Raw genomic sequence first — 72,089 nt, 5'->3', positions numbered from 1 at the left:
ATTGCATTTCATACAGCATGTGTCCAGTGTCTTATTTTTATATTTTTAAAGAATGGGATTTTGTTGTAATCCCTCACATGTGGAAGTGTAATTGTGCTCTGGAATTTTTAAGTTTGTTATTACAGAGATATTAAATCAGTTGTACAACTGACATTGACAGTTATTTTGTGGAATCCGGAACTTAATGATGTACATGGTTCATTATGACTTGTAAAGTGATCAAGTTGAATGAAAAAGATGTGCCTGAGAGTTCCAAGATGACATGGGCCGTATTCATTCGGGCACACCGTATGAAAACATAATGCAACGGAAAATTAAGTTTTTCTTATTGGACAAATTCAAATAGTACCTCCCCTGTTTGCTTCTGCTTTGTGTCTAGTGAATTCAACAGTGGAAAGCTTTTAAAGAGAACTGGAATAACAGGAACTGAAATGCTTAGAGTTTTGTTACAGTGTGCCCTAATGAACACGACCCTAGTTTCCGTCTCCTAGCTTCACAGCCACCTTTTCTAGCGGTCCCAGTAGTTTTCTCCAGGCCATTTTAGAGACCGTTTCAGGTGAAGGTAGCCCCAGTTTCCTCCTTATGACTGACGATCATGACGTTATATCATTCATCTGACCTCTGAACCATATATTGATCTTCAGCAGAGCAACAGAGTTTATAATTTACCAAACAAGACGGACATCTTACAATGTCAAACCAGAATATGTCCCTGGACGCAGAATCGAATCCCTCCTTTCATTATACAGAAATAACCATGCCTTGTCTTATGACATGTTTAGATGACCACCAATGCTCGTCCCTGGATGTTGCAGAACGCGTTCAGCCAATCAGGTTTCAAAACGCTACCGTGGACCTACGGGTCATGGAATGGATGCCTCTGCCACAGGAGACTAGATGTGTATTCATTACGCTGATTCTGTTGCAAAACGTTTATTAAGGGGAAGCAAACAAAACAGAGAAGGACCCATCTGAATTTGTTCAGTAGAAACTCTGGTTTTGCCCTGTTTGCTTCCATTTGGTTCTGAAAAGGTAAACGGTTTCCATAGCAAAACGTTATGGAACAAAAACTAAGTATCTATTGGATAAATTCAGGTAGGTCCCCCTCCCGGTTCATTCCGTTTGGTTCCTAGTGAATACACCCCTGGGCTCGCACCATTTGTCACACCAATACACAGGGAACCCAGCATGGCTTGAAAGTACTACTTCACGTGGGAATTGTGTTGCTCTCCTCGTTCACGCCTCCGATAAGCTATTTGCATACACTTTGAAAATGGAAAAGAGACCATGCTAATTTGGTAGTTGGAAAATTAAAACAGACACCCAGTTTCTCTTTGTACCTTGCACTTACCATTTGGGATTTTCATTTAGGAAGTTATGTTTACCATTTACAAATCAAAATTTTCAATTTCTTTTGAATTTTATTGTGGCATTAATCATACACACTGATATGAAAATATAAATTCATTTAACATTTTCACACACCTATTTAGCATTTATTTTCAAAGTGGCACTGATGATCCCTCATAACCACATTCTGTATCCTGATATCCTACCATCAAATTGAAAAGGCTTTCCTCCTGGCAACCCTGGCTGGTTCCCACTTGATAGGCCAGTTGTAAAGTAAAAAATGGCTATGTATGTGAATTTTTTAAAGTTTTTTTAGGTTAGCAAATGTGATTAGGGTTAGGTTTTAAAGAGATATGAGTTCCTCAGCTCAGGCGAGGCGACGCAACAAACAACGGGCGAACTCTGCTGGTTCACGCTGGGTTCATAACCCCCCCCCAAAAAAGTGACCCAGCGGCAGAGAGGAAGAGGTGATGAGGTTTCGCACTGCCCCAAATCTGTCCAGGAAAACATGCCCAGGAAAACATGCCCAAGTGAGGAATTTATGTATGGCGGTCAATGAGAGATTGTCGAATTTGGTCAACAGAACATTTAATTGCACATTTGCTACACGATGCTTATTTGATTGAATATAAGTTCCGTAACAGTTAGGTTGTTAAGAATGCACTGATATAAGTGGACGCACGTGGCATTTAAGCAACTAAAAAAAACAACTTTTATATTGGAGTTGTGCCTGTTAGACATAGGCCCAGACCGTGAGCAGAGCAACAGGCCCAGGCCTACACCCACCCAAGCCCCATCCTGCAAACTAAGAGGCATATATCAGATGCTCAGCATGCTCTGCTCACAACTATAAAAATAAACATGTTTAAAAAAGTTACCCACTTTAAATTAAACTATACAACATATATTCACATCACCAAATAACTGATTAAAACAAACTGTTTTGCAATGAAGGTCTACAGTAGCCTCAGCAGCATTCTGTTAGGTATCACCATGGTGACAGCTAGCAAATCTGTGTTTGGCGGAAGCCCAAAGTGCACTACTTTCCTGAATGCGTAGTGCCAACTGAAAAGTTTGGTGGAGGAGGAATAATGGTCTGGGAGGACAGCTAGCTTCCATCCTCCTCTGGGCACATTGACTTCAATACAAAACCTGTTCTTAACAGACTTGCCTCGTTAAATAAAAGTTCAATAAAACAAGCATGTGATCTTGTTAGATTTTGAGTGATCATCATCATCATCCACGAGTGTTTGTGATCCCAGAGTCAGCACTAATCACTGACTCTGTTTGTGAAAATGCTTGTTCACTCGTATTCAGTATATTCTTCCATCCAGCGTACGACAGCTGGTTGCCACGTCTCCTCTCTGGAGCCGGAGGTATGTCTGGTAATTGTCTTGTTTGTCTCTCGTAGTAGCTTTTCTGTTTAAGCTGTCTGTTCTTCAGCTTGTCGTGGATGTGAACGTTCCCTTCAGGAGTCAGTAGGGTGGTAGAGGTTGGCAACTTGGACTTCAGCCGTCTTCCCATTAGTAGAAGGGGCTGGTGATAACCCTATGCCCTCTAGTGGTGTGTTGTGGTACTCCAGTAGCGCTATGTAGAGGTCACTCTTTGTGCCTTTTTAAGCAGGTTCTTGACAGTTTGCACAGTTCTGTCCAACTGTCCATTTGACTGAGCGTGTCCTGGACTAGAAGTTGTGTGCTCGACCTCCCAGCTTTCAGCAAAACATCTGAACTTGGCGCTTGCATATTGTGGCCCATTGTCGGAAACGACAACATCTGCTATGCCATGCCTGACTAATCTAGACTTCATGGCTGTGATGACACCTCTGCTTGTAGTTTCAGTCCGTTTGGTGAGCTCTGGATATTTGGAGTACTAGTCGACACAGAGAAGATACTCTGAGACGTTGTAGTGAAACAGATCAGTGCCGATCTTTGCCCACAGTCTTTCTGGTGGACTATGTGGAAGCAGTTGCTCTCTCAGGTTGCTGCTCTTGTTGGCATAACAGACAGCGCACTGAGACACAATGTCCTCAATCTGGGTTGACTAACCTGTCCTCAATCTGGGTTGACTAACCTGTCCTCAATCTGGGTTGACTAACCTGTCCTCAATCTGGGTTGACTAACCTGTCCTCAATCTGGGTTGACTAACCTGTCCTCAATCTGGGTTGACTAACCTGTCCTCAATCTGGGTTGACTAACCTGTCCTCAATCTGAGTTGACTAACCTGTCCTCAATCTGGGTTGACATACCTGTCCTCAATCTGGGTTGATTTACCTGTCCTCAACCTGGGTTGATTTACCTGTCCTCAATCTGGGTTGATTTACCTGTCCTCAATCTGTGTTGACTAACCTGATCAATATAGAATGTCTTTTGCTCTTTCTTTGCACTTGCCTATTCCCAGGTGTGATTCGGCACCTGTTCAGCATTTTCTTGTCTCAGTTGATTTGGTACAATGAGTTTTGCGGCTTTGAACATCAGTCCTGATGTATAGCTGATTTCCTCCTTGAAAATGTCCAGCATGGATGGATTTCTTTGGGAACCACACTCTTTTCACTGGGCCATCCACTCATCGTTGTTACTCTCAGCAGTTGCATTGTGGGATCTTCTACTGTTGCTTTCCTGAAGGCTTGTAGCTTCTCCTCTGAGATTGGCAGCGGAGGTGTTATCCAGTTTACCTCCAACTCCTCTCCCAGCAGATCTTTGTGTTTGTTGAATTTGGCTCTACTCAAAGCGTCTGCTACGTGCATTTCTTTGCCTGGCTTGTAGGTGACAGTGAGAGGAGCAACATCCTCTGCAGCCTTGAAGGAGAGTGATGCAGCGGCTTCTTGAATATGCTTTCGAGAGGCTAGTGATTACTTTCAACTTGTACCCCTCTGCCATACACGTACTGATGGAACTTCTCGCATCCGTAGACTATGGAAAGTAGTTCCGTCTGGATCTGTGCATATCAACGTTGAGTGATAAGAGCCATATACAACAGCTCTACCATCTTGGAGTAGGACTGCTCCCATACCTCCTGAACAAGCATCTAGTGAAAGTAATAGGGGTTTATTCATGTCATAGAACTTCCGTGTTGGCGCATGTTCCCAGTCTTGAGTAAAAAATAAAAAACTGTTCTTATGTTTTTGTTCCTAATGTCATTCAGTGTCACTCAAGTAGCTTTCTGAGCAGAGTGTTCACCTCAGACAGGTTGGGAATGAATTTGGCAAGATTGGTGTAGAATGCACATGAATCTCTGCAGTGCTTGTTTGTCTTCGGGTAGAGGGAGCTGCATCACGGCCCACACCTTCTCATCATCTGGTTGCAGACCACTGGCCATTAGCATCTGCACCACGGCCCACACCTTCTCATCATCTGGTTTCAGGCCACTGGCCATTAGCATCTGCACCGCAGCCCTCATCATCTGGTTTCAGACCACTGGCCATTAGCATCTACATCACGGTCCACACCTTCTCATCATCTGGTTTCAGACCACTGGCCATTAGCATCTGCACCACGGACTTCATCATCTGGTTTCAGACCACTGGCCATTAGCATCTGCACCACGGCCCACACCTTCTCATCATCTGGTTTCAGACCACTGGCCATTAGCATCTGCACCACGGACCTCATCATCTGGTTTCAGACCACTGGCCATTAGCATCTGCACCACGGCCCACACCTTCTCATCATCTGGTTTCAGACCACTGGCCATTAGCAAAACGGCCCTCACCTTCTCATCATCTGTTTCAGACCACTGGCCCTCACGGCCCTCACCTTCTGGTTTCAGACCACTGGCCATTAGCACCACAGCCCTCACCTTCTGGTTTCAGACAATTGGCCATTAGCATCTGCACCACGGCCCTCATCATCTGGTTTCAGACCACTGGCCATTAGCACCACGGCCCTCACCTTCTGGTTTCAGACAATTGGCCATTAGCATCTGCACCACGGCCCTCATCATCAGGTTTCAGACCACTGGCCATTAGCACCACAGCCCTCACCTTCTGGTTTCAGACCACTGGCCATTAGCACCATAGCCCTCACCTTCTGGTTTCAGACCACTGGCCATTAGCATGTGACCAATGTACTTTATCTCTGTCATTACCATTTTACATTTCTTCCTGTTTAGTTTTAGATTGTACTCGCTCGCTCTGTAGCAGCTTGACCAGTCTGCGGTCATGTTCCTCCTTAGTTTCACCCCAGACCAACAAATGATCGATGACGTCGGCGACTCCATCCAGGGTTTCAACCATCTGTGCCCAAGGGTCTCTGGAACACCTCAGACACAGATGAGACACCGAAAGGGTAAACGCAAAAATCAGATTACATTGTTTAATAGTCACATGTACAGGGTTGCAGGTGTGATTGCAGGGTACAGTGAAAATCTTCAGCTTGGATCTCCAACATGCCGGACTAAAGTGAAATAGAATAATGACAGTGGTCCTAAATAGAATTGAACTAGAACTATTGTGCATGTTGAAGTTACAGATCTTGGAACTTCTCGAAGTAAAGTTTAATCTGTCAGAACTCTTGGTTTGCGGCAAATACAGAGAATAGCTTAGCGTTTGGCATGTTGGACACAACTTCCTCAACAGTGAGCAGTGGGTAGTGTTCCTGTTTGATCACTTTGTTTATTTAAAAAAATGTTTTATTTCAATTGTAGTCTTCTGTCTAATGTATTTTGCGTTATATATGTCAGACCACAGTAAGACTAGCGGTCGCCATTGGCTAATGAGGATCCTAATAAATCACATCAAAGCTATACATATCCGGATCGTGTTAGGTTAGTCCACAGTGACCATACTACTAACCCAGTCTGTCAGTTCTGTTTGCTCTGTGATTCACTTCCATGTGTCTGTTCTGTTTAGTTCCTCAACAATCTTGCCTTTGAGAGGAACTGGAACCTTTCTCTGGGTGTGTTCAACTGGTGGGTCTAACTGTATATGACATGGTCCTGGCATGCACCCGAGACCAGAAAACAGATCCCAGTATGTCAATATCTGACTGTGACATCATGTGTTCAGATCTTCAAAGTCTTTCACTATGTCAATATCTTTGACTGTGACATCATGTGTTCTCTTCACTATGCTTAGTTGTTGACATTGCTGGAGCATCTCTTTCAATAATCTGTAACTCAACCTTGTGTCTATGTACTATGTACACACCAATTCATGATTCCTGACCCAACAGCGACATCTGCTGGCCAGAATTGGTAAGCAGTTTTCAGTTGGACTCCTTCAACTTTACTCTGTCCAAGCGAGTTGAAGATATTACTTTGCACTCAGCACGTGTCAAGCTTGTATGTTACATCTCAGTTGTTTATTCTCAGTCCATTTATTTTTGTCACTGTCCATATCTACTGACACCTTGGTTCGAATCTTGGCTGTATCACAACCAGACGTAATTGGGAGTCCCAATTGGCACCAGCGCCGTCCGGGTTTGGCCGGTGTATGCCATCATTGCAAAAAATGATTTGTTCTTAACTGTCTTTCCTAGTTAAATAAAAGGTTAAATTTAACCTCTTGGATATATATCTATATATCTGAGGTGACAACTTCAATGTGTTTTAATTTTCCAGTCATCTCAACTTCAATTGTGCCTAGGAACATACTGTCATTCTCCTCACTCTGCTCAACGGTGTGCATTATCCTCGGTTGGCTCTAAGATTATTATTCTTCTTTTGGCAGGATTTACATACTTGACCATAGGCTGGGCATTTTCTGTGCTCATGCTTGCAACCACATCTATTGCAATTTACACACATGTTTAGTTCATCTTGAGCTGCCTTTGCTCTGTTCTTCTTGAACCTCTGCAGTACTGACACTTTTTATATGGTGTACTTCAACTTCCTCATTGACCATTTTTACCCGACTGGACGTGATTTTACTAGCACAACACACATTAATAGCTTTAGCCAGTGTGAGATCTGCCTCTTTGAGCAGCCTGTCTCTTTTTCTGTTTCAGCATGGCATTCTTGTCTTTCTCGCCTTCGGCATATTCAAACCTTTTGCATACCTTGATTGCCTCCTCTCCCGCGATGACTAGAACGTAGCACATTGCACTTTTTTCCTCCTTTTCAGCAATGCCACTTGCGGTCAGAAACAATTCAAACTTTTGTATCCAAATGTTCCAGTCTTCAACAAAAATGCCCTTGTAGACAAGCTAGATGTTGGTTGTAACAGAGCCATCTTCTATTTTTCGCGGTTTATTCTGACACCATGTTATGTTGTTACAATATTAATGAGCCGGACAAAAAAAGTACAGTATCTCCAAAGTTATAAAAAAAATCTAGTATCTCTGCCCGTGCCTGCTTACCACAGGGTCATTGCTATCCGGGTTCCCTTGGACGTCCCTACCACGCATTGATTCTGAAATGTTAAATGGTTATGGCTACGTTAGGGGATTTAGAGTAGCGACAAAGATATTTATAGCCCATTATGTCTGTGTTAGGGACGTCCCAAAGATTCCGGATAGCACTGACACTTGCCACAGAGGCTTGTAGCCAATGAAAACAACATCGGGAGTTTAAATGTCCGTTGAGCAAACCAACGCTAAAATGGGGGAGATACGCTAGGGCTGTATTTGAAAATGTGTAAATTATGCAACAACAAAAAATATTAGCAGTTTCTATGATATTAGCATACATTCCTGATATCAATACAACGTTTGATATATACACTAAACCTTTACTATGAATTTCAGGATACGAGTGTTTGACTTAAACCCCCCCCCAACCATTATCATGTTGGTATCTTCCCATGTCAAAGTTGACGTGCTTTACTGTCATGTCTTTGTTGCTTCAATGCTAGCAAGTCCAGCGCAAAAGTGATTGAGCACAGTCGTTTTTAAGAAAGAAATAACAAATTCAACAATTTCTGTAATAGGTATGTATGCATTTGATTAATTACATATAATTTGTATTCATTTGACAACGAACCAGCTCATTGCTAGCTAGTAAAGTTAGCAAGTCATTCATCCATGCTAATTAGCGAAATAGCTACATAGCTTGCTTGCTAACGTTAACCAGTGAATAGCTATGCTATCTTGACTATCCATAATGACTTTTAATACGCCTAATCCAGTGGGTTAGCCAACATTGATGTTGATTTTAAGTATACTATAGACGAAGTCGGAGTTAGAATGGTGTGTTGGCTGTTTACTTTGTTGACAAAGCAGCGCTGGTTGTCTGCTAACGTAAGCTAGCTAGCTGCCAAAGCGCCTCTAACTACTTGTCTAGGACAATTATCCTTTTTGAGTTCTCGCCCCGATACACTGTTGCTAATTCTACAAAGCCAGGCAGTTTTATAAGAATGATGTGCTATATCCAAATCAGAATATTAATGTCTCATCAACATGAATATTGATCTATCTAACAAAGTAAATCCAAGATGGAAGAAAAGCTGTATGGATCAGTGCCTGTCCCCTCGGAATATCTTCAACAGTGGTGAGTTCTTACGCCGTCAAAAAAAAGAAGCCCAGGACATTTTGAACGAACTCCCTCCTTCATCCCCTGAATGGCAAAATGTTATGAATTTGAAATAACAGCATGTTTTTGTTTTGTTTGCATCTGATGGATTGTTCTATCTGAATCACCTAAATGCTATGAATTGAGTTTACCACAGAATGACCTGTCTTTACTTGCGAGCCTAAATAATTGTGAGAATGAATTATGAGGACAAATTGTGCAATTGATACTATCAAGACAGTTATGATAAAAGTGTGGGTGGGTGTGTGTGTGTGTGTACACCCACACTGGCCAAACCCAGACGGCGCTGGGCCAATTTTGCACATACAGTCTGCATACACATTATATATATATATCACATATCACATATAGACTGGCTTTCCAGTTTAGCCTCATCTAGGAAACTTTCAACATGCAGGTGGTATAGGCAATAACAGGTTGCTTCTATGCTGTTGAAGCTGTGTCTACTGTAAGCTGCCTTGTGAATATGGTGGAGGTAGGCCTACCTTTTCTGGACCTTCTGGTACCTTTGGGGAGTCTGGGATTCTGAATGTCCTCGAGGGCATGGTGTATTGGTTTTACAGGACTCACAAATATATTTATACTGGGGCTCTCACTGCAATATATTTTGGCTGTAGAATTAATACTGGGGGTTTCTTTTCTTTTGTCTTCTTTGTACAGGATTCAGTCAGCTCAACAGCTTCAGGCTCTGCAGGGCCAGTATCCGGGCATCAACCATCACCACAGTCCTCACCCTCACTACACAGAGGAACCAAGAGAAGAGAGAGTAATGGCACATTCACATATGGTTGTCAATGATGAGCTCATGGCTCAGCAAGAACCTGCCAACTTAGCGAAAGGTACCCTGCTTCTTCATTCCCACAGAGCTGTATTCAATAACAATAAGGACATGATCCTCAATGTATTGCTTGCCCAATGGATTTGAAGTTGATTTATTTGTGGGAGAAGTGTTCTTTTTGATGCATTTCCCCACAGATTAAAAACAAATGTTACATTTGTTTAACTCTTGTTTGTGTCGAACTGCTTAGCTTTATCTTGGCCAAGTTGCAGTTGTAAATGAGAACTTGTTCTCAACTGGCCTACCTGGTTAAATAAAGGTGAACAAAAAAAATACCTCATCAACAAATTATTGGGAAGGTTAACAGCAAGGTGATTGGGAGTTCTCTCTACCTCTTGCAGCTCCAGCGAAAAAGCGAGGGAGAACAGCACAACCAAAGGAACCCAAGCCCCCCAAAATGCCCAAGCCCCCCAAGGCCAAACCGGGCCCCAAGCCCAAGAAAGGCAAGGAGGGTCAAGTGGCTGACAGCACGCAGGAGAAGATGGACGAGACCGTCCAGAAGGTCAGGAAGAAACGAGACCGATTCAAGGGCATGACGGAAGATGAGGTCATGAGCAGAACTCTGACTGACATCCTTGACTACAACTTGGACTATGTCATTGTGAGTTCTGTTTGTCACTTTATGCCAGACGTTATTATTATTATTATTAATGATATGAGACTGAAAATCGAGCTACCTTGATTTGTCCAATAAGAAATACTAATTTGTCTCCAGCTGTAAAATGTATTCTGTTGCGAGCCCTAACGCAGTGTTTCCCAACACTGGTCCTCCAGTACCCCGTTTTATTGTAACCCCGGACAAGCACACCTGATTTAACTTGTCAACTAATCATCAAGCCCTCAATGAGTTGAATGTGGTGTGTTTGGCTACAATTAAACTGTGCACTGTTGTAGGTACTGTAGAACCAGTGTTGAGAAACACTGCAATAATGAACACAACCCAGTTGCATGTTGTGAATCTCTCTGTTCTAGATTGGAATCAACCCAGGTCTGGTGGCAGCCTATGTTGGACGATGGTTCCCTGGTCCTGGAAACCATTTCTGTAAGTTGCTTTAGTAGATATTTAGTCTTGATTTGGTGTGTGAACAGCTGTCAGGAACTCTTATTTTGAAAATATTTGATATCTTTAGTCTGCGCTTTCATTATTTCGACACTGTTTATGAATCAACCGAAATCGCAAAACTTTAAATTCAAGGCATCGTAACTGCAATGTTTTCCTATGCTTATGGAGCAGAGCATTTACAAAGTTGACCTCAATTTCAGAAGAATAATGGTACAAAAAATGTAATGAAAACTTGTCCTCATCAGGGAAGTGCCTGTTCTTGTCTGGATTCACTGATGAGCAGCTCAACCACATGAGTGACACCAGCCTGCCAGAGAAATATAAGATTGGTTTCACCAACATGGTGGCAAGGACCACGCCTGGAAGCAAAGACCTTTCAACGTAAGCTTAGGAAGAAAATAATCAAATCCTTAAGTCATTCAGCAATGTGCTGAGAAATGACGAGTGAGGCAGTAGAGTAAATGTGAAACAGTGGCCACACAGCAACATATAGATGGAATACAATGTTTGACATCTTGCGTTAATTCACAGCAAAGAGCTACGTGAGGGTGCCTTAATTCTTGTGGAAAAGCTGAAGAAGTACAAGCCTCTCATAGCTGTTTTCAATGGAAAATGTAAGTAGCCACAAAAACCCTGCTAGAGAGGAGACAATGCCAGTTGCAAGACCTTTCCATTGAAATTCCATATTGAGCGTTGAAATTGTTTATTTTCAGGTATCTATGAAATGTTCTGCAGAGAGATGTTTGGAAAAAAGCCCAAGAAACTTGACTTTGGTCTGCAGCCACACAAGATACCTGACTGTGAAGTGGTAAGGGCTCTGTTACCTGGCAGTCTGATGTGGTGCTCTGTTACCTGGCAGTCTGATGTGGTGCTCTGTTACCTGGCAGTCTGATGTGGTGCTCTGTTACCTGGCAGTCTGATGTGGTGCTCTGTTACCTGGTAGTCTGATGTATAAGACTTCCTGTTCGTGGTTTATTGGGGGTGTGGCTTTCAGTTAGTTCATTTTGGCCACCCATCCCATGAAAGTGCGCTGCTTGCTATGAATTATATATGATGGTGCATGTTTAGGTTAAGACACTGACAAGTAGAGCGTAATATCTTTATTTTTATTTGGCGCAATCTGATTGGGTGGGCCTGACTCCCCAGTGGGTTGGCCCAGGCTTGTGCGGGTGATTATTAACCCCCAAGAGTTGATTGACGCACCGGTGCGTCATAGTAACATTAAACAATGGCCATCTAAATCAGTTAGTTTAAGGTAGAAATCTTTTCTCTTTTTTTTGCATTGGATGCGTCTCCATCCACCACATCTGCCGATGTGGAACTTCTGCATCCGCGGTAAAAGGTGGCAGAGCTAGAGCGGTGTTTGTCAGACCATGAGACGTCCCGAAAATCACTTCTCACCAAAACGTATGTAGCATATTACTACCACTGTGTGTCACGGGACTCGTCTGAAGTCGGTACAGTCGATGTGCCAACTTTTTGTTTGTAGGGTCCAAACCACTTGGGTTACAAACTAATGTGACCCCACTGTGGAAAGGGGAGATTCTCATGAACACGATGGTGTTCTCCGTTTTGCTCTATGACCCCCATGGGACTCGTCTGAAGGTAACCTGGTACCATTTTTTTTTTAGTTATTTTTTTATGAATGGAAGTATCAATCAAATCAATTAATTTATTTATAAAGCCCTTTTTACACCAGCAGATTTTTATTTATTTTATTTTTATTTCACCTTTATTTCACCTTTATTTAAGATGTCAGTGCTTATAAAGAAACCCAGCCTAAAAACCCAAACAGCAAGCAATGCAGGTGTAGAAGCACGGTGGCTAGGAAAAACTCCCTAGAAAGGCAGGAACCTAGGAAGAAACCTAGAGAGGAACCAGGCTCTGAGGGGTGGACAGTCCTCCTCTGGCTGTGCCGGGTGGAGATTGAAGGTACCCAAAAAAGGGGTTATATGTATAAGAACTAAAATATTTCCTGAGCTTTCTTATATCTCTTAGATCTAGGACAAACACTTCAAAACCTTATTCCTTATGATACACTGTCTTTGTTTGCTAGTTTATAAATGTGTTATTCAATTAGTTTCTCTGGGATATAGTAGTTCAAGCCAAAAATCTCTCTCTCATATATATATATATATAATATATATAATACTGCTCAAAAAAATAAAGGGAACACTAAAAATAACACATCCTAGATCTGAATGAATGAAATATTCTTATTAAATACTTTTTTCTTTACATAGTTGAATGTGCTGACAACAAAATCACACAAATTATCGATGGAAATCAAATTTATCAACCCATGGAGGTCTGGATTTGGAGTCACACTCAAAATTAAAGTGGAAAACCACACTACAGGCTGATCCAACTTTGATGTAATGTCCTTAAAACAAGTCAAAATGAGGCTCAGTAGTGTGTGTGTGGCCTCCACGTGCCTGTATGACCTCCATACAACGCCTGGGCATGCTCCTGATGAGGTGGCGGATGGTCTCCTGAGGGATCTCCTCCCAGACCTGGACTAAAGCATCCGCCAACTCCTGGACAGTCTGTGGTGCAACGTGGCGTTGGTGGATGGAGCGAGACATGATGTCCCAGATGTGCTCAATTGGATTCAGGTCTGGGGAACGGGCGGGCCAGGTCATAGCATCAATGCCTTCCTCTTGCAGGAACTGCTGACACACTCAAGCCACATGAGGTCTAGCATTGTCTTGCATTAGGAGGAACCCAGGGCCAACCGCACCAGCATATGCTCTCACAAGGGGTCTGAGGATCTCATCTCGGTAACTAATGGCAGTCAGGCTACCTCTGGCGAGCACATGGAGGGCTGTGCGGCCCCCCAAAGAAATGCCACCCCACACCATGACTGACCCACCGACAAACCGGTCATGCTGGAGGATGTTGCAGGCTGCAGAACGTTCTCCACGGCGTCTCCAGACTCTGTCACGTCTGTCACATGTGCTCAGTGTGAACCTGCTTTCATCTGTGAAGAGCACAGGGCACCAGTGGCGAATTTGCCAATCTTGGTGTTCTCTGGCAAATGCCAAACGTCCTGCATGGTGTTGGGCTGTAAGCACAACCACATCCTGTGGACGTCGGGCCCTTTCTGACCGTTTGAGCAGCACATGCACATTTGTGGCCTGCTGGAGGTCATTTTGTAGGGCTCTGGCAGTGCTCCTCCTTGCACAAAGGCGACGGTAGCGGTCCTGCTGCTGGGTTGTTGGCCTCCTCCACGTCTCCTGATGTACTGGCCTGTCTCCTGGTAGTGCCTCCATGGACACTACGCTGACAGACACAGCAAACCACCTTGCCACAGTTCGCAATGATGTTCCATCCTGGATGAGCTGCACTACCTGAGCAACTTGTGTGGGTTGTAGACTCCCGTCTCATGCTACCACTAGAGTGAAAGCACTGCCAGCATTCAAAAGTGACCAAAACATCAGCCAGGAAGCATAGGAACTGAGAAGTGGTCTGTGGTCACCACTTGTAAAACCACTCCTTTATTGGGGGTGTCCTGCTAATTACCTATAATTTCCACCTGTTGTCTATTCCATTTGCACAACAGTATGTGAAATTTATTGTCAATCAGTGATGCTTCCTAAGTGGACAGTTTGATTTCACAGAAGTGTGATTGACTTGGAGTTTCATTGTGTTGTTTAAGTGTTCCCTTTATTTTTTTGAGCAGTGTATATATATATATATATATATATATATATATATATATTTTTTTTATTAATTGATTATTTTTTTTAACTAAAGGGGTCCTAAAATGTCAAATCAAATTGCTAAATGATCCATAGTATGACCATCTTAAAACAATTCCACATGTCGGCTTAGACTTAAAGAATTAACTATGATCATTGGGCATACAGAGGAAGTACAGTACCATTCCCCTTTTTAAAATGACACCGTATAACCCTGCCCTCTCCCCTACAGGCGTTGTATTTGATGCCGTCGTCCAGTGCCCGCTGTGCCCAGTTCCCCCGTGCCCAGGACAAAGTGCACTTCTACATCAAGCTGAGGGAATTAAGGGACCAGCTCAGGGGTGTGGCCAGAACAGACGACATTCAGGAGTTGGAGTACACCTTTGACCTGGGATTGGCCAAGGGTAAGAGAACGTACTGCCGAGTGCGTATTCAAGTATTCTGAGTATTCAATATCTGAGTATTCATTTACATGAAAGCACATAGTTAACATCAAATGTAAGTTATTATTAAAAAGGTCAATTTCAAAATGAAAAGCCATCACCGTTCTGCCCAGTTTCATGACCTTGTTCATCTGAGTGAGCTATATGAGAACAGTCTTGTTCATCTGAGTGAGCTATATGAGAACATTCTTGTTCATGGTAACAGTTTGTTTGTTCCATAGAAATATGTTTGTTTAATTTTGTGTTTTCTCCCCCCTACAGAGGACGCCAAGAGGATGGCGATTAAAGAGGAGGCGTACGACCCGGGCTACGAGGCGGCCTTTGGCGGCGCATATGGCGAGGGTGGGCCGGGGCCTGAAGAGGGCCAGAGCAACGGCAATGGGCACTGTAACTTCTCGTCGGCGGAAAACACAGGTCAGCACAGAGATGCCTGGATGGACCATAGAACTAGGATAAGCAGTAACTAGTTATATGGTATAGGCTCCCCACAGCAGCGTTCTCGATACACACCCCTGCTGAGTACGGCTGGGAGGAGGGGCGGAGCAGCGCCCTTCTTTTAACTCATATCTTTTCATTTTTTAACACCTGTAACTGTCATTATCTGCAATCTAGAGCAAAAAAAAAATACCTGAGATGATAACATAAAGTAATGACTCTGTTCCATTCTTTGGGGAGAACCCTGCCACAGGACACTCGTCTTTTAAAAATGTCAGTTAACACAAATTACAAAAGTATTTAAGCATCCTCACCTTGAAATGAGTAGATTCCAGGAGGTATTGTGATCCACACACTGGATGTGTATGTACCCTGAATACCTCCTCCCTGGACACTGTTACCCGTCTGTGTTGGAGAGCTGGAAGTAATGTGGCTGATATTCTAGCCAGCCCTTCAGAAGGCAACCATGAATTGCCATATTGTGTATTCCTGTCCAAGATGTTTAGGAGTTTCTCGGGGTTGATGTGGAATGCAGGGCTAGTATACTATAGAAACACAGTCACATTGCTGTTGGCCAAAATAAACAAGACTGAATGATGTTTTGAATCCAACTAGCCAGCCTATAGAATATTTAGAATCTCACTGTCGAGCTAACTGACTGGGACATAACCTGATATTAATGAGTCATTAATATAAAAGACTAGGGTTTTTCCTACCATTATACACTTTCTGTACCATATTACTTTAAAGGGACGCTATTTGTGATGTGTTTTTTTTACGCACAAAACAATTTAGGCATCATGGATCTTGATCCAGAAAGGGGTTGAATATCTCTGCTCTAACCAAGAAGCTTGATCTTACCACCTAGCCACTTAGCTAGCAAGTTAGCAAAACCAAATGCATAGCTAGAGCCCTGAGATGGATATCATTTGTTTGACACATCTTAGATAGTTAACTTGTATTTACAAGCAGTGGCGTAGCACGCACCCCCGCGAGGTTGGGGGGGATGAAAATCATACCTTCAGTAATACCCTGGTATACTGTATATCGTCCAAGCCTATTAAAGAGTACAATGATTGCTGTGGTCTGTAATGTACCTAGGAGACACATGCCAGAGACTACAGATGAAAAATGAGCTATCCCGCTAAATCTGGTGCAATGACATGTTATACATGGTCCATGACAAATAAACAATAAACACCAGGGTCCAGGGACAACCGTAGTCAGCCAGTCCAATAAACACCAGGGTCCAGGGACAACCGTAGTCAGCCAGTCCAATAAACACCAAGGTCCAGGGACGACCGTAGTCAGCCAGTCCAATAAACACCAGGGTCCAGGGACGACCGTAGTCAGCCAGTCCAATAAACACCAGGGTCCAGGGACGACCGTAGTCAGCCAGCCCAATAAACACCAGGGTCCAGGGACGACCGTAGTCAGCCAGCCCAATAAACACCAGGGTCCAGGGACGACCGTAGTCAGCCAGCCCAATAAACACCAGGGTCCAGGGACGACCGTAGTCAGCCAGCCCAATAAACACCAGGGTCCAGGGACGACCGTAGTCAGCCAGTCCAATAAACACCAGGGTCCAGGGACGACCGTAGTCAGCCAGTCCAATAAACACCAGGGTCCAGGGACGACCGTAGTCAGCCAGCCCAATAAACACCAGGGTCCAGGGACGACCGTAGTCAGCCAGCCCAATAAACACCAGGGTCCAGGGACGACCGTAGTCAGCCAGTCCAATAAACACCAGGGTCCAGGGACGACCGTAGTCAGCCAGTCCAATAAACACCAGGGTCCAGGGACGACCGTAGTCAGCCAGTCCAATAAACACCAGGGTCCAGGGACGACCGTAGTCAGCCAGTCCAATAAACACCTGTGTCCAGGGACGACCGTAGTCAGCCAGTCCAATAAACACCAAGGTCCAGGGACGACCGTAGTCAGCCAGTCCAATAAACACCAGGGACGACCGTAGTCAGCCAGTCCAATAAACACCAGGGACGACCGTAGTCAGCCAGTCCAATAAACACCAGGGACGACCGTAGTCAGCCAGTCCAATAAACACCAGGGACGACCGTAGTCAGCCAGTCCAATAAACACCAGGGACGACCGTAGTCAGCCAGTCCAATAAACACCAGGGACGACCGTAGTCAGCCAGTCCAATAAACACCAGGGACGACCGTAGTCAGCCAGTCCAATAAACACCAGGGACGACCGTAGTCAGCCAGTCCAATAAACACCAGGGACGACCGTAGTCAGCCAGCCCAATAAACACCAGGGACGACCGTAGTCAGCCAGCCCAATAAACACCAGGGACGACCGTAGTCAGCCAGCCCAGGTTTATCTTTGGCCGAGGTAACATGGTCCAGTCACCTCAGATGTTATTTTATTCTAGTTTCAGACGCTGTCGAGAAGGCAGACCCTTCTCAACTTCCTGCCGCCACCGCCGCTGCCACAGAGGGACAACTCCCGGACGGACAGTGGATGATGCAGTCTTTTGCTGATCAGATTCCAGACATTGGGGGCTCTAAAGAGCCCCAGGCATGGGCGGGCAATGTATAAGGAAGGGGATAGGGCGACTAACTAACCCTATCTGGACGTACAGAGACCTCAACCCACACATCCTTAATCCCCTCCTTCAACAAGACACTGCACCTCAGTTTGAAGCCTCAAATTGTAGCCTTTTCATTTTTTTGTCAAGTTGTATTAGCCATTTTAGGGATTTACACGTTTAACTGCTTGATAGATGGAATTTTCTAAATTGATAATTGAGGATTTTCTGAATTCAAATATTTTATCCTGCTTTGTCATATCATGTGTGTTTTGATTGGCGTTCTTTTAAATATGTGAAATCAGGGACTTGACAATGATTCTTGATTGTCTTTGGAGATTGTCACGTATTTAAACCATTTGCTTATTTTGTTGTCATACTGTACTTGGCCACATGATGGCGCAGTAGGTGTAAGCAAAGCGGGACACAGTTCTGATATTACAAATGGTCCTAAATCAGACTTTTACACATGAACAGTCAGTCCAAAATTAACCTGTGGCAAAACACACACTGTATGCAACTGGAAGTCATGCATTGTGAAGTTTAGGATTAGATAACAGGTACTGAGTGATATGTGAACAAACTAAACATGGTCAAAAAGTGATTCCACAGATGTTTTAGCAATTTCTTCACAAGCCTTTTTATAGTGGATTTACATTACTGAAGGTGGGTGCTGTTCTCTAGTTGCTTTATGATCTGTATATTATGTTTAGTATGTTTCTGAACATTTTTGTTAATTAAAGCTTAAAATCTTTAAAACGTTACTTACATACATACAGTGGGGCAAAAGAGTATTTAGTCAGCCACCAATTGTGCAAGTTCTCCCACGTAAAAAGATGAGAGGACTGTAATTTTCATCGTAGGTACACTTCAACTATGACAGACAAAATGAGAAATCCAGAAAATCACATTGTAGGAGTTTTAATGAATTTATTTGCAAATTATGGTGGAAAATAAGTATTTGGTCAATAACAAAAGTTTATCTCAATACTTTGTTGGCAATGACAGAGGTCAAACGTTTTCTGTAAGTCTTCACAAGGTTTTCACACACTGTTGCTGGTATTTTGGCCCATTCCTCCATGCAGATCTCCTCTAGAGCAGTGATGTTTTGGGACTGTTGCTGGGCAACACGGACTTTTAACTCCCTCCAAAGATTTTCTATGGGGTTGAGATCTGGAGACTGGCTAGGCCACTCCAGGACCTTGAAATGCTTCTTGCGAAGCCACTCCTTCGTTGCCCGGGCGGTGTGTTTGGGATCATTGTCATGCTGAAAGACCCAGCCACGTTTCATCTTCAATGCCCTTGCTGATGGAAGGTTTTCACTCAAAATCTCACGATACATGGCCCCATTCATTCTTTCCTTTACACGGATCAGTCATCCTGGTCCCTTTGCAGAAAAACAGCCCCAAAGCATGATGTTTCCACCCCCATGCTTCACAGTAGGTATGGTGTTCTTTGGATGGAACTCAGCATTCTTTGTCCTCCAAACACGACGAGTTGAGTTTTTACCGAAAAGTTCTATTTTGGTTTCATCTGACCATATGACATTCTCCCAATCTTCTTCTGGATCATCCAAATGCTCTCCAGCAAACTTCAGACGGGCCTGGACATGTACTGGCTTAAGCAGGGGGACTTGTCTGGCACTGCAGGATTTGAGTCCCTGGAGGTGTAGTGTGTTACTGATGGTAGACTTTAACTTTGGTCCCAGCTCTCTGCAGGTCATTCACTAGGTCCCCCCGTGTGGTTCTGAGATTTTTGCTCACCGTTCTTGTGATCATTTTGACCCCACGGGGTGAGATCTTGCATGGAGCCCCAGATCGAGGGAGATTATCAGTGGTCTTGTATGTCTTCCATTTCCTAATAATTGCTCCCACAGTGGATTTCTTCAAACCATGCTGCTTACCTATTGCAGATTCAGTCTTCCCAGCCTGGTGCAGGTCTACAATTTTGTTTCTGGTGTCCTTTGACAGCTCTTTGGTCTTAGCCATAGTGGAGTTTGGAGTGTGACTGTTTGAGGTTGTGGAAAGGTATCTTTTATACTGATAAGAAGTTCAAACAGGTGCCATTTAATACAGGTAACGAGTGGAAGACAGAGGAGCCTCTTAAAGAAGTTACAGGTCTGTGAGAGCCAGAAATCTTGCTTGTTTGTAGGTGACCAAATACTTATTTTCCACCATAATTTGCAAATAAATTCATTAAAAATCCTACAATGTGATTTTCTGGATTTTCTTTTCTCATTTTGTCTGTCATAGTTGAAGTGTACCTATGATGAAAATTACAGGCCTCTCTCATCTTTTTAAATGGGAGAACTTGCACAATTGGTGGCTGACTAAATACTTTTTTGCCCCACTGTATATTCATTCTTGAAGTATATATATATATTTTTTTATAAATGCCTCAGGGGCTTAGTTCAACTGTCGTACCCCACCAGAACCTCAAATATAGGCTTGTTTTACTCCAATGTTTTTAAACCAACACTGTATAGACTCAACATGGTTCAAACTATAATTGTGATATCATGGATGGTCAGTCTTTCCATCCATAGTTCAGTCTATGAATTTGAGTGGATTCATTTCTTTATGCCCATCCCTCAGATTTTTTTAAAACCAAAACAGAGGCGAGGTGATTACATTGTTTTAAATCAAGGATTTTTAGATGTAAATGATCCTCGTGGAGTTTTTCTATTTTACTTGAAGTTATTTTGTTTAACTTTCCAGCCTGAAAAGATTTGGTCGTCTTGGTTTGGTCGGGTTCTGACGGTTTGACTGATGATCATCATGCACGTCAAGAACTGTTTATCTGTCTGCATGCTAAATGAGTCAACCCTAGATCGTGTTTAGTTAGGAAAACGTTTTAAATGTGTTTGTAACTGATGCATTTTTGGGGGGGGGGGGTTTCTTATTAGAAAAAACTGATTTGTCTTCTGTTTGGTGCCTATTAGAACACCACCCTGTTCTTTCTTTAAACTGTTTCATATTGTACATTACAATACTCTTTGCACAAGTTTTAACTTCTGAGATACTGCTCATGATCCCTCTGGGTAAATGTATGGATGCACGCTGTGAGAATAACTGGGTAATATGACTTTTTTTATTTGAAATGCGTAGCTGTTCCAGTATGTCAGAAATAATAATACTTTAGCATTACAGTTCTACATCAGTAGTTAAAGTTTGTAGGTGTGAAGCTACTACAGCATCACAAAGGTTTCTACCGTGAGATGGATTAGGGTTTAAATAGTTGTGGCAGCTACAAGCTACCTCACCTTTAATTTCCTCACCTTTTAAATGTTTCTTTATTTCCTTTTATTCTGGACTGGTTTCATTTTTGTGATCAAATGTGGATAAAAAAAAAGTGATTTTGCCAATTTGTGTGAATGGAATTGGTCATACATGCAGTTACTGTATGTACATCCTCTTTGTTAAAGAGACGAAGGCTGGGATTCAATCAGAAGGCAGGATTCTAGCTTTAAAGGACGTTTCCATTTGAGACATCTGCAGCATTTACCTTGAATGCGATCTCCGTAAAAGCAGTAACGTTGTTGAGTGCTGCAGCGGTCTAAAGCACTGCATTGTAGTGCTGGAGGCATCCCTACAGACCCTGGTTCCATTCCAGGCTGTATCACAACCGGCCGTGATTGGGAGTCCCATAGGGGTGCGCATAATTGGCCCATCATCGTCTGGGTTAGGGTTTGGCCAGGGTCGGCCGTCATTGTGCTTCAACATCTGCATTGCTTGCTGTTTGGGGTTTTAGACTGGGTTTCTGTACAGCACTTTGTGACATCTGCTGATGTAAAAAGGACTTTATAAATACATTTGATTGAAAATAAGAATTTGTTCTCGACTTGCTTAGTTAAATAAAGGTAAAAATACATTTTTAAAAAAGCAGCATTTTGTCTTTCCTGATGACCGACACATGAAATTCTTCCGCTGCTCGATGTTCGCTACACACCTCAGTCTGAGACTGAAGTCGTTTGTGGTGACGAGGGGTCTGAGGGGTGTTGTACAAAACAAGTCATCAGTGATTCTACCAATCAGGGTATTAAAGCCAATGATGAATTTACCACAGATTATCAGTTGTATTGATGAAATGTGTTTGAAAATGGAATGAGGCAAAATCAAGTGGGACCATTCTAGCCAATGAGAGGGCAGATATGCGTGTTAGGGTTAGGCACAAAGTTAGCAGTGTGGTCAAGGTAATGTTTAAAAAAAAAAACTGAATACTTTTTTATTGTAGAAAAAGGCATTTTTTTGTTTGTTGTGGCTGTGGTAACTAGTGAAAACCCGTCAACTTCGACATAAAGTGCTTTTTCTCAAAGTTGCCAGGATGTTACGTGTCCTACTTCTATCAGTACACTGGTAACAACCTAATCATTACAAAACTTATATTCAAGCAAATAAGCCATTACATTTTTTGCTAACCAAATACGACACCTATTGACCTCCATACAGAAAGTCCTCACTTGGTGGCCAATTATTATTTTTAAACACTACAATCTGAAGAAGACAGATTCTGGGTCCAGTTAACCCTTTCACTTCTAGTCTTCCTCTCTGGCTTTACCCACGTGGGTTCTGGCTCTGGCCATCGGTTTCTGGACCAATCAGACGGCCCTGAATGCCTTCGGGGGAAAAGTCAGGGATGTACACAGATCCAGACTCCTTGCAGAGAAGAAAGGAACATGCTGACCACACAGATCGCAACGAGCGTCTGATTAGCCAGGCGCTAAAACAGAACTTTGTTCTATTTGTGACGCTTGATGCGCTGCAAGTCCCGCCTCTCCCATCTCCTCATTGGTTTCTAGGAGCATAATATACCCACGTGGGTGATTGAAAGATGAACTGAGGTCCACACTCCAGTCCAGTTGGTGGTGGTAATGCACCTTAAAGTTGGTTGCCAACCGCCATATGAAGTCCAGAGAAGAAGAAGAAACACGCGAGCGGTCTGGTCAGCATGTGACGTCCATGTGCACGGTATAGCGTTTGACCGGTGCAAGGAGTCAGGGCAACATTTTGTCCACAATGTGATCGGATTCAAACAGTAGCTGCGAAGATCACTGTTCTAGCGTGATTGAAATGTAAAAGCGGTGTTTCTGCATTCGCGGAGACTGCATCCATTGTACAACCAAATGTTCCGGTTGTCAGGGGAAATAGAATGAGAGCCAGTGATAGGACTTCTACATTTTGGACGTTAACAAGAAGACTCCTCCTTCACATTTACTGGATTGGTTGAACATGGATGTTTTTTTGTTTTTTTTTCTCATCAAGACCAGGATGTAGGAGATCTAGTTTCAGGAGTTTCTTTTTTACACCCTCTATGGTAAACGCTGCATATGTCTGCTCAATCGAAAATGACCTTTACATTTCAACCAACACTACAACACTGACCTTTACATTTCAACCAACACTACAACACTGACCTTTACATTTCAACCAACACTACAACACTGACCTTTACATTTCAACCAACACTACAACACTGACCTTTACATTTCAACCAACACTACAACACTGACCTTTACATTTCAACCAACACTACAACACTGACCTTTACATTTCAACCAACACTACAACACTGACCTTTACATTTCAACCAACACTACAACACTGACCTTTACATTTCAACCAACGCTACAACACTGACCTTTACATTTCAACCAACGCTACAACACTGACCTTTACATTTCAACCAACACTACAACACTGACCTTTACATTTCAACCAACACTACAACACTGACCTTTACATTTCAACCAACACTACAACACTGACCTTTACATTTCAACCAACGCTACAACACTGATCTTTACATTTCAACCAACACTACAACACTGACCTTTACATTTCAACCAACACTACAACACTGACCTTTACATTTCAACCAACGCTACAACACTGACCTTTACATTTCAACCAACACTACAACACTGACCTTTACATTTCAACCAACGCTACAACACTGATCTTTACATTTCAACCAACACTACAACACTGACCTTTACATTTCAACCAACACTACAACACTGACCTTTACATTTCAACCAACACTACAACACTGACCTTTACATTTCAACCAACGCTACAACACTGATCTTTACATTTCAACCAACACTACAACACTGACCTTTACATTTCAACCAACGCTACAACACTGACCTTTACATTTCAACCAACACTACAACACTGACCTTTACATTTCAACCAACGCTACAACACTGACCTTTACATTTCAACCAACACTACAACACTGACCTTTACATTTCAACCAACGCTACAACACTGATCTTTACATTTCAACCAACACTACAACACTGATCTTTACATTTCAACCAACACTACAACACTGACCTTTACATTTCAACCAACGCTACAACACTGACCTTTACATTTCAACCAACACTACAACACTGACCTTTACATTTCAACCAACGCTACAACACTGATCTTTACATTTCAACCAACACTACAACACTGATCTTTACATTTCAACCAACACTACAACACTGACATTTACATTTCAACCAACGCTACAACACTGACCTTTACATTTCAACCAACACTACAACACTGACCTTTACATTTCAACCAACGCTACAACACTGATCTTTACATTTCAACCAACACTACAACACTGACCTTTACATTTCAACCAACACTACAACACTGACCTTTACATTTCAACCAACACTACAACACTGACCTTTACATTTCAACCAACGCTACAACACTGACCTTTACATTTCAACCAACACTACAACACTGATCTTTACATTTCAACCAACGCTACAACACTGACCTTTACATTTCAACCAACACTACAACACTGACCTTTACATTTCAACCAACGCTACAACACTGACCTTTACATTTCAACCAACACTACAACACTGACCTTTACATTTCAACCAACGCTACAACACTGATCTTTACATTTCAACCAACACTACAACACTGATCTTTACATTTCAACCAACACTACAACACAGACCTTTACATTTCAACCAACGCTACAACACTGACCTTTACATTTCAACCAACACTACAACACTGACCTTTACATTTCAACCAACACTACAACACTGACCTTTACATTTCAACCAACGCTACAACACTGATCTTTACATTTCAACCAACGCTACAACACTGATCTTTACATTTCAACCAACACTACAACACTGACCTTTACATTTCAACCAACGCTACAACACTGACCTTTACATTTCAACCAACACTACAACACTGACCTTTACATTTCAACCAACGCTACAACACTGATCTTTACATTTCAACATTTCAACCAACACTACAACACTGACCTTTACATTTCAACCAACGCTACAACACTGATCTTTACATTTCAACATTTCAACCAACACAGCTAAAATAGTCAATAAGGTTTATTCTCTAGAGTGCGCTGGTCTGTTGTACAAAACAATTCATTTTATACTGGCTTCTCATGCACACACATTCACACAAACATACGCACCCACATTCACACTAACATTAGCACACAATGTCCTGCTACCCAGCCGACAAAGATTAGGGGATTCTTCAAGATAGGGAGACCGAGACCCTGGGAAGTAATCTCAGTGGCCCCAGCCAAGGAGGCCGAGACCCTGGGAAGTAATCTCAGTGGCCCCAGCCAAGGTCGGCACCGAATCTTGCTCAGACAGTCTGTTTTTAAGATACTATTATAGACATATTGTACAGACTATGGTTATACATGATTCTAACCAATTTCATACGATTATATGGCTTCAGGGTAGATATGGCTTCAGGGTGGAATATTCTAGTCATTCATATAAATTCCATCAACTACCTATCACATTGTGTTGCACATTTCTCTGATTTAAACAGCCTTTACTTTGGTCTTCTACATATTTATATTGTCACCATTGAATCACAACATTAACAATTTTTACAACTTGTGAGAAATATTCTGACTACTAAAATTATTATCCCATATATAATGTTTAAGAGCTTTATACAAATCTCCATATAGAATGTTTATAAGAGTTTGAGTTAATTTTATTTTTACAGGGACAGTGCACATTAATCAACTTTTCAGTAAAAGTGCCGGTTTCAACCGCAGTTCCTTGGCAGGTTATTAAAAACAATTACAATACAGACAATCAATGAGCAGTGAGCACACGCAGAGCAACATAGCACAAGCAAGACATAGCAACAGGACAAGCAAGACATAAAAACATAGGACAAGCAAGACATAGCGACAGGACAAGCAAGACATAGCGACAGGACAAGCAAGACATAGCGACAGGACAAGCAAGACATAGCGACAGGACAAGCAAGACATAGCAACATAGGACAAGCAAGACATAGCAACATAGGACAAGCAAGACATAGCAACATAGGACAAGCAAGACATAGCATGCAGACAGAGCAACATAGCACAAAAAGCAACAAGACAAAACCCATAAAAGCAACAAAGTGTTTCTACACCTCACAAGCTGCAGACAACATGGAAAGCGGCAATAGACAGCTAGGGTTTATGTTCACAAATCTGATTGACCTTCAGCCATGTCTTCATGTTTTTTGTGAAAGTGTGATATGTGGTGCAGTTATGTGTGTCTGATGGCAGTGTATTCCAGACTTGGGAAGCTCTCACAGAGAATGCAGATTTACTAAAGGTGCTTTTCCTTAGGGGAACTATACAGTCACCTCTCATGGCAGACCTTGTGGATCTGCTGCCATACGTCTGGGTTTTCTGTTTAACAAAAATACTGAGTGGAGGGGAGCCAGGCCATTTAGGATCTTGAATACAAGACATGCGCCGGTGTATTGCACAAGATTTTCCCAACTCAGGAGCTCATGCTTTCTGAGGATGTAACAATGATGATGGCTATTGGACTTACTATCATGCACTTTGAGAGCCTGTTTGTAGACAGACTGAATAGGTCTTAATGTTGTACAGCAAGCTCGGGCCCAACTAGTCAAGTAGTATGTTAAGTGGACGAGTATCATAGATTTGAAGTACCGTTTTGCTACCTCTGTAGTTAAACAATTTCGTATAAATCGGAAATGAGCTAGATTGAATTTGATTATTTGAATTACCTTTTTCATCTGCTTTTTAAAAGCGAGGTTGGAATCAAGTATGATGCCAAGGTACTTAAAATCAGATACCACCTTGAGCTTCTGCCCTGATATATAGACATCTGGCTGAGTTGCATCACTTGCCCTCTTTGTGAAGAACATGCAGACAGTTTTTTTCACATTGAGATGCAAACACGAGTCACTGAGCCACTTTGTAACCTGGACCATTACAGTAGTGGGTTCTTGTGCAGCTTGTTGTTTGTTCTTTGCATGCACATATATCACTGTATCATCTGCATACATTTGAATTTCAGACCCAGTACAGACAGAAGGCAGATCATTAATGTACAGGCTGAACAGAAGGGGCACCAGTATTGACCCTTGGGGCACGCCCACATCATAGCTAAGAGTTGGCGACAGCTCATTGCTCACTCTGACACACTGAGTTCTGCCTTCAACGTATGATTTCATCCATCTCAAGGCATCGGGGGAAAAGTTGAACTTGGACAATTTTGTGAAGAGAATCTCATGGTTAACAGTATCAAAAGCCTTCCTTAGGTCCAGAAACACAGCCCCAACAATGCCCCCTTTGTCCATCTTGGACTTCACATTTTCCAGAAGAAAGCAGTTAGCTGTTTCTGTGGAGTGTTTCGCTCTGAAGCCAAACTGCATGGAGTGTAATGTGAAAGGGTTGTTGTTGAGGTTGGCAATCAGTTGTTCTGATACACACTTTAACAACCTTCGACACCACAGGTAGTATACTAATGGGCCTGTAGTTACTCACATCAGCAGGGTCACCCGATGGCTGTTATTATAGCTAACATCCATACCCTTGGAAACACCCCATGACCAATAGATGTGTTGGTGACCTTAGTAATGGGGCCAATGAGTGTCTCTCTGTAGTTTTTAAGAAAGGTAAAGTCCAGCCCAAACACATCTTTGGCTTTAGAGTTATTTAGTGAGCTAATCACCTTGTTCACCTTTGACTCAGAAACCTCCCTCATGATGAAGACAGGTTGAGTGTCATTCACAAGCACTGAGCCCAAGAGTTCTGTATCAGTACCCTGACATAGTCAATAAAGTAATAAATGAAGGCTATTGCTGTTTCGACTGCGTCCTGTGTTAGATTGTTATTCACCATGATTTCTTGTCTTTTTGCAGGGTTACTATGGTCTTTCCCTGTTAACTTTTTTAGATTCTCCCAGATCAATTTAGAATTTCCCTTTGCTTCACCAATTATGTTATTAAAAAGTTTGCCTTGGCCTGTCTGATTTCTTTGTATGGTTTGTATGGTTTGTATGGTTTGTATGGTTCGTATGGTTTGTGCGAGTACCTACGTGCTCCAGACAGTATGGGAGAAAGAAGACTAAAACTCAAAGGACACCTTATTACCCATATCAGAGTCCTATACATTAATACACACTGACCAAAATTTAGGCAAACAATATGCAATGAAAAACAAAAATTAACATTTCTTATTGGGCAACTTCAGGTAGGCCATTCCTGTTTGAGTCTAATTTCCTTTGTTTGGTGCCTAATGACATGCAACCCAGCTCAGCTGTAGTCCTAATGAACAGGCTGCAATCCAGCTCAGGTGTAGTCCTAATGAACAGGCTGCAACCCAGCTCAGCTGTAGTCCTAATGAACAGGCTGCAACCTAGCTCAGCTGTATTCCTAATGAACATGCTGCAATCTAGCTCAGGTGTAATCCTAATGAACAGGCTACAATCTAGCTCAGGTGTAATCCTAATGAACAGGCTGCAACCCAGCTCAGCTGTAGTTCTTTAGGCCTTTCCTAGACTAATTGTGTGGAAATGTGTGATTACACAATCAAATGAAAAGAGAGGATGCTATAAATAAACCATGTATGTAGTTATTGTTGTTGTTGATGATGCATCTGAAATGTTAATCTTGGTTGAAATTAATGTGGTGTCACGACTGTCCTGATCAGGTCAGGTTACAGGAGACCACAACCCTACAGATTATCTCTCAACCCCAACAGAGGAGGAGAGATCTAGGGTTCTGAAGATGTGGTGGTTTTATGACCCCTCACGCCCTGGTAAATCTTAGGCCACAGATAATTATTCCTGTGTCCTCTCACTATGGAGAACCAACCTCAGAACATTAAAGATGCAATAAAGGGACTTTGGAACAATGGTTTCCATCAGCCACAATGGTGGTCATGACGATAGATGGAATATTAAAATGTATGTCATTTTTGTTTTGTTATTAAAGGTTAATAGATGACGTTATTACAAAAACATTTTAAAGTTAAGGGTTTTTCTAGTATATGTTTGATGTTATACATTGATGTTATACATATATATTATACATTGTGTGGAAAATGTCCAAATCAAAGAGAATGTTTTGGTATAGATGAAATGCGAAGTTAGTTGTCTAAAATTGGATTTGAGTAAAATCTAGACCTTGCCTATTAACTTGGTACGCCCAGAGAATTGCCCTAAAGGCGGTTACGCCCACTTCTGACCCGAGGGTATAAAACCTGTGAGTGAAGAATTAACATATCAGACTAAGTGACCCAAGCTACAGCCGAAGTCTAAATAGTAAACGAATCCGAAACGCAACGCAAGTTTGAAGACAAGGAAATATTTTTTTCTACCCAAGCTACGGATGAGTAGCTGTGTCTCAGCGGGTGAATTCAGGCCAGACCACCTAGCCTCCACTCCCCATCGAATAGTGGTATCTACACTGTTTCAGAGCTGAGCTGTCTGTCCTCAGAAGACCCCTTCCAGAGCAAGGGCAAAGAAACAGACCACTAAGCCAAAAGGACACGGACATTGTGAGGACAACCAGAGAGTTGCGCCGGAAAAGTCTGTCATTGAGCAGCCTAAACGATCAACGCGGAGCTTCCCATCTGAGACCTCCCACACATAATTACATCATCATATTCTGACCCATAAGAGCAGCAGTTTGGGGCAAGGCTAGGGTTAAAATAAGCATAGCTGACAAATTCACCCAAATGTATATTTCTCTCATGTGCTTTCTCTTTTTATCTCTCTTTTAAATTCCCATTTTGGGTAACGCGCTATAGTGTGTTGGCTCGTTATACTAAGTTCTAATCTGTAGCCTAGAATGTGTTTTTGTGTATGTGTATCTTTTATCATCATTTTAGCTTTCTAGTAAATAAATATTCAACTAAGATTGGTGTGGTACGAACTCATTGGTGAGACCCGGGTCCGTGCAGATTGGTGTGGTACGAACTCATTGGTGAGACCCGGGTCCATGCAGATTGGTGTGGTACGAACTCATTGGTGAGACCCGGGTCCGTGCAGATTGGTGTGGTACGAACTCATTGGTGAGACCCGGGTCCGTGCAGATTCCCGGATTATGCGACGTTCAGAATGAGATTGTAGAGGTAACTGATTAATTAGCGACTGTTGTAAAATCGATATTCTGTTATTCTTTGAGTTAATTTGGGAAATAGAAACTCAATAAAACTAATTTTCCCATGGTGCCCCAGGTTAATAATTGCTTGATTCTGTTAATCACGCAATTAGAAACCTTTAATCATTCGATGAGCAACAGTTGTCACATTAACATAAATGTTCAATAATGTTCCAACTGGAGAATTATTTTGTCTGTAGAAAAGCACTGGAACGAGTGCTAACTCTGTCGGGACCGTGCGTCACGAGCCCGAGACACTCTGCCAGACAACTTACTCAAACAGCTCCTATGAGCCCCTCCTTTATAGTATAATCCTCAAACCAGTTTCTAAAGACAGTTGACATCTAGTGGAAGCCTTAGGAAGTGAAAAATGACCCCATAGACACCCACAAGCCTCAGATTTCCCACTTCCTGGTTGGATTTTTCTCAGGTTTACACCTGCCATATGAGTTCTGTTATACTCACAGACATCATTCAAACAGTTTTAGAAACTTCAGAGTGTTTTCTATCCAATACTACTACTAATATGCATATATTAGCATCTGGAACAGAGTAGCAGGCAGTTTACATTGTGCACCTTATTCATCCAAGCTACACAATACTGCCCCCCGGTCACCAAGATGTTTTAAGCACCAGCTGTCAAAGCAGCTCACAGATCACTGCACCTGTACATAGCCCATCTGTAAACAGGCCATTTATCTACCTCATCGCCATACTGTATTTATTTATTTATCTTGCTCATTTGCACCCCAGTATCTCTACTTGCACATTCATCTTCTGCACCACTACCATTCCAGTGTTTAATTGCTATATTGTAATTATTTCGCCACCATGGCCTTTTTATTGCCTTAACTCCCTTATCCTACCTCATTTACACACACTGTATTTAGACTTTTTCTACTGTATTATTGACTATATGTTTGTTTACTCCATGTGTATAGACTTTTTTCTACTGTATTATTGACTGTATGTTTGTTTTACTCCATGTGTAACTCTGTGTTGTTGTATATGTCGAACTACTGTGCTTTATCTTGGCCAGTTCACAGTTGTAAATGAGAAATTGTTCTCAACTAGCCTACCTGGTTAAATAAAGGTGAAATAAAAAAAATAGATATTCCAGTAACCCCAAATCACACTCTCTCCTATTTGTACAGGAAGACCATTGTAGCTGTCCCTGCAAAACATTGTTTCTCTTCATTACTTCCCAATTATGGCATAACAACTGAGCTTGATTCCATTAGAGAACTAGTTCATGAAGAAGAAAGAATGGGGAATGCTACTGCCACTGCTGTGGAAGCATTGACTGCTGAACTTGTAGCTACACGTACCAGGGTCTTACAAAATAGATTGGCTTTGGATTTTCCCCTAGTGGATAAGGGGTGGGGTTTGTGCGGTGGTTGGGGCAGAGTGTTGTACATACATCCCGTATTCCTCCATTGTGGTTGCTAAGTCTGTGGCCATTATCAGACAGGTGGAAGCTACTGTAAACAGGGGAGATAACTAGTGGGGTTGGGATCTGTTTGCATGGGTGAAAACTAACCTGGGGAACATTGGAACACTCCTAGACCTGGTTGAAGTCCTTGTCCTTGTTCTGCCTCTTCTCACGCCTGAGGATCTTGGCGAGGAGAGAGTGGTCTGTTCTCACACCTGAGGACCTTGGTGAGGAGATATTGGTCTGATCTCATGTCTGAGGACCTTGGTGAGGAGATAGTGGTCTGTTCTCACGCCTGAGCACCTTGGTGAGGAGATAGTGGTCTGATCTCATGTCTGAGGACCTTGGTGAGGAGATAGTGGTCTGTTCTCATGCCTGAGGACCTTGGTGAGGAGAGAGTGGTCTGTTCTCATGCCTGAGGACCTTGGTGAGGAGATTGTGTGAAACAGCAGTATCTCCTCCCCACCAGATCGTCATGTGACCACAGAAGTCAACTTGAATGACCTGACAGAGCTAACCACTGTTTCACCCTTTATTGGAGATCCAAATATCCTATTGGAGATGCTAGTTCCTACTGCTCTTTAAATGACCCCGAATCCTATGAACCCCCTTTATCCCCAGATTGTGGGGTATTTTAGAACTTCCATTCCATTCCACCCCTTTCTGTGTAAAATGCCATTTTCCCAGAAATCAGGTTTTCAATTCTGTCTGACAACAGCTCAGATATATTATTCCTGGTGATGCCTATAGTTTCCATGCCATCAAAGGGGGAATTGCGGTGGCAGAATTTGGGGTGAGCTGTTGTAACTTCTCAAGAGATATGTTCTGTGTTGGACAGTGATGTTCTGCCTTTCATAGACTCCTGATATGTCTGCACCCTGACACAAGGCCATTGTGTTCTGGAACTGTTGATGTATTAAGAACTGTTGTGTAACAATATGATTGTATTATAACATCACACCATATCAGAGACATGGAACCATTTACTCATCAATTTCTTCCCTGTGAAATCACAGGTAGAGCTCCCTGTAGCTGCTTGTATTAAGGACTGTTCTATTAAACAGTTAAATAGTCTCTGCCTTCATATTATGATCTAATTGTTCACATAGTAGAACCCTACTTTAGACCTGGTCAGAAGCACCGTAGTGCACTACTGTTGAAGGAATTTAGAAAGGCCCTATAGTTCTCAAGCCTTCCCTCCTCGCCTAGAGCCAAGGTCAGTCAGTGTAGATAAGCATTCTAGACAGTCTGTCCCTGCCATCTGGAGATAGTTCATTCATTTGTACAAAGGAACAGACCGTCATTGTACTAAACTCCCGACTACATTCACTACATTATTATTCAATAATGGGAGCAAGAGAGAGAATTCATACATGTACAGTAGCATAATTGTATTCTGATTAGTACATCCTGATTGAAATGTATACATAATTAGTCATTATAGATAAAAAATTCCGTTAACAACTACTTATGGAATAGGGAACCATTTGGAACAGAGCCAGTTATTCCCCTGAACATCTTTCTCTTCCTCATCTGGTTTCTTTAACATCCCTTCACTCCTCCCCTCTTCCTCCCCTCCTCCCTTTTCATTCTGTTCTATCAGCCACACCACTAGCTCACCTCCACACAATCCATTTACAAGTTAAAGACACACATTGGAATAAATAACACCATCATTTGCAAATAAATTCATAAAAAAATCCTACAATGTGATTTTCTGGATTTTTTCCCCCTCATTTCCCCCCCCCATTTTGTCTGTCATAGTTGAAATCATAGTTGAAGTGTACCTATGATGAAAATTACAGGCTTTCTCATCTTTTAAGTGGGAGAACTTGCACAATTGGTGGCTGACTAAATACTTTTTTTGCCCCAGTGTAGGTCCCTCCATAATGACAATCTAAATAGCCTACCTGCAACTGGTAAATAGGTCCCTCCATAATGACAATCTAAATAGCCTACCTGCAACTGGTAAATAGGTCCCTCCATAATGACAATCTAAATAGCCTACCTGCAACTGGTAAATAGGTCCCTCCATAATGACAATCTAAATAGCCTACCTGCAACTGGTAAATAGGTCCCTCCATAATGACAATCTAAATAGCCTACCTGCAACTGGTAAATAGGTCCCTCCATAATGACAATCTAAATAGCCTACCTGCAACTGGTAAATAGGTCCCTCCATAATGACAATCTAAATAGCCTACCTGCAACTGGTAAATAGGTCCCTCCATAATGACAATCTAAATCACCTACCTGCAACTGGTAAATAGGTCCCTCCATAATGACAATCTAAATAGCCTACCTGCAACTGGTAAATAGATCCCTCCATAATGACAATCTAAATAGCCTACCTGCAACTGGTAAATAGGTCCCTCCATAATGACAATCTAAATAGCCTACCTGCAACTGGTAAATAGATCCCTCCATAATGACAATCTAAATAGCCTACCTGCAACTGGTAAATAGGTCCCTCCATAATGACAATCTAAATAGCCTACCTGCAACTGGTAAATAGATCCCTCCATAATGACAATCTAAATAGCCTACCTGCAACTGGTAAATAGGTCCCTCCATAATGACAATCTAAATAGCCTACCTGCAACTGGTAAATAGGTCCCTCCATAATGACAATCTAAATAGCCTACCTGCAACTGGTAAATAGGTCCCTCCATAATGACAATCTAAATAGCCTACCTGCAACTGGTAAATAGGTCCCTCCATAATGACAATCTAAATCACCTACCTGCAACTGGTAAATAGGTCCCTCCATAATGACAATCTAAATAGCCTACCTGCAACTGGTAAATAGGTCCCTCCATAATGACAATCTAAATAGCCTACCTGCAACTGGTAAATAGGTCCCTCCATAATGACAATCTAAATAGCCTACCTGCAACTGGTAAATAGGTCCCTCCATAATGACAATCTAAATAGCCTACCTGCAACTGGTAAATAGATCCCTCCATAATGACAATCTAAATAGCCTACCTGCAACTGGTAAATAGGTCCCTCCATAATGACAATCTAAATAGCCTACCTGCAACTGGTAAATAGATCCCTCCATAATGACAATCTAAATAGCCTACCTGCAACTGGTAAATAGGTCCCTCCATAATGACAATCTAAATAGCCTACCTGCAACTGGTAAATAGATCCCTCCATAATGACAATCTAAATAGCCTACCTGCAACTGGTAAATAGGTCCCTCCATAATGACAATCTAAATAGCCTACCTGCAACTGGTAAATAGGTCCCTCCATAATGACAATCTAAATAGCCTACCTGCAACTGGTAAATAGATCCCTCCATAATGACAATCTAAATAGCCTACCTGCAACTGGTAAATAGGTCCCTCCATAATGACAATCTAAATAGCCTACCTGCAACTGGTAAATAGATCCCTCCATAATGACAATCTAAATAGCCTACCTGCAACTGGTAAATAGGTCCCTCCATAATGACAATCTAAATAGCCTACCTACAACTGGTAAATAGATCCCTCCATAATGACAATCTAAATAGCCTACCTGCAACTGGTAAATAGATCCCTCCATAATGACAATCTAAATCATCTACCTACAACTGGTAAATAGATCCCTCCACAATGACATTTTAAATAGCCTACCTACAACTGGTAAATAGTTCCCCCCACAATGACATTTTAAATAGCCTACCTACAACTGGTAAATAGATCCCTCCATAATGACAATCTAAATAGCCTACCTGCAACTGGTAAATAGGTCCCTCCATAATGACAATCTAAATAGCCTACCTGCAACTGGTAAATAGGTCCCTCCATAATGACAATCTAAATAGCCTACCTACAACTGGTAAATAGATCCCTCCATAATGACAATCTAAATAGCCTACCTGCAACTTGTAAATAGATCCCTCCATAATGACAATCTAAATCACCTACCTACAACTGGTAAATAGATCCCTCCACAATGACATTTTAAATAGTCTACCTACAACTGGTAAATAGTTCCCCCCACAATGACATTTTAAATAGCCTACCTACAACTGGTAAATAGATCCCTCCACAATGACATTTTAAATAGCCTACCTACAACTGGTAAATAGATCCCTCCACAATGACACTTTAAATAGCCTACCTATAACTGGTAAATAGATCCCTCCACAATGACATTTTAAATAGCCTACCTACAACTGGTAAATAGATCCCTCCACAAAGACATTTTAAATAGCCTACCTACAACTGGTAAATAGATCCCTCCACAATGACATTTTAAATAGCCTACCTACAACTGGTAGAAAGTTCTTACAACGTGTGAGTGCTGCTCTCGTTCATCTCGCTCACTTGACTCAGCCAATAGCTGTTGTGCTCTCTCAACACCCCCCCCCCTCCCCCGCCCTACGGCCCTCCCCACCACTCAGTCAGCAACAGCCTGCCTCACTGCTTTACAGTCAGCAGCAGGTCACAGTGAAATATATATTTTTGAAGAGAAATGTCAAGGCGGCCGAGGTGCAACTTAGAAATAGCTTAGAAATTCTGCAGCCAATACCCTTTCAAAGTAGCCCAATTTTGCGAGACAACAGCAAATATGGCAACACTGCACAGAGGTACTGTTGCCTACCTTCACCACCTTGGCCGGCCCATCAGGGAGCCCAGGACTAAGAAGGTAAGTTAATGTCATAAGTGTACACACATTTTACTTGTAATGTATGATTTTACTTGTAAAGTATGTTTTGACATGAAAGTATGATTTGACTTGTAAAGTATGCTTTGACTTGTAAAGTATGCTTTGACATGTAAAGTATGATTCAACTTGTAAAGTATGTTTTAATGTGTAAAGTATGTTTTGACATGTAACGTATGATTTGACAGGTAAAGTATATTTTGAAATGTAAAGTATGATTTGACTTGTAAAGTATGCTTTGACATGTAAAGTATGCTTTGACGTGTAAAGTATGCTTTGACATGTAAAGTATGAGTTGTGCCTGTATAATCAGATTTGTAGTTCCAATTGTTTTTTTTTGCAAACATGTAACTTATTTGATGTATGAATAAATACAGCAACACTTGCAAACATGTGACTTGATATGTAAACAAATCCAATACGATTTTGCGACTGGTGAATCTTCTTCTGTGAATCGAAACTATAATTGTGTCGAATCTGTTTTGGCACTAATTTAGCAACTAACCTATGATAAGAATTTGAGGTATAAAGTGGTCACTGTTCCAGGGACATCACCGGATAGAAAAGGTATGAGTGGGCATAACATTTCTAGCTGAGGAACAATTTTAGGGTGCAGTTGCAAAAACCCCCACATAAAAACATAACAAATTATATTTAGCCATGCAATGTAGCTATTTTGAATAATTTTGTAATTAATCAAGCCATTTATATATTTTTTGGGATGGTTTCCAATGAACAAGCTTGCTATCGAAAAGTTACAGCGTGTCTAGCTAACATTTGTTAGCTATCATCTTCATAGCTAGCAGCATGGAGTCAAGACATAACCAAACTGTTGCTGAGATATTGGATGTTGAGACTTCCAAGGAGAAAAGAGGCATTGCTGAAACTCATTCCTATGCTTTTCCTGAGACAGCTACAGGACAATGTCCTCATGGCTAAAATCAAAGAGAGTGCAGATGACATCACGGACTTGAAAAATAACACTGTCAGCATTGTTAACCTGAAGAAAGCGATTGGTTTCAATGCTGAAGAAGTAAATGAAACAGCAGAACGCAACATTGAAAACTCAGGTTGCAAAGCAGGAGAAGAAACTCACTGAAATGGAGTCAAGGGTTAACGAGATTTACTCGTACAGTCGGAGATGGAATCTTTGAATTTACTGAATTTCAGAAAGATCTGACGGGAACATCAAAGCAAAAGTGAAATACATGTGCAGAACAATAGTCCCGGCTCTCTGGATGTAATGCACCGCCTGGGTAGGCTGAGAGATGGGGAGAACTACCAGCCACCACTACCAGTGATCATGAGATTCATCTCTAGGACAGGTTCTCTGGATGTAGTGCACCACCTAGGTAGGCTGAGAGATGGGGAGAACTACCAGCCACCACTACCAGTGATCATGAGATTCATCTCTAGGACAGGTTCTCTGGATGTAGTGCACCACCTAGGTAGGCTGAGAGATGGGGAGAACTACCAGCCACCACCACCAGTGATCATGAGATTCATCTCTAGGACAGGTTCTCTGGATGTAGTGCACCACCTAGGTAGGCTGAGAGATGGGGAGAACTACCAGCCACCACTACCAGTGATCATGAGATTCATCTCTAGGACAGGTTCTCTGGATGTAGTGCACCGCCTAGGTAGGCTGAGAGATGGGGAGAACTACCAGCCACCACTACCAGTGATCATGAGATTCATCTCTAGGACAGGTTCTCTGGATGTAGTGCACCGCCTAGGTAGGCTGAGAGATGGGGAGCACAACCAGCCACCACCACCAGTGATCATGAGATTCATATGGTCACTGTGATAGTAATTTTCTATAATTGAAGATGCAAAATATGTTTTATTGTGAAACAAACAAGTCAAGTCAATACTCAATACTTTGTAGAACCACCTTTTGCCGCAATTGCAGCTGCAAGTCTCTTGGGATATGTCTCTATAAACTTGGCACATCTAGCCACTGGGATTTTTGCCCATTCTTCAGGGCAAAACTGCTCCAGCTCCTTCAAGTTGGATGTGTTCCTGCTGGTGTACAGCAATCTTTAAGTCATACCACAGATTCTCAATTGGATTGAGGTCTGGGCTTTGACTAGGCAATTCCAATGCATTTAAATATTTCCCCTTAAATTAAACCACTCAAGTGTTGCTTTAGCAGTATGCTTAGGGTCATTGTCCTGCTGGAAGGTGAACCTCCGCCCCAGCTTAAATCTCTGGTACAAACAGGTTTCCCTCAAGAATTTCCCTGCATTTAGCACCATCCATCATTCCTTCAATTCTGACCAGTTTCCCAGTCCCTGCCGATGAAAAACATCCCCACAGCATGATGCTGCCACCACCATGCTTCACTGTGGAGTTGGTGTTCTCGGAGTGTTGTGGGGTGCTGGGTTTGTGCCAGACAGAGCGTTTTCCTTGATGTCCGAAAAGCTACATTTTTTTCTCATCTGACCAGAGTACCTTCTTCCGTATGTTTGGGGAGTCTCCCACATGCCTTTTGGTGAACACCAAAACTTGTTTGCTATTTTTTTTCTTTAAGCAATAGCTTTTTTCTGGCCACTCCACTCCGTGGAGTGTACGGCTTAAAGTGGTCCTACGGACAGAATCTCCAATCTCCGCTGTGGAGCTTTGCAGCTCTCTCACGGTTATCTTTGGTCTCTTTGTTGCCTCTCTGATTTAATGCCTCTCCTCCTTGCCTGGTCTGTGAGTTTTGGTGGGCTGCCCTCTCTTGGCAGGTTTGTGGTGCCATATTCTTTCCATTTTTAATAATGGATTTAATGGTGCTCCGTAGGATGTTCAAAGTTTCTGATATTTTTTTAGAACCCAATCCTGATCTGTACTTCTCCACAACTTTGTCCCTGTCCTGTTTGACGGGTTCCTTGGTCTTCATGGTGCCGCTTGCTTGGTGGTGCACCTTGCCTAGTGGTGTTGCAGACTCTGGGTTATTTCAGAACAGGTGTATATACACTGAAATCATGTGACAGATCACGTGACACTTACATTGCACAAGGTTGGACTTTATGTAATTCATTATGTGACTTCTAAATGTAATTGGTTGCACCAGATCTTATTTAGGGACTTCATGGCAAAGGGGGAGAATACATATCCACCCACCACTTTTCAATTTTTCATTTTTTTTCATTTTTTGAAACAAGGAACATTTTTAATTTCACTTCCCAAATGTGGACTATTTTGTGTATGTCCATTACATGAAATGCAAATATATATATTTTTTAATTTACAAGTTGTAATGCAACAAAATAGGAAAAACGCCAAGGGGGGTGAATACTTTTGCAAGGCACTGTAAGTAAGATGACATATAGTTAGTCTTCAAGGTACTAAACGGAGTTATTGTGTGAAGAAGATACAATGAAGAAAACACTGTGCCAGTAAATCTAAATTAGAACATTAGGTCATACAAGTTCCTCTTTCTGGTCCTCTGTCTGAACCAAATGTTGTAGGCAGAGTGCCAAAAGGGCTTTTGGGTAGGGGCAGCATCCTGTTGTTGAGATAGAAGTCACTACAACAGCTCAGCATTAGGGTTTACAACTGAGATGTACCAGTTCTCAGAAACATGTTCCGAGAACTGAATCCACACCCTGACCACACCGCGAGTTTCACCTAACAGCTTAGCATCATGTTTTAGCTTAAACCCTGATATGTGCCTTTTGCAAATTGCTTGTAAAATGGTGACACTTGAATCTCATGTAAAAGAGTGTCTATATAAGAGCGCTGTTGTTCCTGAATCATTGGTCTCTCTACCATGCACCCTGATTGACCAGCCTCATGTCTCCACATCTTAACAGCTGTTGTTCCTGAATCATTGGTCTCTCTACCATGTACCCTGAGTGACCAGAGACCAGCCTCATGTCTCCACATCTTAACAGCTGTTGTTCCTGAATCATTGGTCTCTCTACCATGCACCCTGATTGACCAGCCTCATGTCTCCACATCTTAACAGCTGTTGTTCCTGAATCATTGGTCTCTCTACCATGCACCCTGAGTGATGGTTGACCTCATGTCTCCATATCTTAATAATAAAGCTCTCCCCTTTCTGGTTAGAATTTCCACTACACATTTTTATGCCTCTGTGTGCAGTTTTTAAGAGATTTCCCAGTGATTATGCTCTGAGGAGAGATAGGTGTTTTATTTGGCATTTTGAAATGCTTTTGAAAGTGATTTGTGAAACATTTATTTTTAGTAAAACTCCAAGATATTTTCCTATTTCAACCAGTCCTTTGCCTCCAGTGTCCTGGTCAGGCCCTGAAAACACCCTACAGACAGAGTATTCTACTATCAGGGATGGGAAGAATTTGCTACATACAAATAGAAAATACCATAAAGATCAATATATCAAAATAAACTACTAAATACTTTGTGATTTATATTTAGTATTTTATATAATTACATGTAAGGTATTTAATTTTTTTTACAAAATATATTTGGAAGTATCCGGCCTGAACAGCCACAACCGTCTCAGTAATGGTTACAAGTCACTCTGGAGAAGATAAATGACTGAAATGGAAATGTATATGTAACGCTCGTTGGAAGAAGTGGACCAAGTTGCAGCGTGGCACGTGTTCATGATACTTTATTTATTAATCTGAACACCAAACAAAAGAACGTCACGTTCTGTAGGCTACACAGAGCTAACAAAAACAACATCCCACAACCTAAGGTGGCAAAACAGGCTGCCAAAGTCTGATTCCCAATCAGAGACAACAATAGACAGCTGTCCTTGATTGAGAATCATACCCGGCCAAAACAGAAAAATAACATAGAATTAAAGAACATAGAATGCCCACCCAAATCACACCCTGACCAAACCAAATAGAGACATAAAAAGGCTCTCTAAGGTCAGGGCGTGACAGTACCCCCCCAAAGGTGCGGACTCCGGGCCGCAAAACCTGAACCTATAGGGCAGGGTCTGGGTGGGCATCTATCCGCGCTGGCGGCTCTGGTGCGGGACATAGACCCCGCACCACCTCTGGCTCACCCCACTTTGGTGGCGCCTCTGGTCCGGGGACCCTCGTCGCCGACCCCGGACTGGGGACCCTCGCCGTGTGCCACCTTGGGGGGTACTGTAGTACTATCATACTGCTGATACCAATGTTGTCATAAAGCAGAGAGACATATCACACCATAGTACTATCAGACTGTTGATACCAATGTTGTCAATTAGCTGACACTCTTATCATACCATAGTACTATCAGACTGTTGAAACCAATGTTGTCAATTAGCAGACACTCTTATCATACCATAGTAATTTCAGACTGTTGATACCAATATAAGTCATTTAGCCAACACACCATAGTACTATCAGACTGCTGATACCAATGCAGGGTGAAAGGTGGCCACAAATGTGAACTGCTATAAAAAATAGTATAGTATAGAAAAGTATTTCGTGTTTAGAAAATACAAAAATACAAAAATACATTGGAGTATAGTTCAGCCCAGTATGATTTATAAGACAAGATACTCAGAAGCAATTAAAATACGTATTTCAAATACATGTAACATAAATACTGACTATCTCTGCCTACTACCCAACAATCTGTTATACTTCCTTATCAAAGAAACCACACCCCCTCTACATACTGAGAACACAGTCAAGTTGGAAGCCACTCCCTGTCCTCTGGTGTAGAGTTCCATGAAACAGAAAGTAATCTTCGACACTGCCATTGCTTAACCTACGGGAGAGAGCACCAAAATGGCAGAGAATCAGGAACTGTTCTGTTGCTCCATCTGTCTGGATCTACTGAAGGATCCGGTGACTACTGCCTGTGGACACAGTTACTGTATGGGCTGTATTAAAGAAAGCTGGGATCAGGATCATCTGAAAGGTGTCTACAGCTGTCCACAGTGCAGACAGACCTTTACCCCAAGACCTGTACTGAACAGGAGCACTGTGCTGGCTGAAGTGGTGGAGAAACTGAAGAAGACAGGACTCCAGGCTGCTCCCCCTCCTGCTCTGTGCTATGCTGGACCTGGAGATGTGGCGTGTGATTTCTGCACTGGGGCCAGAAAGCAGAAAGCCCTCATGTCCTGTCTGGTGTGTCTGGCCTCTTACTGTGAGACTCACCTCCAACCTCACTATGAATTTCCTGCTTTCAAGAAGCACAAGCTGGTCAAAGCCACCGCACAACTACAGGAGAAGATCTGCTCTCATCATGACAAACTGCTGGAGGTTTACTGTCGTACCGATAAGCAGTGTATCTGTCTGCTGTGTACAATGGATGAACATAAAGGACATGATACAGTGTCAGCTGCAGCAGAGAGGACTGAGAAACAGGTAAGACCAGAACAACTTGATGGTGACTGTTTGATAAACAAAGAATTAAAGATACAGTTGGAACTAAGACTGTTTGAATGTGAGATAATTCAAATGAAATTGATCCACGGCAGAACAAATATGAACACAAACATTGATTATATAGATATGTTAACCCAGATTCTTCAAATGTATCATCATTTTCTAAAGTCTAACACCATTATCATTTGTTATTAAACACCCAATCACCTCCCCTGATTTGTGTCATGTTAAAATGATAATAATTCACAAAGCAACATAATATAATTTCACACAAACACTTTCACTTTAATCTCTATCTTCTATGTGCCCTATGTCACATTACTATACTATTGAGCTACTGGACAAATAAAGTTTGATATCTCATTGAAGAATGATTCTCCACAGAGGCAGCTGGGGATGAGCCAGCAGAAGGTCCAGCAGAGATTCCAGGAGAGAGAGAAGGAACTGAAGGAGCTCCAACAGGCTGTGGAGTCTCTCAAGGTGAGTATTGTTGACCAGAGGAGACACACCATTTCACCTGTCTCCTCAAGTCAAAGAGAGAGAGAGGGGCCCCTCTTCAATCCCACTGACCACACTATGTCTGGACCCCTTTCAGAGAATAGACTGTTTAATATAACCAACAGGATATGAACCCATATGAGCCCAGGTCTACTGGAGAAATCAACGTCTTGACCATTACACCAAGAGGACATTCCCAATTGGGCCGAGGGCCGACACTGTTTTTAAAGTCGCAGGCGGGGCTACCTCATCACATAAACTTGAATAACCATGACCGACTCATGTCCCCTATACATTAACATGGAGCTCTCTCTCTCTCTCTCAATTCTGTTCAATTCAAAGGGCTTTATTTCCATGGGAAACATACAGTGCCTTGCGAAAGTATTCGGCCCCCTTGAACTTTGCGACCTTTTGCCACATTTCAGGCTTCAAACATAAAGATATAACTGTATTTTTTTGTGAAGAATCAACAACAAGTGGGACACAATCATGAAGTGGAACGACATTTATTGGATATTTCAAACTTTTTTAACAAATCAAAAACTGAAAAATTGGGCGTGCAAAATTATTCAGCCCCCTTAAGTTAATACTTTGTAGCGCCACCTTTTGCTGCGATTACAGCTGTAAGTCACTTGGGGTATGTCTCTATCAGTTTTGCACATCGAGAGACTGAAATCTTTTCCCATTCCTCCTTGCAAAACAGCTCGAGCTCAGTGAGGTTGGATGGAGAGCATTTGTGAACAGCAGTTTTCAGTTCTTTCCACAGATTCTCGATTGGATTCAGGTCTGGACTTTGACTTGGCCATTCTAACACCTGGATATGTTTATTTTTGAACCATTCCATTGTAGATTTTGCTTTATGTTTTGGATCATTGTCTTGTTGGAAGACAAATCTCCGTCCCAGTCTCAGGTCTTTTGCAGACTCCATCAGGTTTTCTTCCAGAATGGTCCTGTATTTGGCTCCATCCATCTTCCCATAAATTTTAACCATTTTCCCTGTCCCTGCTGAAGAAAAGCAGGCCCAAACCATGATGCTGCCACCACCATGTTTGACAGTGGGGATGCTGTGGTCAGGGTGATGAGCTGTGTTGCTTTTACGCCAAACATAACGTTTTGCATTGTTGCCAAAAAGTTCAATTTTGGTTTCATCTGACCAGAGCACCTTCTTCCACATGTTTGGTGTGTCTCCCAGGTGGCTTGTGGCAAACTTTAAACAACACTTTTTATGGATATCTTTAAGAAATGGCTTTCTTCTTGCCACTCTTCCATAAAGGCCAGATTTGTGCAATATACGACTGATTGTTGTCCTATGGACAGAGCCTCCCACCTCAGCTGTAGATCTCTGCAGTTCATCCAGAGTGATCATGGGCCTCTTGGCTGCATCTCTGATCAGTCTTCTCCTTGTATGAGCTGAAACTTTAGAGGGACGGCCAGGTCTTGGTAGATTTGCAGTGGTCTGATACTCCTTCCATTTCAATATTATCGCTTGCACAGTGCTCCTTGGGATGTTTAAAGCTTGGGAAACCTTTTTGTATCCAAATCCGACTTTAAACTTCTTCACAACAGTATCTCGGACCTGCCTGGTGTGTTCCTTGTTCTTCATGATGCTCTCTGCGCTTTTAACGGACCTCTGAGACCATCACAGTGCAGGTGCATTTATACGGAGACTTGATTACACACAGGTGGATTGTATTTATCATCATTAGTCATTTAGGTCAACATTGGATCATTCAGACATCCTCACTGAACTTCTGGAGAGAGTTTGCTGCACTGAAAGTAAAGGGGCTGAATAATTTTGCACGCCCAATTTTTCAGTTTTTGATTTGTTAAAAAAGTTTGAAATATCCAATAAATGTCGTTCCACTTCATGATTGTGTCCCACTTGTTGTTGATTCTTCACAAAAGTTTATGTTTGAAGCCTGAAATGTGGCAAAAGGTCGCAAAGTTCAAGGGGGCTGAATACTTTCGCAAGGCACTCTATGTTTACATTGCCAAAGCAAGATAAATAGATAATAAATATAAGTGAAATAAACAATCATGAACATAAACCTTACACTAAAAAAGTTTCAAAGTAATAGAGACATTTCAAATGTTATTATTCAAGTGCAAACAGAGTGAGCCGTGCGCCAGACTGAGTTCTGGAGGTGAAATGGAAATGAATGAGGGAGAGTTAAGTGAGGTAGAAGGTGTGGTGAAGAGCTCAGAACCAGAGCCTGGCATCAATGGACATGATAAAGAAGATTCTGGTGCAGTAGGAGTTACATTGTTGGAGAAAGTGGATCCATGACTTTTGGCAGATCCATTTGTGGTTTCAGAGTGGGTGGGAAAGGAGTTGGGTGCAGTTGAATCAGTGAAGGTAACCTGTAGTGGAATTCTGATATTTGTTTGTTTCTTCTGACCAGAGGGAGTGGGCGCTCCGTGTCACGCAACTTGGGTCAAGATCTGTTTCTTGCTTTGCTTTCAGGAACAGGACACCATTGAAATGAATGATTTCTGCAGGTGGAGCAATTGAAGTTGAAGACTCCTGGTGTTTGTGATGCCCACCGTTTGGTTTGACGCAGACCTGGTGGTGAGCGTGGTGAAACAGAGGAGTCACTGTCAGTCCTTTTAAGTTCTGAGTCTTTACCTGACAAAGTCATGTTAGGATATATCAGTTATCCTGTTAGAGTCTTTGTGCCGAAACCACTGCGCTGTTTCAAATCAAATCAAAGTTTATTTGTCACGTGCACCGAATACAACAGGTGTCGACTTTACAGTGAAATGCTTACTTACGAGCCCCTAACTAACAGTGCAGTTTAAAAAAATAAGAGATAACAGTAACAAGTAAATAAAGCAGCAGGAAAAATAAAGCAGCAGTAAAAAATAACAATATATACAGGGGGGTGCCGGTACAGAGTCAATGTGCGGGGGCACCGGTCAGTTGAAGTTGTATGCACATGTAGGTAGAGTTAATTAAAGTGACTATGCATTGATGACAACAGAGTGGCAGTGGTGTGGAGAGGGGAGGGGAGGGGCAATGTGAATAGTCTGGGTATCCATTTGAGTACGGCTTAGGGGTAGAAGCTGTTTATAAGCCTCTTTGACCTAGAATTGTCTCTCCAGGACTGCTTGCCGTGTGGAAGCAGATAGTATGTACATGTAGGTATGGTTAAAGTGACTATGCATATATGATAAAAAGAGAGTTGCAGTAGCGTAAAAGAGGGGTTGTCGGGTGGTGGGTGGCGGGACACAATGCAGATAGTCCGGGTAGCCAATTTGCAGGGCACCTCTTAGTCGGGCTAATTGAGGTAGTACGTACATAGATGTATAGTTAAAGTGACTATGCATATGTGATAAACAGAGAGTAGCAGCAGCGTAAAAGAGGGGTTGGGTGGAGGCACACAATGTAAATATTCCAGGTAGCCATTTGATTACCTGTTCAGGAGTCTTATGTCTTTGGGGTAAAAACTGTTGAGAGGCCTTTTGATCCTAGACTTGGCGCTTCGGTACCGCTTGACACGTGGTAGTAGAGAGAGCGATCTATGACTGGGGTCATTAACAATTCTTAGGGCCTTCCTCTGACACCGCCTGGTGTAAAGGTCCTGGATGGCAGGCAGCTGAGCCCCAGTGATGCACTGGGCCTTGAGGTCGGAGGCCGAGCAGTTGCCGTACCAGGCAGTGATGCAACCGGTCAGGATGCTCTCGATGTTGCAGCTGTAGAACCTTTTGAGGATCTGAGGACCCATGACAAATCTTTTTAGTTTCCTGAGGGGGAATAGGCTTTGACGTGCCCTTATCATGACTGTCTTGGTGTGTTTGGACCATTTTAATTTGTTGGTGATGTGGAAACCAAGAAACTTGAAGCTCCCAAACAGGTCCACTACATCCCCTTTGATGAGAATGGGGGTGTGCTCGGTCCTCTTTTTCCTTTATTCCACAATCATCTCATTAGTCTTGGTTACATTGAGGGATAGGTTATTATTCTGGCACCACCCAGCCAGGCCTCTGACCTCCTCCCTGTAGGCTGTCTCGTCATTGTCCGTGATCAGGCCTACCACTGTTGTGTCATCTGCAAACTTAATGATGGTGTTGGAGTCGTGCCTAGCCACGCAGTCGTGGGTGAACAGGGAGTACAGGAGGGGACTGAGCACGCACCCCTGAGGGGCTCCAGTGTTGAGGATCAGCGTGGCAGATGTGTTTGTCAGGAAGTTCAGGATCCAGTTGCAGATGGAGGTGTTTAGTCCCAGGATCCTTAGCTTAGTGATGAGCTTTGAGGGTACTATGGTGCTGAACGCTGAGCTGTAGTCAATGAACAGCATTCTCACATAGGTGTTCCTTTTGTCCAAGTGGGAAAGGGCAGTGTGGAGTGCAATAGAGATTGCATCATCTGCGGATCTGTTTGGATGGTATGCAAATTGGAGTGGGTCTATGGTTTCTGGGATAATGGTGTTGATATGAGCTATTACCAGCCTTTCAAAGCACTTCATGGCTACGGACGTGAGTGCTATGGGTATGTAGTCATTTAGGCAGGTTGCCTTTGTGTTCTTGGGCACAGGGACTATGGTGGTCTGCTTGAAGCATGTTGGTATTACAGAGTCAATCAGGGACATGTTGAAAATGTCAGTGAAGACACCTGCCAGTTGGTCAGCAAATGCATGGAGCACACATCCTGGTAATCCATCGGGCCCCGCAGCCTTGTGAATGTTGACCTGTTTAAAGGTCTTACTCACGTTGCCTGTGGAGAGAGTGATCACACTGTTGTCTGGAACAGCTGATGCTGTCATACATGCCTCAGTGTTGCTTGCCTCGAAAAGAGCATAGAAGTGATTTAGCTCGTCTGGTATGCTCGTGTCACTGGGCAGCACACGGCTGTGCTTCCCTTTGTAGTCCGTAATAGGTTGCAAGCCTTGCCACATAAGATGAGCGTCGGAGCTGATGTGGTACGATTCAATCTTAGCCCTGTATTGACGCTTTGCCTGTTTGGTGGTTCGTCGGAGGGCATAGCAGGATTTCTTGTAAGCTTCCGGGTTAGAGTTCCGCACCTTGGACGCGTCAGCTCTACCCTTTAGCTCAGTGCGAACGCTGTCTGTAATCCATGGCTTCTGGTTAGGGTATGTATGTACAGTCACTGTGGGGACGATGTCCTCGATGCACTTATTGAAAAAGTCAATGACTGATGTGGTGTACTCCTCAATGCCATCGGGAGAATTCCTGAACATGTTCCAGTCTGTGATAACAAACCAGTCCTGTAGTTTAGCATCTGCTTCAAATGGCCACTTTTAAATTGATCTAGTCACTGGTGCCTCCTGCTTTAAATTTTGCTTGCTAGCAGGAATCAGGAGGATAGAATTGTGGTCAGATTGACCAAATGGTGGGCGAGGGATAGCCTTGTACATGTCTCTGTGTGTGGAGTACAGGTGATCTAGACTTTTTATCTCTCTGGATGCACATTTAACATGTTGATGGAAATGAGGTAGAACTGATTTAAGTTTCCTTGCATTAAAGTTTAGTCCACTAGGAGCACCGCCTCTGGGTGAGTGGTTTCCTGTTTGCTATTTTCTTATAAAGCTGACTGAGTGCGGTCTTAGTGCCAGCATCCGTCTGGGGTGGTAAATAAACAGCCACGAAAAGTACAGATGAAAACTATCTTTGCAAATAGTGTGGTCTGCAGTTTGTCATAAGATACTCTGCTTCAGGCGAGCAAAATCTAGAGACTTCCTTAGATTTCGTGCACCAGCTGTTGTTTACAAATATGCCACCGTAAACATTATGTACAAAATAAGTTACAAATGAAGCGAAATAAAACACATAATAGCACCATTGGTTGGGCGCCTGTAAAACTGCTGCCATTTCTTCCGGCGCCATTTTAGGTGCAGCGTTTATGGTCATGTTGCTGCAGTTTGTAGCTGGGAGATTCCAATATGTGGGAAGTGTGCAGGAGGACGGGCGGGCCATTTGTGCTCAAGGCGGGCGGGCCATTTACTTAGTTAACCTCTAGCGTCGAGCAATCCTGTATCCGGGAGCGTAATCATAGCCTCAAGCTCATTAGCATAACGCAACGTTAACTATTCATGAAAATCGCAAATGAAATGAAATAAATATATTGGCTCACAAGCTTAGCCTTTTGTTAACAACACTGTCAAAAAATATGCTTTTCAACCATAGCTACACAAGCATTTGTGTAAGAGTATTGATAGCGAGCATAGCATTAAGCCTAGCATTCAGCAGGCAACATTTTCACAAAAACAAGAAAAGCATTCAAATAAAATAATTTACCTTTGAAGAACTTCTGATGTTTTCAATGAGGAGACTCTCAGTTAGATAGCAAATGTTCAGTTTTTCCAAAAAGATTATTTGTGTAGGAGAAATCGCTCCGTTTTGTTCATCACGTTTGGCTAAGAAAAACACCCGAAAATTCAGTCATTACAACGCCAAACTTTTTTTCAAATTAACTCCATAATATCGACAGAAACATAGCAAACGTTGTTTAGAATCAATCCTCAAGGTATTTTTCACATATCTATTCGATGATAAATCATTCGTGGCAGTTGCCTTTCTCCTCTGAACCAAATGGAAAAGTGCACGCAGCTGGAGATTGTGCAATAATTTCGACGGAGGACACCAAGCGGACACCTGGTAAATGTAGTCTCTTATGGTCAATCTTCCAATGATATGCCTACAAATACGTCACAATGCTGCAGACACCTTGGGGAAACGACAGAAAGTGTAGGCTCATTCCTGGTGCATTCACAGCCATATAAGGAGACATTGGAACACAGCGCATTCAAAATCTGGGGCATTTCCTGTATGAAATTTCATCTTGGTTTCGCCTGTAGCATTAGTTCTGTGGCACTCACAGACAATATCTTTGCAGTTTTTGGAAACGGCAGAGTGTTTTCTTTCCAAAGCTGTCAATTATATGCATAGTCGAGCATCTTTTCGTGACAAAATATCTTGTTTAAGACGGGAACGTTTTTTTATCCAAAAATTAAAAGAGCGCCCCCTATATCAAAGAAGTTAAACTTGAAAGGGAAGTCAATTCTCTCACCTTAAAGGTTTAACATCACATTACATCATTTCACACATAGTTTCATCTTTACTCATTCATTTTATACAAGAATTAGATGTAAACCTCATAATTGAGAAATGTACACATTCAGATATATAGTTGTGTGTTTCCTGTCCTCTCTGAGGTCACCAAATGAAACACACTCATCATACCCGTCAATACCCGACAATTCCCACCCATTCTTATGAGTGGATTTTTTTTTCAAATTCCCATTTTGGGGATTTAGGAGTTCGCCATGTGAAATCCTTTGTTCTCTCTGTGTCTCTCTTTCTGCATGACCAGGGGTAGAGAGTCTCCGCCAGGAATTTATGTTCTGAGATAACAGAACCTGTGTGTAGGAGAGAGTGAGAGAGAGGGTGAAGCCATGATCTATACCCAGAAAGGGCCACGTCATGATACCTACTATTGGAGTTGTAATAGTGAGTTTCTGCTGGGTCCCAGCACATTTGGGTGTGTTTGGGTGTTTGAGCTTTAAAACAAGATATAATTGTTATTAATGTTCCACTGGGTAGAGGTGAAGCCAAATGTAAGATCAGAGCCATTTTGATAGATGTGTAGCAGAAGAGATGGTACTCTGAGCACAAGGGATGGCATTGATATGCCCTCCAAAAGAAAGGTTGGTGAACCAAGATTCATAGGTCAGATTAGGAAGGAAGAGGTGATGTTTACTCGATTGTGTTTACGATATTGTACATTGAACTGGTCATTACATCTGGTTGGCAGCATGTGAATGTTTTGTGTCTGGAGGGTATTGTCAATGAAACGGTGGAGCATGTGTTGTTATATTGTTGTAAGTATGTTGAAGAGAGGGAAAGATTGAAGTGTAGGGTCATTGGGTTTGGACGGGGTTGGGGGGGGTTGGAAGGGATTTGGGGGATGGGGGAGGGTCTATTAGAAGTTAGTAGGGCTCTTTTTTAGTTTCTCAGAAGTACTGAGTAGGGTAGGAGGATTTATAAATGTTGTAAACCGTGATTGAACACACTCCAGCACAGTAGGTGGCGCCATGCACCTTTAATGTTTGTTTGCAGTCTGCCATTATACCATAAAAGAAGAAGAAGTTGTGTGAGGGTTACTATTCTTTTTTCTTTGTGTATTTATTTTATTTTATTTTTGTATTTTATTTTGTGGTTCATGAGGAGGGTTACTATTCTTTTTTTGTTTGGTTCTTGCGTATTTTCTTAATTTATTTTCTCATGTTTGAGGGATTGTTTATTGGTTTCTACTATTTATCGGTTAGAGTTGAGGGGGAAGTAGGGGGAGTTTGTTTGGGCAGTGTGATGGCCTCAACCGCGTGGAGAAGAAACGCTGTCTCTTCAGGTGCGTTCTGGAGAGTGGAGTGGAGCCATTTTTGATCATGATCGGCGAACAGGTGGGAGCTGAACATATACACTCTGTATCCAGAATGAACAAGGCGGTGGTTGTGGTAATGAAAAGGTGAGTCTTGTTGTTCTTTCGACACTAATCTGCCTCTGTTTATTACGTCCAAACAGATTCGCAAGGAGTTGGTCTGTTTTGGTAAATTTGCAAGTGTTTTTTTGTGTGCTCTCGTCTAGGTGCCAAGTGCAATCCGTTAAACATGTTGTCTCTTTTTGTAGGCAAGTGTTTGTTTCTTACAAACTTCAAGGTAAAACAGGGGGAGGGGTGATACCCAGGGTTTGCTAGCACAGATAGTTTTCAGGGTTTTGAGTGTCGTGGAAATGTCCTGTATTACCAAATCATGAGAGAGCAAACCACACACAAGTCAGAGTTATATCATAAAGTTCATATTTAATTATATGAGCTTCACCATAGCCCTGTGACTCTCAGATAAATTCAGTGTCTATAAATGAATTCTCTGAGAATGCTTACAAAACAATTCTTAGTATCATTTATAGCCAAGAACATTACAAAAGAAGACTTTACGTGAGAGAGGAGTATCCCATAGCCAGACAGAATTAGCTATAAATTATCGTTCAGTTTGGTCTCCTTTAACAAATTTCTCATCTCGTTCTTGGTACCACTTAGGACTAAAACATTACCTCATCCAATGGCATATACCAATTGACAATTCTAGATACTCCCACCTCAAAAACAACCCTCCTGGACAAGATCAGAAAAGACAGTGAGCCTCCTAGGTCATATACTAAATCAAGATCAGGGCAACCTCAGAGGGGACATGTAGACACACAGACACCATATGAAGACAAGCCTGACCTCTCCCCTCTCTGGGCCCAAGTAACTTTCCCACATAAGCATACTTATGAAAATTGATAAAACATCTTATTTATCAATGTTACCTAAAGAATTCGGATTCTGCCACAACATGAGTGTGGGCCACATGGGGCATAATGCAATTGCAGACAAGCGCTACCAGCCGGCTAGGACTAGGCTGGACACATTTCATTTTTAATGAATTTTTCTGATAAAACTAGTTCATTGCAACCACCATGGAGCCTAGTTTAATTTTATTATCATATTTATCAGTTTCACCCTGTCAGCTCCTATTAGCTGTATTGAAAAAACAGGTCTTATTTTAGGTCATGTTTCACCCTGCCAGCTCCTATTAGCTGTATTGAAAAAACAGGTCTTATTTTAGGTGATGTTTCACCCTGCCAGCTCCTATTAGTTGTATTGAAAAAACAGGTCTTATTTTAGGTGATGTTTCACCCTGCCCAGCTACTTGGTGAGGAGGCTCACTGTTCACCTGGTTACACGTTGTGTAGATGCTCAGTATTAGCAATGGTTGCTTTTCAAGTTTCGTGAATAAGGTATGTAGTACCCACAGAAGACCACAGGGAGGAGCAAGACAGCTATAAACCCATACTGTTTCTCTTTAAATATTCTAAACCTAACAATCAAATCAATCAATCAAATGTATTTATAAAGTCCGTTTTACATCAGCAGATGTCACAAAGTGCTGTACAGAAACTCTAACTCTAAGTACCTATTTTAGCCTAATCCCTACTTCTAGGGTAGGGTAGCCTAGAACATATTTAGAAATTTTTTTGTAATAATATTATGTTAGTAAATACCATTAGAATACTAAATAGGATTAATTATTTTGACATTATATAACCCTCTTGGTTAGTAAATTTACCTCAACAGCCTCGGAATAGAAAAGACGATGCATCTTCCAGCCCTACAATAAATGACATCTTGCAACCCTCACGGTTAGTAAATGTACCTCAACATGCCCCTCTCTGGGAGAAGGCAGAGTGCTCGCTGCCGCTGACGGCACAAGCTTTTGCGCGGCTTGTTGAGTTGGATACTTGTGAGAGAAGGCAGAGCGGCTCGATGCTGGTTGATGAATTTGACAATGAGTGTACTAGGAAAATACATTTTTGTCGTCCCGAGGTGACTGAATGAATGTTCAGGCTTATTGATAATCGTTTTAGTAATGAAGTATAACTTCAAAACATGAGCATAAAACAGGTAATATTATACATCATTATACTACTTCACAGTAATCTGTCAAATGCTTTTTGAGTTCTTCTTCTTGCGTTAGCAGTGTTGAAGGGGACAGAACAAAGCACAGACAGGAGTTTTCCTGTGAGGGGGAGAGGTGTATCCAGGGGAGAATTAAACTAAACTTCTGAAATTTCATTCTTGGTCTTAAGCTGCCATCAATTGGAATTATTTAGCAACTGCAGTAGTACTGAATAAAGTGTATATCCTTACTAAAGTAGTAATTACTCAGAATTACAAAATATAAAATGTTCTAGTTCATTTTATCACTAACATGCATAAAATAACCATTTATAGCATAATAATGAAACTGACATAAACCAAAAACACCATACATTTAATTATATTTAAAAAAATACCAGTCAAAGGTTTTGACACCTTCTCATTCCACGGTTTTCCTTTATTTTTTACTTTGTAGAATAATTTTTGTATTTCTTTATTTTTATTGAACCTATATTTAACTAGGCAAGTCGGTTAAGAACAAATTCTTATTTACAATGACGGCCTACCCAGGTGTCGTGTCTTTGGCTATGCTGGATGAAGTGATATGACATGCTTTTCTATAAAATCCTTTCTCTGTAATTAATATTACCCGATTGATCTAATCATGTAAATGTAATTAACTAGAAAGTCAGGGCACCAGGAAAGAATATGTATAGAGCTGTTATCTTCTGAATAAACTCTTAAAGACCTAGTAATATTTTACAGGGTTGGGTTTTAGTGAAAGAGCGGGAAAACTGAAGAACAAAGGGAGAAGCGATGTCACTATCGGGCCATAGGCAGCTACTCTATCGTAAATACAGAATCTTATGCATTCTAAATTACCGCCCATTTGGAAAAGGAAAATGCAATAAATATTTACTCTGAGCTGTGCTTCAATAGGTTGGTGGTAGATGGAAGGCTGTGTTTCCCAACAGAGTCCTTTGTCCTTTGAAGAGTGTCTATGGTGGTGAACGGGATACGTTGTAGTGTTGTCCTTATGTGGTAGACGGGATACTCTGTATGTCCTCTCCTAGCCCACGTTTATGCGGCCGCTGCTAACTCAACGGCTAGGAGGTATCACTTCTGTAGCAAATAAGAGCTCAAAGTTCATACCATTCGCAACCAAAGCTCACGCTGAGGTTGGCTTCATTCTGTAATTATTATCTGAATCCTTCTGACATCGGACCGTCATCTCAATGTACCCGGAACAGGAGGTTACATTTTCGTCAAGGGCTAATATAGTGGAGGGAGAAGGGTGTGTTTCATAGTTTATAACCCACGCCTCTTCACAGGGACGGGCCACTGATTGAGCAGAGCTCTAATCTTATGAAAACCCAATTCTCTCATTTGGAAGCTAAAATTAAATTTATTCTTTTCACAAATAGTTTCATTTAAATTGCATTCAAATTGAACAACAATTCCATGTGAATCTGCTAACTATAATGTGTAGACTTTCCCAGATACAGTTTATCTCGTCCTGTCATCAGTCATAATGTCTCAGATGACAGCCGAACTGACATCATACTCATTAAGTACCAACGGATATTTTTAACTGGTTTGATTACCGAAATATGGTTCCTTTCCCTCCACTTGTTTGATGTTTCCAGACTCTCTGTTTAACAATGGCTATTCAAGAGTCCCTCTGTAGAATCAGAGAGAGAGGGAAGAGAGAAAGGTATTTATGGGGGGGGGGTCATAAACCTTACCCACAGGCCAACATCATGACACAGGCCAAACCTGGACTATGCTGGGCCAATTGTGCGCTGCCTTATGGGACTCCCAATCAGGCCTTCATGAGTTTTACAAAATTATCAATATTGTTAAGATGTTTCAGGAGGTATGGGGGCTCAGGGGGGCTGTCTGTACGGCTGGAGAGGAGGGGTTGGATGTGCGGTTGGAATGTGGTGCTGGATGGTGTATTGTAATGTGGTGTTGGGTACTGTATAATGTGATTGTGTGGAGGTTGTGGTGGCACGCAATGTGTTATTAGGAGGGTGTGGTGTTAGTGTAATGAGGATGGCTCATATAAGTAAGATAAGTCAGTCTCTGTCTCTCTCTCTCTTAACAGCACTCTGCACAGGCAGCAGTGGAGGACAGTGATAATATATTTACTGAGCTGATCTGCTCCATTGAGAGAAGGCGCTCTGAGGTGAAGAAGGTGATCAGAGCCCAAGAGAAGGCTCAAGTGAGTCAAGCTGAAGGACTCCTGGAGCAACTAAAGCAGGATATAGCTGAGCTGAGGAAGAGAAGCACTGAGCTGGAGCAGCTCTCACACACAGAGGATCACATCCATTTCCTCCAGGTAACTAAACTGCCTTGATACATGTGATATGAAATTTTAACTCAACGTGACACTCAATAATTTGGTTTGGTTCTCTCTCTGTCTCTGTTCCTCTCTCTCTCTCTCTCTCTCTCTCTCTGTCTCCAGAGTTATCAGGCTCTCTCCAGTAACAGTGTATCTTCAGACTTACCCAGCATCGTTGTCCGTCCTCTTCAGTACTTTGGAGATGTGAGTAAGACTGTGTCTGAACTGAGAGAGAAACTAGAAGACTTCCTTAAAGGAGAATGGACCAAGATCTCCACTACAGGTGTGTTGAAAATAATAAGAACATCAACTTTAGACCATTGAAGGTTCCCTACTGGTCATATACATGTGGAATATGGTATGATGATAACATTCCCTCTCTCTGTCAATGTGTTTGTGTCTGTAGTGAATATAGTGGATGTTGTACTGCCTCCAGAGCCCAAGACCAGAGAACAGTTGTTACAATGTGAGTCTCTTTATTGTGAAGTAACTAACAGTCTATTTTTACTGACACTCCTAACAATCCCTCTAGAAATATATAGCAATAGTAGATCTAATCAAAGACTGGGTATCTATCTGGCTCCTCATATTTCTCTGATTTGATTTCTGCTGTGCTCTAATCAAAGACAGGGTAGATACAGTATCTAACTCCCCTCATTGGTCTCTGCTCTTCTCCCAGATTTATGTCAGCTCACACTGGACCCAAAAACAGTATACACACGCCTCTCTCTGTCTGAAGGGAACAGAAAGGTGACCTATACAGTCCAACCCCAACCATATCCTGACCATCCGGACAGATTCACAAACCATTGTCAGGTTCTGTGTAGAGAGGGTCTGTCTGGACACTGTTACTGGGAGGTGGAGTGGAGTGGGGATGTTGATACAGCAGTCTCCTATAAAGATGTCAGCAGAACAGAGAGAGATGGTGGATTTGGAGACAATAAAAAGTCCTGGAGTTTAGAGTGCTCTAGTGGTGGTTATTGTTTCATACACAATAATGTTGTGACTAAAGTATCAGGCCCTCAGTCCTCCAGAGTAGGAGTGTACCTGGATCACAAGGCAGGTACTCTGTCCTTCTACAGTGTCTCTGATACAATGACCCTCCTCCACAGAGTCCAGACCACATTCACTCAGTCCCTCTATCCTGGGTTTTATCTCTATAGTTATAATGATACTGCTGAGCTGGTTAAACTGTAGTAGGGTCCACATAGATACTAGTCATGCTGGTGTAGTCTATAGCTGAGCTGGTTAAACTGTAGTAGGGTCCACATAGATACTAGTCATACTGGTGTAGTCTATAGCTGAGCTGGTTAAACTGTAGTAGGGTCCACATAGATACTAGTCATGCTGGTGTAGTCTATAACTGAGCTGGTTAAACTGTAGTTGGGTCCACATAGATACTAATCATGCTGGTGTAGTCTATAGCTGAGCTGGTTAAACTGTTGTAGGGTCCACATAGATACTAGTCATGCTGGTGTAGTCTATAGCTGAGCTGGTTAAACTGTAGTAGGGTCCACATAGATACTAGTCATGCTAGTGGTGATGCTGGTGGTGATGGTCCCCAGATATAATCCCTGGATGTTATGATTCATTCTGCTCTGATCTTCAGAAGATGTTATGTATTCATATTTCATAAATTGCACTGTTCATTTCCATTAATCATGATGTATGGTGTTGATGTATATTGTTGGTCATTAAGAACCATAATTTTTTCTCAATTGGGTTTCTGTAGTTTTACTCAGTGGAACAGATAGTAACTAAACAATATGGTCTTGTTTTCTGGACACAGATTAAGCCTATAGAGAATGTTCAATGGAGATTAACCAGCCCTACTTTTTTCCACCTGGTGGTGCTATTGACCAAACAATAAAACCAGCAGATATCTTGACTTGCCTCTCAGTGTATCAGTAATGTTAAGAATAGTACTTTAATATCATTGGAGATTGATGGTCTTTTTAATCCACTATCCAGAGTCAGGAACAGATGAAGTTAGGTCTGCTACTGTTCAGTGATTAAATATGATTTATGGTGATGGGAAATAAAAAATACCACACTAAACTTCATCTAGTAATAGTTTTCCTTTGTTATTTATTCCAATGTGTGTCTTTAACTTTCAAATGGATTGTGTGGAGGTGAGCTAGTGGTGTGGCTGATAGAATATAATGAAAAGGGAGGAGGGGAGGAAGAGGAGAGGAGTGAAGGGCTGTTAAAGAAACCAGATGAGGAAGAGAAAGATGTTCAGGGGAATTACTGTCTCTGTTCTACATGTGTATTTTGTATTTGTATTTTTTATGGATCCCTATTAGCTGCTGCCAAAGCAGAGTTCCATGTAGTCATGGCTCTATGTTGTACTGGGTGCCTCCCATCGTCTGTTCTGGACTTGGGGACTGTGAAGAGACCTCTTGTGGGGTATGCATGGTGTCCGAGCTGTGTGCCAGTAGTTTAGATAGACAGCTCGGTGCATTCAACATGTCATCTCATAAATAAAAGTCAATATCTCCACTTTCAGCCAGGTGAGATTGACATTCATATTATTAATATTAGCTCTCTGTGTACATCCAAGGGCCAGCCGTGCTTTCCGGTTCTGAGCCTTTTTTTTGGTGCCTGACCACACGCCTGAACAGTAGTCATGGTGCGACAAAACTAGGGCCTGTAGGACCTGCCTTGTTGATAGTGCTGTTAAGAAGGCAGAGCATCGCTTTATTATAGACAGACTTCTTCCCATCTTAGCTACTGTTGTATCAATATGTTTTGACCGTGACAGTTTACACTCTAGGGTTACTCCAAGCAGTTTAGTCATCTCAACTTGCTCAATTTCCACATTATTTATTACAAGATATTGTTGAGGTTTGGGGTTTAGTGAGTGTTTTGTTTCAAATACAATGCTTTAATATTTAGGGCTGTCACGCCCTCACTAGAAATACCCTTTTTATTCTCTATTTTGATTAGGTCGGGGTGTGACTAGGGTGGGTAATCTAGGGTGTTTATTTCTGTTGGCCTGGTATGGTTCACAATCAGAGGCAGCTGTTCATCGTTGTCTCTGATTCGGGATCATTATTTAGGCAGCCATTTCCCCACTGTGTTTTGTGGGATCTTGTTTTTGTGTAGTTGCCTGTGAACACTTCATTGTCATCACGGTTTGTTTGTGCTTCATTGTTTTGTGCTTTTTACTTCAATAAATATGTGGAACCCAAATCACGCTGCGCTTTGGTCCGAATGTGATTATGACGATCGTGACAGAAGATCCCACCACGACAGGACCAAGCAGCGTGCCCAGGAGAAGGTATCCTGGACTTGGGAGGAGATATTGGATGGGTCGGGATGCTGGACTTGAGAGGAAATCCTGGCAGGACAGGATAGCCTTTCTTGGAGGCAGACGCAAGGAGAGAACGGAGGACAGCGACGACGCCGGGGTTTGCGGCCACAAGGACAGCCCAAGAAACAGCCCAAATTTAGCTTCGGCCGCAGCAGACTCTGATCAATAATGTCAAAAGCTGCACTGAAGTCTAACAAGACAGCCCCCACAATCATTTTATCATCAATTTCTCTCAGCAAATCATCAGTCATTTGTGTAAGTGCTGTACTTGTTGAGGGTCCTTCCTTATAAGCATGCTGAAATTCTGTTGTCAATTTGTTTACTGTGAAATAGCATTGTATCTGGTCAAATACAATTTTTCTCCAGAAGTTTACTAAGTGTTGGTAACAGGCTGATTGGTTGGCTATTTGAGCCTGTAAATGGGGCTTTACTATTCTTGGGTAGCTGTCACGGCTGGCTGAAGGACCAAGGTGCAGCATGGTAAGCATACATTTGAACTTTATTTTAAAATGACGTCGACAAAACAAAAATCCAACCGTAACACTTTGGGCTATGTGCCCTGAACAACTACAAAGTTAACATTCCACAAAACAGGTGGGGAAAAAGGGTACCTAAGTATGGTTCTCAATCAGAGACAACGATGGACAGCTGTCCCTGATTGAGAACCAGACCAGGCCAAGACATAGAAATACAAAACATAGAAAAAAGGACTAGAATGCCCACCCTGGTCACACCCTGGCCTAACCAAAATAGACAATAAAAAGCCTCTCTATGGCCAGGGCGTGACAGTAGTGGAATGACTTTAGCTTCCCTCCAGGCCTGAGGGCATACGCTCTCTAGTAGGTTTAAATTAAAGATGTCGCAAATAGGAGAGGCAATATCGTCTGCAATTATCCTCAGTCATTTTCCATCCAGATTGTCAGACCCCAGTGGCTTGTCATTGTTGATAGACAACAATTCTTTCACCTTTTCCACACTGACTTTACGGAATTCAAAAGTACAATTCTTGCTTTTCATAATTTGGTCCGATATACTTGGATGTGTAGTGTCAGCGTTTGTTGCTGGCATGTCATCCCTAAATTTGCTTATCTTGTCAATGAGAAAGTCACTAAAGTAGTTTGCAATATCAGTGGGCTTTGTGATGACTGAGCCATCTGATTCAATGAATGGAGACGAGTTGGCTTTTTTCCCCAAAATTTCATTTAAGGTGCCCCAAAGCTTTTTACTGTCAGTCTTTATATAATTTGTCTTTGTTTCATAGTGTAGTTTCGTTTTCTTTGAGTTTAGTCACATGATTTCTTAATTTGCAGTGTGTTTGCCAATCAGTTGGGCTGCCAGACTTCATTGCCATACCTTTTGCCTCATCCCTCTCAACCATACAATTCTTCAATTCCTTATCAATCCAAGGGTTATTTAACAGTTTTTACAGACATTTTCTTAATGGGTTCATGCTTATTAGTAACTGGAATAAGACATTTCATAAATGCGTCAAGTGCAGCGTCTGGTTGCTCCTCATTACACACAACAGACCAGGAAATATTCTTTACATCATCAACATATGAATCACTACAAAACTTCTTGTATGAACTATTATACACTATATTAGGCCCAGCCTTTGGAACTTTCGCTTTCCTAGATGTGGCTATTATATTGTGATCACTACATCCTATGGATTTGGATACTGCTTTAAGGCAATCTGCAGCGTTAGTAAAGACGTGATCAATACATGTTGATGATTTAATTCCTGTGCTGTTTGTAACTACCCTGGTAGGTTGACTGACTACCTGATCCAGGTTGCAGGCATTGGTTACAGCTTGAAGTTTTTTCCTGAGTGGGCATCTTGATGAAAGCCAGTCAATATTTATATCATATTTATATCACTGAGAAAATATACTTCTCTGTTGATATCACATACATTATCAAGCATTCCACACACATTATCCAGATGCTGACTGTTAGCACTTGGTCTATAGCAGCTTCCCACAAGAATGGGCTTTAGGTGAGGCAGATGGACCTGTAGCCATATTACTTCAACAGTATTTAACATGGGATCCTCTCTAAGCTTTACAGGAACATGGTTCTGAATATAGGCCACAACACCGCTTCCGTTGGCATTTCTGTCTTTTCGGTAGATGTTATGTTATGTATTGCTACCACTGTATCATCATTGGGTATTATCTAAGTGAGTTTCAGATATAGTCAGAATATGAATGTAATTTGTTACAAGCAAGTTATTGACTTCATGGACCTTGTTTCTTAGGCTATATATGTAAATATGGGCATTTTTTTGCACTTTTCTGGGTTGCTTGATTGTTTTAATGCTTTACTGAGAAGCTTAATAGAGGTAGACTTACTCATGTTATTTACATTGGTGATGATAGTGCAGGGTGAGCTGCATAAAGTGGTCTTCCTACTATTGCACACCGCCTCAGTGCTAACAGTGTAACTCTGATTTATAGGCTCATGATTACTGCTTACAATAATTTCAGTGTATCACTAATATATATACAGTGGGGCAAAAAAGTATTTAGTCAGCCACCAATTGTGCAAGTTCTCCCACTTAAAAAGATGAGAGAGGCCTGTAATTTTCATCATAGGTACACTTCAACTGTGACAGACAAAATTAGAAAAAAAATCTGGAGGATCCTGGCTGACTGGCGGCTCTGGCGGATCCCGGCTGACTGGCGGCTCTGGCGGCTCCTGGCTGACTGGCGGCTCTGGCGGCTCCTGGCTGACTGGCGGCTCCTGGCTGACTGGCGGTTCTGGCGGTACCTGGCTGACTGGCGGCTCCTGGCTGACTGGCGGCTCTGGCGGCTCCTTGCAGACTGGCGGCTCTGGCAGCTCCTTGCAGACTGGCGGCTCTGGCGGCTCCTTGCAAACTGGCGGCTCTGGCGGCTCCTTGCAGACTGGCAGCTCTTGCGGGTCCTTGCAGACTAGCGGCTCTGGCGGCTCCTTGCAGACTGGTGGCTCTGGCGGCTCCTTGCAGACTGGCAGCTCTGGCAGCTTCTTGCAGACTGGCAGCCCTGGTGGCTCCTTGCAGACTGGCGGCTCAGGACAGACGGGAGACTCTGGCGGCGCTGGGCAGGAAGAAGGCTCTGGCAGCGCTGGACAGACGAGGCGCACTGTAGGCCTGGTGCGTGGTGCCGGCACTGGTGGTACTGGGCCGAGGACATGCACCTCAGGGCGAGTGTGAGGAGGAGGAACAGGGTGTGGGAGGCTGCCACCAGAGGGCTGGTGCGTGGAGATGGCACCGGATAGACTGGCCCGAGAAGGCGTACTGGAGGTCTCGAGCACCGAGCATGCCCAACCTTACCTGGTTGAATGCTCCCCGTAGCCTGACCAGTGCGGCGAGGTGGAATAGGCCGCACTGGGCTGTGCAGGCGAACCGGGGACACCATGCGTAAGGCTGGTGCCATGTACGCCGGCCCGAGGAGACGCACTGGAGACCAGATGCGTAAAGCCGGCTTTATGGCACCTGGCTCGAAGCTCAACCTAGCCCGGCCAATACGAGGAGCTGGGATGTACCGCACCCGACTAAGCACGCGTACTGGGGACACCGTGCGCTCCACCGCATAACATGGTGCCTGACCAATACGACACCCTCTCTCACTCCGGTATGCACAGGAAGCTGGCACAAGTCTCCTACCTGCCTTAGCCACACTCCCAATGTGCCCCCCCAATACATTTTTGGTGGCTGCCTATCTCTTGGGTTTCCTACCGCGCCGCCGTGCTGACTCCATTCACCGGTATCCCTCCTCACACTGCATTTACATTTACATTTAAGTCATTTGGCAGACGCTCTTATCCAGAGCGACTTACAAATTGGTGAATTCACCTTATGACATCCAGTGGAACAGCCACTTTACAATAGTGCATCTAAATCATTTAAGGGGGGGGTGAGAAGGATTACTTTATCCTATCCTAGGTATTCCTTAAAGAGGTGGGGTTTCAGGTGTCTCCGGAAGGTGGTGATTGACTCCGCTGTCCTGGCGTCGTGAGGGAGTTTGTTCCACCATTGGGGGGCCAGAGCAGCGAACAGTTTTGACTGGGCTGAGCGGGAACTGTACTTCCTCAGTGGTAGGGAGGCGAGCAGGCCAGAGGTGGATGAACGCAGTGCCCTTGTTTGGGTGTAGGGCCTGATCAGAGCCTGGAGGTACTGCGGTGCCGTTCCCCTCACAGCTCCGTAGGCAAGCACCATGGTCTTGTAGCGGATGCGAGCTTCAACTGGAAGCCAGTGGTCCAGAGAATCTCAGGCGGGCTCCAGCACTCTCCCTGGTCGGCCGCCCACCTGTCTATCTCCTCCCAAGTAGTGACCTCGTCCAGATCTCGCTCCCAAGACCATAAGTCCTGATTACGCTGCTCCTGCTGCCTGTCACCACGCTGCTTGGTCCTGTTGTGGTGGGTGATTCTGTAATGGCAGATTTCTTCCTCTTCCTCTGAAGAGGTGTAGCAAGGATCGGACCAAGATGCGGCGTGGTAAGTGTCCATGTTTTAATAAGAAAAACTCAACATGAACACAAATACAAAACAATAAACGTGAACTAACCGAAAACAGTCCCGTGTGGCACAAACACTGACACAGGAAACAATCACCCACAAAATACCCAAAGAACATGGCTGCCTAAATATGGTTCCCAATCAGAGACAACGATAAACACCTGCTTCTAATTGACAACCAATCTAGGCAACCATAGACTTACATAAACACCTAGAAAGGAAACAGCCCCATAAACATACAAAACCCCTAGACAAGACCAAACACATACATCACCCATGTCACACCGTGACCTAACCAAAATAACAAGGAAAACAAAGAACACTAAAGTCAGGCTGTGACAAATTATTTATTTACTAAATACCTAACTAATCACACAGAATTACACATACACATAATTAACTCATAACTTGATTACAAATACGTCGTAAAGGAAAACGTCCCTAGCGGGCGGAAGAGATATGACAGCTTGTTACACAAAAGAAGGGCTGGGTTTGAGTGAAAGAGCGGGAAGAATGAGGAATAAAGGGCAAAGCTGTGCTATCGTAAATACAGTATCAAATGCAATAAATATTTACTCTGAGCTGAAGTTCGGTAGGTTGGTGATAGATGGAAGGCCGTGTTGCCCAACCGAGTCCTTTGAAGAATGTCTCTGCTGGTAAATTGTATACGTTGTAGTAACGTCGTTGTGTGATAGACAGGATACTCTTTCTGTTCCTTCCTAAACCTCGTTTGCAGCGGCTGTTGCTAACTCAACGGCTAGGAGGTATCACTTCTGTAGTGAATAAAAGTTCAAAGTTCATACTATTCGCAACCAAGCTCACGCTGATGTTGGCTTCGTTCTGTAGTTATTATCTGAACCATTCTGACATCGGACCGTCATCCTCACATCATCAGAACAGGAGGTTATATTGTTGTCAAGGGCTTATATAGGAAGGGAGAGGAGGACATGTTTGAAAAGTTTTATAGCCCATGTCCCTTCACAGGGGCGGGCCACTGATTGAGCAGAGCCCTATCTTATTAAAACCCAAATCTCACATTTTAGAAGCTAAAATCACATTTCATCCCATCACGAATAATTTCATATTCAAACATTTAAATTGAACAACAATTCCATGTGAATCCGATAATTCTGATGTATAGACTTTCCACTGAAGAGTTTGTCATCTTATCATTGATGAGGATGTCTCAGATGACAACCGAACTGACATCATATTCATTAAGTACCACCGCATATGTTCAATTGATCGGATTACCAGAATATAGTTCATTTCCCCGCCTTCTGATGTTCCCAGAATCTCTATATTAACCAAGGGTTTTGCGAATGTAACCTCAGTAGGGTAGAGAGAGGAAAACAGGGGGAAGAGTTATTTATGACTGTCATAAACCCCCCCAGGCCAACATCATGACACTGCCTTGTTCAGGGGCAGAACAACAGATTTTTATCTTGTCAGCTCCGGGATTCGATCGAGCAACCTTTCGGTTACTGGCTCTAACCACTAGGCTACCTGCCATCCTTTCACAGATGCCAAGTGTACATTTACATGTGAGTCATTTGGCAGACATTCTGTCTAAATATGCCTCAAAAAAAGTAGATTTTCTGATTTTTCAGCTAGTCGGTGTCACGAGTCCGACCGAGGGTGGCTCCCTTTCCCGGTTGGGTGGTGCTCGGCGGTGGTCGTCACAGGCCTATTAGCTGCCACTGATTGTTTTTCCTCCCCCTCCTTGTATGTTTATTGCTAGCACCTGTTAGTGAGTCATTAGTTGGGCCTGTTTCTTTGTGAGGGATTAATTATTGTGACCTTCGGTTATGTCGTAGAGGAACGTGTTTGTTCCTGGTTGTGTATCCTGTTGTACTGTTTTCGTCCCCGTGTTTGGGGCATTTGGTTTTGGAACACCCAGTGTTGCGTGAGTGCATTAAAGAGCACAGTATTGCACTCTCTGTTTCCTGCGTCTGACTCCACACCCACGACACCTGGAGCGTTACAGTCGGCTTGGGGATTCGACCCAGCCACCTTTCGGTTACTGCCCAACACTCTTAACCACTAGATTACAAACCACTAAGTGTTAAACACCAAAGGTCAAATGGTAGTAGATAAATGGTAAGCTGGTTAAATAAAAGACTGCAGTTATAACTTTCAGACTGCCATTGTTTTGGGGAAATAGGGACATGTCTGTCTACTTCTACAATTATCTCTAATAGATGTATTTATTTGGTTAATAATAATTAATAATAATGGTTTGAAGTTCTACACCATTTTAATCAGGATAACCTATTATTTCTAAGGATGTAAGTCTGGGCAGCGTACAATGTTGTTACCAATTGCTGGTAGGTAAAACGTAAAAAAATAAAATACTCTTGGAACTCTTGAGGTCGTCCCATTGTTTCCTAAAGAAATATGGGTTTGTCTTTTTATTTGACAAAATATCGCAATGTGCATATTTAGAGTGGTTTCAAGTTGGACACCATTTTAATCATGAAAATCTCCTCTGTCTAATGACATAAGGTTGGACAGCGTCCTCTGCTGTCATCGATCACTAGACCAGAAATAGTCAGTTGCCATTTTTTCCTACTTCCTGGTAATGCAGATATAAACACACTTGGCACCAACAAGGTGCGGATGTTTACTTTCTACACCAGTTGTAATTTTTCAGTTTCATCCTAAGAACAAGCTTTAGTGGTAAAATAAAAAGGTCAACATTGTGTTCCAGCTCAGACAACATACTTGGGCCGTTTTGACCTAGTCAAATCAAATCAAATGTATTTATAAAGCCCTTCTTACATCAGCAGATATCTGAAAGTGCTATACAGTAATCTAGCCTAAAACCCCAAACAGCAAGCAATGCAGGTGTAGAAGCACGGTGGCTAGGAAAAACTCCCTAGAAAGGCCAGAACCTAGGAATAAACCTAGAGAGGAACCAGGCTATGAGGGGTGGCCAGTCCTCTTCTGGCTGTGCCGGTTGGAGATTATAACAGAACATGGCCAAGATGTTCAAATGTTCATAGATGACCAGCAGGGTCAAAGAGTAATAATCACAGCGGTTGTCGAGGGTGCAACAGGTCAGCACCTCAGGAGTAAATGTCAGTTGGCTTTTAATAGCCGATCATTCAGAGTATCTCTACCGCTCCTGCTGTCTCTAGAGAGTTGACATCATCAGGTCTGGGACAGGTAGCACGTCCGGTGAACAGGTCAGGTTTCCATAGCCACAGGCAGAACAGTTGAAACTGGAGCAGCAGCACGGCCAGGTGGACTGGGGACAGCAAGGAGTCATCAGGCCAGGTAGTCCAGAGGCTCAGGTCCTCCGAGAGAGAGAAAGCAAGAAAGAATTAGAGAGCGTACTTAAATCCACACAGGACATTGGAGAAGACAGGAGAAATACTCCAGATATAACAGACTGACCCTAGCCCCCCGACACATATAATACAGCACCATAAATACTGGAGGCTGAGACAGGAGGGGTCGGGAGACACTGTGGCCCCGTCCGACAATACCCCCGGACAGGCCCAAACAGGCAGGATATAACCCCACCCACTTTGCCAAAGCACAGCCCCCACACCACTAGAGGGATATCTTCAACCACCAACTTATCATCCTGAGACAAGGCAGAGTATAGCCCACAAAGATCTCCCCCACGGTACAACCCAAGGGGGGTCATCAACCCAGACAGGAAGATCACGTCAGTGACTCAACCCACTCAAGTGACGCAACCCTCCTAGGGACGGCATGGAAGAGCACTAGTAAGCCAGTGACTCAGTCCCTGTAATAGGGTTAGAGGCAGAGAATCCCAGTGGAGAGAGGGGAACTGGCCAGGCAGAGACAGCAAGGGCGGTTCGTTGCTCCAGTGCCTTTCCGTTCACCGTCACACTCCTGGGCCAGACTACACTCAATTATGGACCTACTGAAGAGATGAGTCTTCAATAAAGACTTAAAAGTTGAGACCGAGTCTGTGTCTCTCACATAGGTAGGAAGACCATTCCATAAAAATGACTGGTTCTATTGTCCAGCCTACTAGGACTCAGGGGACAAAGGCTGGGTCGAGCTCTGCTACGGGGCAGGCTACTGGAGGGGGTACCAGGAGGGAGGAGAGTAGAGCAGGGCCAAGTGGTGGTGTGCAGGCTAATGGAGGGGGGACCAGGAGGGAGGAGAGTAGAGCAGCACCAAGTGGTGGTGTGCAGGCTAATGGAGGGGGGACCAGGAGGGAGGAGAGTAGAGCAGGACCAAGTGGTGGTGTGCAGGCTAATGGAGGGGGTACCAGGAGGGAGGAGAGTAGAGCAGGGCCAAGTGGTGGTGTGCAGGCTACTGGAGGGGGTACCAGGAGGGAGGAGAGTAGAGCAGGACCAAGTGGTTGTGTGCAGGCTACTGGAGGGGGGACCAGGAGGGAGGAGAGTAGAGCAGGGCCAAGTGGTGGTGTGCAGGCCGTGGAGAAAGCTGTGGTGAGGAGGGTTGCAGCTGGGTACATGAGCTGAGGCAGGTTGCTGTTGTAACAGAGACTCCAGTGGGTAAGGGCTTGGTGGGCTCATCACAGGAAATATTACCTGTCATTGGGGAAGAGGCACAGATCAGGGGGGAAGTGCAGGGGGGACAGCCTGGGGAGGAGGAGGACAGTATTGTGCCAATAGAGGAGGAAGATGGGGGGGGGCGCCACAAGTGGTGTTCTGTACCTGCCTGTCCAAGAGGGGGGACAAGGCCTGGTGGACCTGGAGAGCAGGGTAGCAGCGTTCTGACTCAAAGTGGTGCAGAGGCAACTGTACCTACTGTCTCTCTCTCTGTCTCTCTCTTTCTCTCTCTTAACAGCGTTCTGCACAGGCAGCAGTGGAGGACAGTGATCAGATCTTTACTGAGATGATCTGCTCCATTGAGAGAAGGCGTTCTGAGGTGAAGGAGCTGATCAGAGCCCAAGACAAGGCTCAAGTGAGTCAAGCTGAAGGACTCCTGGAGCAACTGAAGCAGGAGATGGCTGAGCTGAGAAAGAGAAGCACTGACTTGGAGCAGCTCTCACACACAGAGGATCACATCCATTTCCTCCAGGTAACTAAACTGCCTTGATGCATGTGATATGAAATTAACTTAATGTGAAGCTATTCATCTCAGTCATTATGTTATTCTGTCTCCCCCTGCCCTCGCTCTGTCTCACCCGCGGTTGCTCTGTCTCCCCCTCCTCTCTCTCTGTCTCTCTCTCTGTCTGTCTCCCCCCCTCGCTCTGTCTCTCTCTCTGTCCCTCCCTCTCCAGAGTCATCAGTCGCTCTCCAGTATCAGTATATCTTCAGACTTACCCAGCATCGTTGTCCGTCCTCTTCGGTACTTTGGAGATGTGAGTAAGACTGTGTCTGAACTGAGAGAGAAACTAGAAGACTTCCTTAAAGGAGAATGGACCAAGAACTCGTCTACAGGTGTGTTGAAAATAATAAGAACATCAACTTTAGACCATTGAAAGTTCCCTACTGGTCATATACATGTGGAATATGGTATGATGATAACATTTCCTCTCTCTGTCAATGTGTTTGTGTGTCTGTAGTGAATATAGTGGATGTTGTACTGCCTCCAGAGCCCAAGACCGGAGAACAGTTGTTACAATGTGAGTCTCTTTATTGTGAAGTAACTAACAGTCTCTTTTCACTGACACTCCTAACAATCCCTCTAGAAATATATAGCAATAGTAGATCTAATCAAAGACTGGGTATCTGACTCCTCATATTTCTCTGATTTGATCTCTGCTGTGCTCTAATCAAAGACAGGGTAGATACAGTATCTGACTTAACTTAATGTTCTAACTCCCCTCATTGGTCTCTGCTCTTCTCCCAGATTCCTGTCAGCTCACACTGGACCCAAACACAGCATACACACACCTCTCTCTGTCTAAATGGAACAGAAAGGTGACCTATAAAAGCCAAATCCAACCATATCCTGACCATCCAGACAGATTCACCAACTACTACCAGGTTATGTGTAGAGAGGGTCTGTCTGGACGCTGTTACTGGGAGGTGGAGTGGAGTGGTTATGTTATTACAGCAGTCTCATATAAAGACATCAGCAGAACAGAGACAGGTAATATATTTGGACTCAATAACAAGTCCTGGAGTTTACAGTACCAGTGCTTTAGTGATGGTTATTGTTTCAGACACAATAATGTTGTGACTAAAGTATCAGGCCCTCAGTCCTCCAGAGTAGGAGTGTACCTGGATCACAAGGCAGGTACTCTGTCCTTCTACAGTGTCTCTGATACAATGACCCTCCTCCACAGAGTCCAGACCACATTCACTCAGCCCCTCTATCCTGGGTTTTGGCTACGTAGTTGTAAAAGTACTGCTGAGCTGGTTAAACTGTAGTAGGGTCCACATAGATACTAGTCATGCTGGTGTAGTCTATAGCTGAGCTGGTTAAACTGTAGTAGGGTCCATATAGATACTAGTCATGCTGGTGTAGTCTATAGCTGAGCTGGTTAAACTGTAGTAGGGTCCACATAGATACTAGTCATGCTGGTGTAGTCTATAGCTGAGATGTTTCAACTGTAGTAGGGTCCACATAGATACTCGTCATGCTGGTGGTGATGGTCCCCAGATGTGATGGTCTGTTTTTCTGTACAATAATTTGTCTAACTGTATAGTTGAATTAAAATGTAATATACTTATTTTTATCAAATACAATGTTTTAATCTAGTACATTTCCATGAATCATGATGTGTGGTGTTGATGTATATTGGTTGTCATTCAGAACCATTGATATGTTTTCTCAGTTTTCACAATCTATGTAATTCTCATCAGTGGCATTGAACAGGTAGTATCACTAACTAACTAAACTATATGGGACGAACACAGATTAATCCTCGTCCTGGACTAAAACGCATGGAGAGATGATAGAGGGATGTGGAAGAGGAGAGAGGTAATGGTTGTACTCCCTCATGGAGTGATGATAGAGGGATGTGAAAGAGGAGAGGTAATGGTTGGACTCCCCCATGGAGTGATGATAGAGGGATGTGAAAGAGGAGAGAGGTAATGGTTGTACTCCCCCATGGAGTGATGATAGAGGGATGTGGAAGAGGAGAGGTAATGGTTGTACTGGACTTTATTCTCTCATTACTTACTTATTCTGTTTCAATAACATAATTGTATAACACAAACTAATTACAATCGAGGATTTATTATTGTATTAAAGTAAACTTGTATTAAAATTTCACAAAATGTACAGTTCATTCCATAGTTTAACATGGGAAATTGTCCCTCCCTCCTATAGAGTCATGGAAGTGTTGGATGAGATAGGACCCTGCCTTCACTGGGGGATGTTTGTTGGATCCGTCACAACAGGTTATGAGGACCTCATCCTCAAGCCGCAGTGCGCTCCAGTTTCCAACAGGGGGAAGTAGAACCCTATGGACCTGAAAGGGAAAGTGAGGAGTAAAAATCAAAGGTGATTTTACACGGATGTTTCCATAGAGACCTGAGTCATATTCACTAGGCATCAAACTAAAGAAAATTAACTGAAACAGGGAGCGACTAACTGAACTTGTCCAATAAAAAAAGTTTGTTTTCATTTTCTTTTTGAAAATGTTTTGTTACAGCCCTAATTAATACGACCCTGGCAGAGTTGCAAAGAAAAAGTCATCTCAGACTGGCCAATAAAAGGAAAGATTAAGATGGGCAAAAGAACACAGACACTAACAGAGGAACTCTGCCTAGAAGGCCAGCATCCCGGAGTCACCTCTTCACTGTTGACATTGGGACTCGTGTTTTGCGGGTACTATTTAATGAAGCTGCCAGTTGAGGACCATTGAGGCGTCTGTTTCTTAAACTAGACACACTCATATACTTGTCCTCTTGCTCAGTTGTGCACCGGGGCCTCCCACTCCTCTTTCTATTCTGGTTAGAGACAGTTTGCTATGTTCTGTGAAGGGAGTAGGAAAAGACCTTCAGTTTCTTGACAATTTCTCCCATGGAATAGCCTTCATTTCTCAGATCAAGAATAGACTGACAAGTTTCAGAAGAAAGTTCTTTGTTTCTGGCCATTTTGAGCCTGTAATTGAACTCACAAATGCTGATGCTCCAGACACTCAACTAGTCTAAAGGCCAGTTTTATTGCTTTTTTAATCAGGACAACAGTTTTCAGCTGGGCTAACATAATTGCAAAAGGGTTTTCTAATGATCAATTAGCCATTTAAAATGATCAACTTGAATAGCACTAACACAACGTGCCATTGGAACACAGGAGTGATGGTTGCTGATAATGGGCCTCTGTACGCCTATGTAGATATTCCATAAAAATCCTCAATTTCCAGCTACAATAGTCATTTACAAGATTAACGATGTCTACACT

At 42.8% G+C, this 72,089-nt stretch overlaps 3 protein-coding genes across 5 annotated transcripts in view; all 3 read left to right on the top strand.

Moving 5' to 3' along the window:
* The window catches only part of LOC135556691 (G/T mismatch-specific thymine DNA glycosylase-like), a 7,931-nt gene extending 7,768 nt beyond the window's left edge, over nt 1–163 (top strand). For both annotated transcript variants that reach the window (XM_064990078.1, XM_064990077.1), the window contains one exon: nt 1–163. This exon is cut by the window's left edge and continues 328 nt beyond it. The gene's annotated coding sequence lies outside the window, so the exon portion shown is untranslated.
* A 7,927-nt stretch (nt 164–8,090) lies between these two features.
* Nucleotides 8,091–21,738, top strand: LOC135556690 (G/T mismatch-specific thymine DNA glycosylase-like). Its single transcript, XM_064990076.1, has 11 exons — nt 8,091–8,212; nt 8,707–8,772; nt 9,475–9,653; nt 9,994–10,253; nt 10,625–10,694; nt 10,961–11,096; nt 11,247–11,329; nt 11,429–11,523; nt 14,649–14,820; nt 15,121–15,273; nt 17,687–21,738. Exons 2-11 carry the CDS (start codon nt 8,717–8,719, stop codon nt 17,851–17,853), a joined length of 1,371 nt encoding a protein of 456 aa, XP_064846148.1. The 5' UTR covers nt 8,091–8,212; nt 8,707–8,716; the 3' UTR covers nt 17,854–21,738.
* Nucleotides 21,739–42,012: 20,274 nt separating this feature from the next.
* Nucleotides 42,013–70,318, top strand: LOC135556684 (tripartite motif-containing protein 16-like). Of its 2 annotated transcripts, none has more exons than XM_064990069.1 (6): nt 42,013–42,671; nt 43,077–43,172; nt 55,733–55,966; nt 56,093–56,252; nt 56,376–56,435; nt 69,585–70,318. In XM_064990069.1, the coding sequence occupies exons 1-6, from the start codon at nt 42,090–42,092 to the stop codon at nt 70,106–70,108; spliced, it is 1,656 nt and encodes a 551-aa protein (XP_064846141.1). In that variant the 5' UTR covers nt 42,013–42,089; the 3' UTR covers nt 70,109–70,318. The 2 variants fall into 2 exon arrangements, with proteins under 2 accessions (XP_064846141.1, XP_064846142.1); XM_064990070.1 differs by lacking the exon at nt 69,585–70,318 and adding an exon at nt 56,649–59,167 and having other exon boundaries at nt 42,019–42,671.
* The last annotated feature ends 1,771 nt before the right edge of the window (nt 70,319–72,089 follow it).

Source organism: Oncorhynchus masou, chromosome 15, assembly GCF_036934945.1.
Source record: "Oncorhynchus masou masou isolate Uvic2021 chromosome 15, UVic_Omas_1.1, whole genome shotgun sequence".
Classification (NCBI taxonomy): domain Eukaryota; kingdom Metazoa; phylum Chordata; class Actinopteri; order Salmoniformes; family Salmonidae; genus Oncorhynchus; species Oncorhynchus masou.
The sequence above is the reverse complement of the archived record's forward strand: the minus strand, read 5'-3'. Positions and strand labels throughout refer to the sequence as shown.

Excerpts from the sequence above, each read along its gene's own strand:
- LOC135556690 (XM_064990076.1), top strand. The coding sequence starts at position 8,717 with ATGGAAGAAAAGCTGTATGGATCAGTGCCTGTCCCCTCGGAATATCTT. Across the intron at positions 9,654-9,993 it reads ACCTGCCAACTTAGCGAAAG|CTCCAGCGAAAAAGCGAGGG; the intron begins GTACCCTGCTTC and ends TACCTCTTGCAG. Across the intron at positions 14,821-15,120 it reads TGACCTGGGATTGGCCAAGG|AGGACGCCAAGAGGATGGCG; the intron begins GTAAGAGAACGT and ends TCCCCCCTACAG.
- LOC135556684 (XM_064990069.1), top strand. The coding sequence starts at position 42,090 with ATGGCAGAGAATCAGGAACTGTTCTGTTGCTCCATCTGTCTGGATCTA. Across the intron at positions 42,672-43,076 it reads CAGAGAGGACTGAGAAACAG|AGGCAGCTGGGGATGAGCCA; the intron begins GTAAGACCAGAA and ends GATTCTCCACAG. Across the intron at positions 43,173-55,732 it reads AGGCTGTGGAGTCTCTCAAG|CACTCTGCACAGGCAGCAGT; the intron begins GTGAGTATTGTT and ends CTCTCTTAACAG.